The sequence below is a fragment of the Polypterus senegalus genome, chromosome 3 (assembly GCF_016835505.1).
Source record: "Polypterus senegalus isolate Bchr_013 chromosome 3, ASM1683550v1, whole genome shotgun sequence".
Taxonomy (NCBI): Eukaryota; Metazoa; Chordata; class Cladistia; order Polypteriformes; family Polypteridae; genus Polypterus; species Polypterus senegalus.
Window position 1 is genome coordinate 241,030,648 of NC_053156.1, and position 72,089 is coordinate 241,102,736.

Here is a 72,089-nt window from a genome sequence, read left to right on the forward strand (position 1 = left end):
AAATGTTAAAAATATTTTTATATATACTGATTTATTGTAACATTTGATTTTAATATTACTGCAGTGGGCTGGCACCCTGCCTGGGGTTTGTTTCCTGCCTTGCACCCTGTGTTGGCTGGGATTGGCTTCAGCAGACCCTTGTGACCCTGTAGTTAGCATATAATGGGTTGGATAATGGATGGATGGATTTTAATATTAAAATAAATCAGCACATATGAAAATAATTTTAACGTATTAAAATCAAGCGGATCCTCCCAGCATGGAGTTTGCATGTTCTCCCCGTGTCTGTGTGGGTTTCCTCTGGGTGCTCCGGTTTCCTCCCACGGTCCAAAGACATGCAGGTTAGGTGCATCGGCGATTCTAAATTGGTCCATGTGTGTGCTTGGTTTGTGGGTGTGTGTGTGTGTGTGTGCGCATGCGCCATGCCCAGGGTTTGTTTCCTGCCTTGCACCCTGTGTTGGCTGGGATTGGCTCCAGCACACCCCCGTGACCCTGTAGTTAGGATATAGTGGGTTGGATAATGGATGGATGGATAGATAGATGGATGGAAAATCAAGTGTCTACATTAGATATAATCTTCATTAATTTTACCAGTATTTTTTAATATTCTATCTATACCGTCCTTGAAAAAATTTCCATTACTTTAAAAAAGGAACCACAAAAGGAACTTTCCTTCTGGAAATCTAATATTCCTATCTGCTCTCACCATTGTCATGTCATGTCATCTTCTAACCAGCTTAATCCAGGGCACTGTGAGGTAATAAGAACATTCTTTTTAAACTTGTAAAAAAAAATAGTTTTGACGAGTAAATGTAGGTATTGCAACATGGTCAACTCTCTTTACATTTGACATTCAGCACTCAAACATCTTTGGATTGCCATTACGTAGATGTCCTGATGGACACGATGTGTGTAATCCATTGCACTCATGTCAGCCTATCTCAGGTGGCATATAGGCAGTCTGTGTATTTCTGGCAAACCTTTGTGGGGTTGAGCAGCAGTGTATCATGTGACACGTCCAAACACCGCTAACTACCTTTTAATAAACCAATGGTCCATTCTATCACTGATCATGTGTGGGAGTGTCTTTCATTTTATCTCCTCCCTTTTGGTATACCCACTATCACCTGAAACAATGATTATACAATTTGTTTGTAATCTATTACATGTAATTACAATCCTATCAATTAAGCTTGCTTACCATGAACACAACCATCACACACAGCATGACCCTAAAATCTGCTTCCCATGCTTCTATTTGATAAAATCAAGGAATTATTTGTTGATCAGGGCCATCTCGCAAAAATGTTAGTCAGTCACATTTGAGCATCACATGTTAGTTGTATAATTGAATGAAAGAGCTTTCAAATGATGTGATGGTGCCTGTATTGCAGCATGTGTGCAGTCAAATGCACAGATTACATTACGAAAATCAGCACTCACTGCAAATTGCATTTTAACCTTGGCTTTCTTACCCTGACCATAAGGATGTATCTGGGTAGCATCTTAATTATACCATCTCATGCAGATGCCTCAAGGATGACTGGAAGATTCCTGACCAGTCAGGCAGTTCAAGATTAAAAGGTAACAGTAGCCAAATAACTTATGGTTGTAAAAGCAGTAACAGGACAAGGATTGCATGATTTTTGCGTAATGGTCCCTGTAATGTAAAGCACACAATTCCAAGAAGATCGCTTTAAAGAGTCTGAATCAACTTATAAACCCATCCGTATAAACCCAGAAAAAATCATTGTAATCAATGAAAATAAATCCCTTGCGTAGCCTGTTATTGTTGATATCTTCCGAAAGAGGTAACAATGCCATTGCCAGTTATTTTATACAACACATAGACAAAATAGACTACACACTAAGGCAATTAACATTAACAACACAGTATTGATAGATCATGCCAATGAATTATGATACAGCTACTTCAAGAACATCATAATGTGACTGATAGGTTATTGAAATACACAATGAAATGAAATTTTCTGTTCACTTCATTGCCCTGGAGTCACAAAAATGGCAACACCGAAAAGTCAGTGCAGGGCTTACAGATGTTCAAAACATTTTTGTAACTTGAAGTCAATTTTCAAGCCAAGTTAGTGCTTTATAAATCACGACTTTTGTATAAGAAATGGTTTAAGCACATTTCTGAGTATAAACCTGTTTTATACATGCAGCCCCAGGTTTGTGGTGAGCTGTGTCTTTTTCTGTGACAATTTATATATTTTTCTTGTTTGATTGAGGCTCCCATGCCCAATTGTAAGTGTTCTTCTTATTTGTCCTACCTCTGGTTTAGTCCTCAGACAATCAACAGCTACTAAATATTTTAGGTTTATACACAGATGCCATGCCACAATGTTGTATAGTCAGGCACTTGTCAGGTATTGGGTACCAGCTCAACAACACCATTTAGGTTTGATTGTTAAAAATATACATAAACAATTTTAATGCATGCTAATCTTGTATGTCACTTTGGATAAAGTTATCAGGTCCATATACATTAATAATCTAATATTTCTTCCTATGTCTGCATAACTGACTGATTCCAGCTATTCAGCAGCTGCCCCAAGCCTCTCAGTCTGTTTGCTTCTCACTATTAATTCAGTTCACTGATTTATTCGTTAGTGACAAACTTGTTTTGGTTGAGTTCCTGGTTTTGACACTGACATGTTCATGACCATGATACTGGTTTCCTAATTAAGAGACCCCTGCATTGTTCTGAAATACTGCTTTTGATCCGAGTTTATAGTTTCTCTTGGACTTTATAATTATGATTGACAATTTTATTGTTGCTTTCATTCTGTTCAATACTTAAGTGCTTAACTTCTGTCATGCCATTAAGCAACACAAACGATCAGCAGGCATCAAAAGAAAAAATGTTTATTACAAAATTACCAAAAGGGAAGATGAACAAAATGATAAGCACAAAGATTGGCATATCTAATTGCCAACTCTAAGCTAGTCTGGCACAACTGAGTGTGTCTATTTGTGTCTGTACCCACTGGTGGGCTGACACAACACAGAATTTTGGATTTTGCTTTGTACCAGATGCTGCTGGGATCAGCAACATGTTCCCATGTGCTTAACAAAAGTGAGTTTAAATGTCTAAATTTCAATTTATTTAAACAGTGGATTTATTCCACCAAAATACACCTAAGCAAGAAGATTTAGTAAACAGCAAAACCACAAAGCAAATCCTGTCATGATTTCTGAAATATTTGATACCTTTCTGATTTTTGTTTTATTTTGTAGTGGTGTTTTGTGCATTATCATGGGTTTGCTGGATACCATCAAATGATCATGGTGTGTAGTTTCTGATATTACCACATTCACAGCATTTAACAATGACATTCAGTATCCATGTTTATGAATAAACATAACAAATCTCGCTTTGCACTTGATGTTATTTAGCTCTTTAAATTTAACCTAAGTAAAACAATGTTTTGTCTTCTACTTTTTGTGTTTTGTTTGTTATTTTGGTTTTGATAACCTGGTTATTTTTTACTTTTATTAATGAACTCTGGCCCATCTTTTCACCTATTCTTTTATCTTTCCAATGTTAAAAAACCTAATCAGTAATTCCTGCCCTTTAGGACAGGAAATTACTGTCCCCCGACTTTACTAGCACATTTTTATGCCTATTTGAATTTAGCACAATGGCTTGCCCACTTACCCAGCTCAAATACTGCAGGTGGATGAAACAGTATTTGAATAAAAGACTGCAAAAAAAACAAAGGCCAAAAATAACACAAATGATCAGTAAGTATCAAAGGAAAAGGTATTTATTAATAAAATTACCAAATGTTAGGATAAACAAAGGGATGAACACAAAGACCTGCATGTCTAATGTATGTGAGTCTGTGCCTTCCAGTAAGTTGACACTCCGTCGAATTTTGGTTCTTGCTTTCTTCTAGATTGTGCTGGAATCAATAGCATCTACTTGTTGTATTATCTGCAGACATGAAGTCTTGGTTGGGGCATTTCACTACCAGTAGATCATTATAGATCACCATATTAGAAGTTGTTGCATAACTTGCAAGAAAATTTCCAAGCGCAGAATGTCAAACTAGGTACTCGGTGTCTCAATGCTGTCTGCATTGTAGTTATCAGGCAGACACTTATTGTAATATTACTCTGTATCCAGCAGGGGGTGTTAGCTCCCTGGGAATGAGTTCTTTTGTAATTGTAGCATGTTACGTAACCTGAAACTATATAAATATAATATATAAAGGCGATACCCCTCCCTTAGTGATATGGTGGTAAAAAATCACTCAAGAGAAATAACTTAGCTTTGTTTGATGATGGCTTATGCTGCATAACAGACGAAAGAAGCCAATGGCAAGAACCCAGTTCAGGAGTAGGGGCACGAAGTGTAGAGTCTGCCATTTTCGCCATTGCAGTGGAAAGATTTTCAGGATTGGATGACATTATCTCCCATCCGTCCTTTGGCTTCAAAGGTGTGCCGAGTAGTGTTCCAAGGCTTTCTATTCTTTCTTCATGTGAAGTCCCCCCACTTGAATCATGCAATTCCAAACAAGGCAAAAGAGGATACAGTTTCATTCTGACTTTGACAGACAACAAATAGTATAAAATAGTCCTCATTCTGACTGCCCATTTCCCAGTTATGTTTATCTGTCTTGTCTTATAATACTTGCCTAGCAGTTCTATATGGTGAACCCCTGTGCTAAATCTGGCTCTGTGTCAACTGTGCATGTGAGTTTCAAAAAGGCAGATTTATAAAATATATTTGCACAGAGTACAGTGACATATGAAAGTTATGCTTATTACACACCCCCTCCAAACATTTTGCAAATTCAGACTGAGCAAGGAAATTACAAAGGTTGCAAGTTCATACCCTTTGGTATGTTCCAGTCAGTCCTCTCTATCAGAATCCTAGAAGAACTAGATGAGGTACATAATCAAGTTGATGTATCCATTGTGTCAGCTAACCTCAACAAATGACTAAAATTGTAAGGCATCAGAACTTGTTTCCTTGACATTCCAAAGCTGGATCGCTTGCAGCTTCAGTACATATATCCCTGTGAAGTCCTTTAAGCAACTAATACAGGTTACTTTCCTTTGCCTTTAAATGATATTACTAAGGCAGGGTAAGGGCCCCCCTTACCTTACTGACATGTACATCTGTTGAACTCCACTTCACTGAGATGTTTCCTGCCTTCCCAGCAAATCCTGTGGTATCTTGGGGTCAGGCCCTTCTTGAAGTGCAGTGAGTTGCCAAAACAACATTACAGTCAGCCATATGCTGACTTCATTCTTTCTTTCTAGGATTTTCCTTACCTGCCTGATTAAAGCCCTCAATCTTAGTTGACCTCTATCACTACTTTTGAGGAAAAAGTTAAAGCAACACAAAACATTTGACTTCCATATAACAAACATACAATAAATAGAAAATTAAACTGGTCTCTAATTTTTGACCTACTGTACACAAGTTGTGCTGTTGAAAACGCATAAACAAATTGCACCTCCTCAAGTTACCTACCACTATACTGTGACTACACTGCAATGATGTCCTAAGCAGGTCTCATTCCTATACCCCACTGTTGACATATGTGCTGACTTCGATATGTGTCGTAAAAGCTATACATTTTTCTAAAATAATTTAGTGAAGACCTGCTGATGTTTAATTGAAATAAGAATGTTTCTCACAATACAGCAACCTCTTGCATATTTCAAGACCTTATTAAGATTATATAATAAACTGCTGCTACAATGTTCCCGTAAATAGATAATAATAAATATGTGGATGGGTTCATTTTTAATCAGTATTTAAAAGCATGTTAATTAATGACTGGGCCATAACCAAGAAATCCAGATATGCATGAACTGTTGGTATAATCTTTAATATGGTTTTTAATAAGAGATAAAATGTGAATGATTTCTCTGTAGTTAAAGCTATGTTTAAATTATAGGCATTTTATTCAGTAGATTTCAGAAGCAAAGAGTTCCATGTGGTAAAGCTCTCTTATTAAGCTAGGCTTTGGAAAAGTATATTCAAGAAATAAATTTGCACTGTTCATCAGTTTTAAATGTAAATATAATGAATATTTATAACCTTAGGAAAAATATCTGAGCAAAGAATTTCAGTTTACCTTGATAATTATATGCTAAAATTTGGCAAAGAATTGCCAAATTTAAAACAACCTTGAAATTAATCCAGTTATTCATATACTATGTCATTGTTATTCCTGGAACTAAATGTAATGCTTTTACAAGAATACGATCAACAAGACCAGTAACAAAATACATTAAAAAAGAGTCAGAAATGCCAGTCACACGTAGATACACAGGTTTCTTGTTTTTCGTATCCTCATGGGCAAACAGTTTTGTCTAGCAATGCATTTTACAAAAGTATTTTCAATAACCACAAGACATGCTGAGAGGAACCACATGTAAATCCATTTGGCTGTCTGCACTGGCTTTCACTTGACATGCACGCCTAAGGTTATACTAAGACAAATATTTATAATGGTAAAACATATGGTTTGAATTGTCTTAGCATGTGAATGATGGCATGCATAACAAATATTCACTTGTTCTTATTGAGTTTCCAGTAATCCTCTTTCTATTATAATGCTTTCAGTTGGAAAGATTTGCCTACTATATGGTTAAACAAGCACAATTTAAATTATTATCATTTTCTAACTTCTTAAAATTGCTTAGAGTTGACGTTTAAGCCCTTCCAGAACTTGATATCTTACTGATTTTTGAAAATAACTGCTGTGGTTTACCCAATTGGTAGCTATTTAGGTTTGTACATCCTTTCTTACCTGGTCAACAAAGATTTGACAGTTGTGTTAATACAAATAGTGAAAATACAATTCACTTTTGGGCAATTGATGCATAATGTAAAGGGAAGAGTTAGTACTTGCTTAATGTACAACAATTGTGGCATTAGGAATTTGAATTAAAGTGATACAAATATACCTGTTATTAGGAAAAAAAAATATTAGTATTCTTTTCTTATGTATCCAACTTTAACTTGTGGGAAATAGAAAATATACACTGCTCACAAAAATTAAAGGAACACTTTAAAGAAACACATTAGATACATCAGATCTCAATATGAAGTTGGATATCTATACAAATAACGACAGGGCAATGTCTTAGGAACAAAAGGATGCCAAGTCTTTTAATGGAAATAAAAGTTTTCTGCCTACAGAGGGCTTAATTGTGTAGACACCCTAAAATCAGAGTGAAATGAAGATGTGGCAGGCTAGTCCATTTTTTCAAAAACTTAATTTCTGCTACTCAAAATGCTTTTCAGTATCTTGTGTGGCCCCCACGAGCTTGTATGCATGCTTGACAACGTCGGGGCATGCTCCTAATGAGACGACGGATGGTGTCTTGTGGCATTTCCTCCCAGATCTGTATGAGGGCATCCCTGAGCTGTTGTACAGTCTGAGGAGCAACCTGGCGGCGCCTAATGGACCGAAACATAATGTCCCACAGATGTTCTATTGGGTTTAAGTCAGGGGATCGTGAAGGCCATTCAATTGTTTCAATTCCTTCATCCTCCAGGTACTGCCTGCATACTCTTGCCACATGAGGCCGGGCATTGTCGTGCATTAGGAGTAAACCAGGACCTACTGCACCAGCGTAGGGTCTGACAATGGGTCCAAGGATTTCATCCTGATACCTAATGGCAGTCAAGATGCCGTTATCAAGCCTGTAGAGGTCTGTGAGTCGCTCCATGGATATGCCTCCAAGATCATCACTGACCCACCACCAAACCAGTCATGCTAAACGATGTTACAGGCAGCATAATATTCTCCACGGCTTCTCCTGACCCTTTCACGTCTTTCACATATACTCAGGGTGAACCTGCTCTCATCTGTGAAAAGCACAGGACGCCAGTGGTGGACCTGCCAATTCTGGTATTCTATGGCAAATGCCAATTGAGCTCCCCGGTCCTGTGCAGTGAGCACAGGGCGCAGTAGACATTTGGGCCCTCAGGCAACCCTCATGAAGTCGGTTTCTGATTATTTGGTCAGAGACATTCACACCAGTGGCCTGCTGGAGGTCATTTTGTAGGGCTCTGGCAGTGCTCATCCTGTTCCTCCTTGCCCAAAGGAGCAGATACTGGTCCTGCTGATGCGTTATGGACCTTCTATGGCCCTCTCCAGCTCTCCTTGAGTAACTGCTTGTCTCCTAGAATCTCCTCCATGCCCTTGAGACTGTGCAGGGAGACACAGCAAACCTTCTGGCAATGACACGTATTGATGTGCCATCCTGGAGAAGTTGGACTACCTGTGCAACCTCTGTAGGGTCCAGGTATCACCTCGTGCTACCAGTAGTGACACTGACTGTAGCCAAATGCAAAACTAGTGAAGAAACAGTCAGAAAAGATGAGGAGGGAAAAATGTCAGTGGCCTCCACCTGTTAAACCATTCCTGTTTTGGGGGTCATCTCATTGTTGCCCCTTTAGTGCATCTGTTGTTAATTTCATTAACACCACAGCAGCTGAAACTCATTAACAACCCCCTCTGCTACTTAACTGACCAGATTAATATCCCATAAGTTTCATTGACTTTATGCTATACTCTGATTAAAAAGGGTTCCTTTAATTCTTTTGAGCAGTATATATAAGAATAAGCTGGGCATAGGATCCCAAAACATCACAAAGTGTACACAAATGCAGGTGTGTGCATATACAGATACAGACACCGTTTCATGTTTTTTAAGGAAAAATAATGTAAATATTCAAAAGAAACAACATCCTGGAATTGATCATGCAGCCCTAGCAGTCTGAAGTGGTCCTTTTATGTCAGACATGGAAAAACAACAAATCCTGAAAACTGCACCATGGCCGCCAACCTTTTTCCACACTGACTCCAGTTTCTGACTGTTACAATTTTTAATGAAACAAACTTCATGATATACATTTCCTTTAGAAGCAAAATGAACAGAATTCTTTTACAAAGACAAACAAATGCATTTGAAAACAAAAGACAAACTTTTCAGAGCACAATGAGCTTTACAAATCAGAAGGCTTAGCTGTAATTGTAGTCAGAATGGAACTGAAAAAGGTTGCACATAAACAAAATCTGGTTCAATAACCAGAGCCAAAACACTAAGAGATAAAATGAGACAACACAAACAGAAAAAATTCATACCAGAATATCAAATACTACACTTTCTGTGAGCACCAACAGGTTGAATTTATCTCGGAAAAAGCAGCTTGTGGCGCTGCATTGCAATTTATTCACATGTAATAGGGCAGTGGTGGCGAACCTATGGCACAATCGCCGTCGCCCAAGAACAGAGTTCGTTACTATAAAGCCAGAGGAATGCGGGGCCGGGCTGCTCCCCTCACCGCTCCCCCTCTTCTCGCGCGCCAGAGGACTTTTCTCACATCACCCGCCCCTCTGCCCAGCAGCCCAATGGGAGCGCGTCCTTCCTCTCCTGTCTGGGGTAAGGCGGGCGGCACACATGCTGCTTGAGGGTGCGGCACGGACTGCAGCCTTTTGAGTCTGTGATTCCCATGGTGGGGTTGGAAGGGATGTGGTATAGCGGGTCCACAGCTCAAAATTGAAAAGGCCAGTTTTAACAGATAATTGCCGCACTCGCGGCTTAAAGGGGTTATGGTAGAGTGGCGGAGCGGTTTCCGGAGCTTTGTGATGCGGGCAGTCCCGCTAAGCGACAGGTGAGGAGTCGTCCGCATCTGTAATTATTGCCGGGAGTTGCTAATCGCCACACCTGATCCACGACCCCGTAATATATAATAGAAGCTTTGGGGGCAGGGAAGACCTGCGTGAAACACTTGAGAGGATCGAAGGGATGACAAAGGACAGCACAGTTAGTTATGAAAATGAAATCCTTAAAGTGTGGAATTCTCTGCCAAATAATCTTAAGTCAATGAAGGCACTTGAGATTGCTTTCCTTACTTTGTTTGGAACATCTTATGCTTGTGCGCAGCTGTTTTCAGCATTGAATTAAATCAAATCTGACACCAGAAACAGACTAACAGATGACCTGAGTGCTGCATGTGTTGCTCTCAAGCTTACAAAGTATGAGCCAAGGTTAGACAAATTATCAGCATGCATACAACAGCAAAAAGCACATTAATTGTTCAAAAGCATACCGAATGCAAACTTTTACCTTTCAACAAAAAGTTGTTTGTATCATTGAAAGCTCCGCTATTATGTTTTTCTTTTAAGACAAAAGATGTTAATGTATGAGTGGCTTTTCTAAACTAAAAGCTCAGTAGATAGACAGACAGAGCATCATTATTGGCAGTTCAGTCCAATTTATCATCCTGCTGCACTCCCAGGTATTTATAGGTCTGTACCCTCTGCACACACTCACCTCTGATGATCACAGGATCCATGAGGGGCCTGGGCCTCCTAAAATCCACCACCAGCTCCTTGGTTATGCTGGTGTTCAGTTTTAGGTGGTATTCAGGTTAAATTGCCATGTTGGCACTTTGTGATAAATAAGTGGGTTTTGGATTGCAGTGTGGGCACTTGGTTTCTAAATGGTTCGCCATCACTGTAATAGGGCATACATTAGCAGCCATTCAAGATCTACTAGCAATCATTGTAATGCATGGCAGGTTTCAATATCAATATGGTGAATGATGCAGTTTATATATATATATATATATATATATATATATATATATATATATATATATATATATATATATATATATATATATATATATATATATATATACAAGGTGTGGCAGAAAAGTAATGACACAGATTTTTTATTTACCAAAGTTTTTATTTTTTTCAAACATCAATGTTATCCCCTTCAAAGTAGTTCCCTTGGGCAGCTACACACCGATGGAGACGTTGTTCCCACTGTTGGTAGCAGCGCTGGAAGTCTTCAACCAGTATGGTCTTCAGCATGTCCGTTATACTCTTTTGGATGTTTTCTAAAGTCCCGAAATGACGCGCGTTTGAGGACATTTTTCAGTTTAGGAAAAAGGTGTGTGAATAAGGGGGCTGAGGAACCACAGGAATGCCTTTTGAGGTCAAAAATTCTGTTATGGAGAGGGCAGTGTGACATGGGGCGTTGTCATGATGGAGCATCCATTTGTCTGCAATATCAGGTCTCACACGAATGACCCTTTTTCTGAGCCTTTCAAGGACATCTTTATAAAAAACTTGGTTGACAGTTTGTCCTGGAGAAACAAATTCTTTGTGGACGATTCCCCTTTTGTGACGCACAACCAAAAACAAACTTCCCTAATAGCAGTCACAAAAATCACGTAGTTAACGTAAGGAGTTGAAACTCGCACTGAGCTATGGGAGGGTACTGATACACGTGCTCTATCAAGGACAACAGCGCAGCGTTGCCAGATCGCTTGCAATGTTACCAGTCTCATTACTTTTCTGCCACACCTCGTATATACCAGTAATGGCGTACTGCACTATAATGTGCAGTGAATACAGTTGACTTAAGCATTCATAGTTTTCGTACTCTTTCTCTGTCTCTGTTTAGCATTTGTTTGCTCAGAGATTAATGCACTTGCTGCTTCAAGAGCAGCACTTCTTTTCACCACCTTAGCGGCCCACTTCTTCTCTTCTTTCGTCGGGATCTTTTCGCGTTAAAACTGATTAAGTTAGTTTTTGTGTTGCAATTACTTAGTACATTTTTTTTAATTTTTCATGTAAGCTGGCACTTAAGTCTTCAATCTGCCTCAAGAATGATTAAAGATATGAATGGGTAGGGGAAGTGACTGCGAAGGTGGTAAGGAATGCTGCGCGCTGCTGAGAGTTGATTGTACAATAAAATAAAATAAAAATAGAGTAATAATACAGTAATAAAAGAGTAATAAAAATCATCACCCCAAAAGGGGATAGTAGACTTCACGTAGTATATGTGTACCAAATTTCAAGTCAATAAGTGAAACAGTTTGCAAGCTATAGGTGATTTAAAATCCTGGACAGACAAACGAACAGCCACGGTAGAGTATTATATAAGAAGATATTAAAACTAAATAACGTTCGTTAGCAAGGAAATGAAATTCACATTTGTGTATGAAAATAAAGCTCCAAAACTAAATATTCAAAATATAAAATACTAATCCACCAAAAAATACTCAAGGTACAAAAAATGTTAAACTGACAAGATGGATTTTCTGGTTTCCATAAAGGCATTGCTAGCTCTAACATAGATTGCACATGAATAATCAAAATTGATTAAGTTGACAATAATTAGAACTTTTCACCCAGTAAATTTATGTATTTATTGTTATGACCCAGATAAGATTTCTAAAATGAACTAGGTTGCATAGTTTTTAAGGATCTATTATTAGAAAGAAGCAAAAGGCGTGACTAAAGTCTAACAAATTATAAGTTGTTATAAGTATAAGAAGTTGTTAGTTGATGTTGAACCCTCATTAAAAATAAGATGTAGAAGAAGGAAAAGCTTCTTGATAACCTTAAATCAAAGGGTCTGAATTACAAATTCAAATGAAATAAAGGGTTGTCTCATCTGAGTTCTGTGAATGTAAATGTTTATAGGAGGTTCAATTGCACATTTTACAGAAACATAGATTTAGTTAAAGATGTTAGGTAATGTATCAGACCACAGAAGATGTGACAGGGAATTTGTACGAAATAGTCATTGACTAACTCTCATATGTGCATCTCCTATACATCAGCACCTCTCTTTTTGAAAACTGTCACAACCTGGCTTGCAAGGTCCTGTTTATCCCAAAAAACCTGTTCCCGTAAGTTAAAACTTCTCGTCTCCTCAATCTTATCTTGACTGTCATGTGGCAAAAGCAGAGGTTTAGAGAATCTCACTTTAGAAGTTCCTCTTTAGAGCTTAACAACTAGCTCCTTAAATCTGTTTTGCTGAACTTACCTTTACAGATCTTACCTGTTTCTGCAGAATGTACTTTACCTATGTCATTTGTTTTTATGTGGGTAATGACAAATCGATCCAAAGAAATGCTCTGGCCAGGAGATTACCTACACAATTAGGGATGTCTCCCATTCACCAAGAAGACAACACACTGTATTAGACTACCTGCTGCTACAGCAAACCATTGTGCCTATTCTCTTATAACGGAGTCTCCTTATTGGAGGCTTCTGAGAGTGGGTTCTAAGGTGGGACATAGGAGTCCCAGAGTTCTGCTCAGCAGCCTAGAGTTATCACAGTGACTACTCATCCAGTCATGGTAATCTAAACTTTTGGATACATTTATGGGGTTGATGTCCTTACACAACATGTTACTTTTATCCCAGCAGTAAACTACCACTCTCTCATGTGTATATCATTGCCTCTAAATAATATCTCCAAAAAAAATATGCCACCATTAGTAAAAAGTCTTACAAAGGCCATTAATGTTTGTTCATTTTATTTGTTAAACAGAACAACTACTCTTATTAAAGTGTGAGCTGCAAATCGAAAACTGTTTAGATGAAAATGATTCTGCTTCCAGTTAAGAATAAGAAGTTTAATTGTACCAATATGCATTGTTAAGGAAACATTTTATCATCAGATTTAAACATTTTGAAACACATATGATTGCTGCAGATTTAATGAATCTTAATTCAAAAAATGTAGTTTTACAAATATCCTTGCTTAACTTCACAGACATTCCAGTTACCAGTGCAGCCTTGAGTGGCTGCCACATTGAACAGGATATATTTATTTACTTATTTATTTATTTTAATGGACAAGTACTGTACTTGAGCCTAACCTCTTTTGCTTATAAAACATCAGTGACCTGGTGCATCAGTGTGGCTTAATTTTAATCAGTGAGTGTAAGGTGTTTGATACAAGAAAACCATGTTCTTTATAAGTCACATTTTAATATTCTCTTTATGAGGTAGTAAAATCAGTACCATTAGAGTTAGGTTAATTTCCTTTTAATATTAGAGGTCATGAACTGAGTGTCTATCAGGGGTCACATGGTATAAATTTCAGCTCCTGGGGTCATTTCCTTATCTGAATTTCGCAAAGTATTTTCAAAAACTGCACTTGTTTGTTCAAAAGTTTCTGAGACTTTAATTCCTTCTGGCTTTTTGACTTCGAGTGATGTTTTGTTTTGGGCTAAGACGCTAAGTATTTTAAAAAAAAATTTTTTTTTTCAACTTTTTCATTGGTTTACAACTCTAACTTTTTATCTCTTCTCTTTCTGGTGTTGCTTTTCATTACACCAGGAAGTGTTTAGTTTGTGATCGAAAATGGATTATTGCACAAAAAAAATCCAGAAATTCTGAGAAAACCACTACTATATGTATTCATTTTTTAGCAATGTTTTATCTAATTTGTCTTTAATTTTAATGTATTTTATTGTTTTGTGTTATTCATGCAACTGATAGAAGGCCACTGGATGAATACATGATTGCCTAATGTATAAATACTATACCATCTTTGTACTTTGTCTCCTGTTTTATGACGTCCATCAAGAAAATTGTTTCAGTATTCAAGGCACAAACTGAATGTTTGATTACTTTTGATTTAGTCTAATATTGTATCTTACATTCAAAGTTTGCATTACAGACCTTTTCTTCTTTAATTTATTTTAATGACAGAAAATTTAAGACTAATCTCTTTTTCTCCTGGTGAATGTGCTTTAGAAGTGACAAGTCTGAAGAGCTTCTCTTTTTTTCCCTTTACAGCTCTTAGTCTCCTTAACAGCAGATTTTTGTTACACATTTTGTCATTTCTGACATATCCAGCTGACAGAGACCTTTGAACAGAAAGTCAAAGAAATGGTTTCTGATAAGCAAGTCTTCCATGATAGACACCTACTGCCACCACTCTACAAATTGTAATCTACTGAAATATAGGCCATTTGCTGTCATATTACACATTCTATGAATGACCTAGGTCTCTCATGAAGAAAAAGGTGAAATAAAGTGCCATTTATTAAGAATATAATTCTATTTTGATAGCATATTGAACCATGTTTTAGCCATAACTGCCTTTGGTTGAATGATGTAAGGAGCTGAAGTTAAACTGACACGAATAAGTCACTTCATTGAGTTGTTTTCACTCTTCCTAAGAACAGTATTACGGAAGAAACAAGTATATCTGTCACTTTACACTAGGGTTAAGAATCTGGTCGGTCAGTAGACAATGACGCACACTTGAAATGTCGCTCACAATAGTTGATTGGCAGTAAGTTGGTAGACACATTTGCTTCTAAAACTAACTTAAATCTTTTATGTAGAAAAATACATTTACACAAAAGCAGTTATATTGAATTTTTTAAGCATACTATATTGTTTGCTTACAAAAAAAACATTATTCACAGTTTTTGCCTGTGATACATTTGATTTCATTCTCAGTTATTATAATGTCTACAACAGTGCTTTTTTGTGTTTTGTGCCATTCACGCAAATGATACATGGTGTGCTTGCTTATTTTTAAATTCTAAATGTCACCATTACACGTTAATGGTTCAACAGTTGGTTCTATCAAAAAATATATATTACAAATCAAGAATTTTACAATAACTACTGAGTCAAAAAATTCAATAATTGAACATTAATGTCATTCAAGCAACAACAACAACATTTATTTATATAGCACATTTTCATACAAACAGTAGCTCAAAGTGCTTTACATAATAAAGAATAGAAAAATAAAAGACACAATAAGAAAATAAAATAAATCAACATTAATTAACATCGAATAAGAGTAAGGTTCAATGGGCATGGGGGACAGAAAAAACAAAAAACTCCAGACGGCTGCAGAAAAAAATTAAATCTGTAGGGATTCCAGACCATGAGACCGCCCAGTCCCCTCTGGGCATTCTACCTAACATAAATGAAACAGTCCTCTTTGGATTTAGGGTTCTCACTGAAGGGCTTGATGATGATGGTCATGTAGACTTCTGCCTTTTAATCCATCCATCATTGTTGGAGCATCATGAAGCTTTGAGTAGGCGGAGGTGGCGCAGGCCACCACCACAAAGAAACAGAAAAAAGAAACAGAAAAGAGAGTAGGGGTCAGTACGGATTTTAGAGCCACCATGAGTAGTTATTATGAGGAAATTGAACATACAGAGTATCAGGATTAAGTTAAATTAAGTTAAATTGAAGTTATAAAAAGGCCATGTTAAAGTAATGTGTTTTCAGCAGTGTTTTAAACTGCTCTACTGTATTAGCCTGGCAAATTCCTATTGGCAGGCTATTCCAGATTTTAGGTGCATAGCAGCAGAAGGCCGCCTCACCACTTCTTTTAAGTTTTGTTCTTGGAATTCTAAGGAGACACTCATTTGAGGATCTGAGATTACGATTTAGAATATAAGGTGTCGATATATAAAATGGGGCGAGATTATTTAAGGCTTTATAAACCATAAGCAGAATTTTAAAGTCAATCCTGAATGACACAGGTCCCAGTGTAGTGACATCAAAACTGGATTAATGTGTTCAGATTTTCTTTTTCTAGTCAGGATTCTAGCAGCTGCATTCTGCACTAGTTGCAAACGATTTATGTCTTTCTTGAGTAGTCCTGAGAGGAGTGCGTTACAGTAATCTAGTCGACTGAAAACAAATGCGTGAACTAATTTCTCAGCATCTTTCAGTGATATAAGAGGTCTAACTTTAGCTGTTTCTTAAGTGAAAAAATGCTGTCCTAGTGATCTGATTAATATGCGATTTAAAATTCAGATTACAGTCAACAATTACCCCTAAACCTTTTACCTCCGTCTTGACTTTTAATCCTAATGTATCCAGTTTATTTCTAATAGCTTCATTGTATCCATTATTGCTAATCACTAAGATTTCAGTTTTCTCTTTATTTAACTTGAGAAAGTTACTATTCATCCATTCTGAGATACAAGTCAGACATTGTGTTAGTGAATCAAGAGAATCGGGGTCATCAGGTGCTATTGATAAGTACAGCTGTGTGTCATCAGCATAGCTGTGGTAGCTCACATTGTGTCCTGAGATAATCTGACCTAACGGAAGCATGTAAATTGAGAAGAGCTATATGGAACACCATATCGGATATCATGTGTCTTCGAGTTGTAATTACAATTAACAAAATATTTTCTCCCTGTCAGGTAGGATTCAAACCAATTTAAGACACTGCCAGAGAGGCCCACCCATTGACTAAGGCAATTTCTAAGAATATTGTGATCAATGGTGTCAAATGCAGCACTCAGATCTAAGAGGATGAGAACAGATAAATGGCCTCTGTCTGCATTCACTCGCAAATCATTTACTACTTTAACAAGTGCAGTTTCTGTGCTGTGATTTGTTCTAAAACCCGACTGAAATTTATCAAGAATAGCATGTTTATTGAGGTGGTCATTTAACTGCATAATGGCTGCCTTCTCCAGAACTTTACTTAAGAAAGGCAGGTTAGAGATGGGTCTAAAATTTTCAAGAGCCGAGGGGTCAATATTATGTTTCTTAAGAAGGGGTTTAACTACAGCAGTCTTAAGACAGTCTGGGAAGACCCCCGTATCTAATGACGAATTTACTATGTCCAGAACATTATCAATTAGCACGCCTGATACTTCTTTGAAAAACCTTGTTGGTATTGGGTCAAGGATGCAGGTGGAGGATATTATTTTTTGTAAATCAGGTAAATCTATTCTAGTGAAAGAGTTTAATTTGTTTATAACAGGATGCTGGGGTTTAGGAGGATCCTTAGTGTTGGAGGGATATATTATGTTATTTCTAATATCATTAATTTTTTGATTGAAAAATACAGCGATAGCCTCACAGGTTTTACTGGAAGTACTTAGGAGGCATTCCTTTGAGTTACCTGGGTTTAGTAGGCAATCAATCGTTGAAAATAAGACTCTGGGATTACTAGCATTGTTATTTATAATCTTGGAGAAATAGCAGCGCCTCTCAAGACAGACAGTGTTATTGTATTCTGTTATTTTAACTTTTAATATTTCATAGTGGATAGTTAGTTTAGTCTTCCTCCATTTACGCTCAGCTCTGCAGCATGTTCTCGTTAAATCCGACACTCTTTGGGTCTTCCATGGTAAAGCGAAGAGCAGAGTGCTCCAAAAACTATACACATTAAGCAACAAAGATTAGGGTCATACAGATTGAGAACCATGAATAATTTATTATGATTGCACTACAAATTACTAGACTACAAGCTGAAGAAGAAAAATGTGCATCTTTATTATCAACCTTGCGTCATTGCTCATATACTTTTGATTCCATTGTTCAATTATTTAGTTACATTTTTAAAAATATACAGGTCACAGATGGCTTAGTTGCATTTGCCCTTATATATATATATATATATATATATATATATATATATATATATATATATATATATATATATATATATATTCGTGCCTAATATTTAATCTACATGGCAAGTGTCACTTTACTGGATAAAAAGAAAAAGTAATGCCGGAAGAAAAACTTTAGCATCAGGGCCTTTGAACTGTAGTATGATCTACTGTACATATTACAATTAGTGAGGCATCACTGTCTTTAGCATTTAAATCAAGACTAAAGGCTTGGTAATGTACCATTGCATACCATATCAGTTAGTTTAATAGGCCTGCAGGGCTGGCTGTTCATTATACTTTTAAATTGTTGTGGGTTTGCTGTAATTGGCTATTACTATGTATCTACAATATCTTACTCTTCTTGGTTTCACTTCCAATTTACTGTAATCAAGGGACCCCCACTTAATTTGTTAGAGGAGCTTAGAATGCATGAATATTTGCCAATTATCAATATCTGATTTCATCATAGTTCATTCTAAAATAACCTTGGAGGTGCTGTAAAGCCATTGGCTAGAGACAGATTTACAGATTCTAACTTATTGATTCCTTAATAATTATGGCTTAAGTTCTTCATTTTCACTTTAGAAACCTAACTGGAAAAATTACAATAAAATACTTTTTCTTCCTCTTCATCTTTTCCAACTTCTGTGTGGAGTTGATGCAACCAAAGTACTGTACTGCATATTTAGGTTGGTATCTTGCTAAGCATATACTGTACAACATGGTGTTTTTTGTGCTTTGCATTTTGTTTTTTGCCTGTTATTTATGTTCAGGCTTTATCATATTTTATTCGCCTATATGTACACAGCTCTGGGTATGTAAAAGTATTCTATTGAATATGAAGTAGTGTTACTTTAAGAAAAAATAGATTTTTTTTTTTTAACTAAATAATCCTTATATACATTGTCAGACACACATGCTTAGGGGGCATTTTCAAGGCACGCAGGACACTTGTACTCGTATTTCAACTCTGGAGAGAGTTGCCACATTGTCTTTAACATCTTTTCCCTTTTCATCCTCAGACCTAACAATTCAAAAAAGGTTGACTATTGGCATTACTTCCACCCCTGGTGTTAAAGCCTTGCATGTGCTGCCCTGGACAATATATAAGCACCAGCAAACACTGAAACTGGCATTCATTCAAAAACCTTCTTCATTTGACAATCCAGAAGCAAACTGTAGAGACATATTATCCTTGTCTACATCAGTCCTGTTGCACCTTTTTGTTGCTTGCTTAACCCTCCGAGGCTGACCAATATGCCTACACATTTACTGTGCATGTCTTAAAACTTTTTGAGCTTTGACAAATGAAACCCAAAACCAACAAGCACAAGGAAAACATTTTCATTAAACTTAGAAATTTTACCTTTAAACATGCCTGTTTTCACACAGTATATAATATGTTTTATGTGACTTTCATGTCAGGAAAGTAATGTTGTGTGTTGTATCGTACTGTTTTCTTCACAGATTGCTCTCTGTTATATCATAAACAGGTTTCAGGTGTGTATTACATACTGCTTTTACTTTGTAAAAAATGATACGTGGCTTATACAGCTGGGAAGTAACTTTGCTACAACCAATACCTACATCCTGCACTGTGAGATAACCAGCATACAGCACAAGGAGCAGTTGAGCCATAAGGAAAAATTTGGATGCCATTGCTACAGGGGCACCAGTCATGTTTCTCTGCCAATTGCCACAGTACGAGTGATGTAAGACTGAAAAACACGCAAGGCTGCAGGGCACGTTGCCAGTGTTGAAAAAAAGAAATGTGCTTTCTCAATTTTTTTTATTTTTAATAAATTTGCAAAAACCTCAAATAAACTTTTTTCACATTGTCATTATGGGGTGTTGTGTGTAGAATTCTGAGGAAAAAAATGAATTGAATCCATTTTGGAATAAGGCTGTAACATAACAAAATGTGGAAAAAGTGATGCGCTGTGAATACTTTCCAGATGCACTGTAAGTCACTCAGTAGGCCCAAACTCTGTATGTTGAACAACTGGTGAGTGTGAAAACTGGTAAAAAAACTAATCCTGATGATGTGTTTTTACTTTTATTTTCTTAGTCTATTTTTACTTTTATTTTTATATTTTTCCTTGATTTTATCTTAGCAGCTAAAACATTCTGCTACAGTAAAAAAAACAGATACCAGAATGCTTTTAAAGAATTTTTTGTTCCATCTTGCCTTCTCTGGCTGTCTCTGTCAAAATAGATAGTTAATGGATCAGAGTCTCATTTTTGATATTTCACGTAGTTTACTGTGCTCTGATGGCTATCAAGTATAATTCTAAGCCTTGATATCACATACTGTGTTCCTCTCACTGTCACTGATAAGCTCATACTCTATGCTGTTTTTGTAGCATTTGCTGCCTTCCTCCTACTTATTACATACATACTTTTTGCCATTCTTAGGTAGTGCCTATCAAGTTATAGTGACTCATAAGCTTTGACATTACATACTGTACTAGTTTTTTCATACTTCCCTCAGAACACCTAGGTGGGACCAGAACAATCGTTCAAGCCTCCTAAGTGCACCCATTTGCATAATGGTGCTATCTAGAAATCATTGTCATCATCAAAGTCTGTAGTGGTCATAAAGATTTTTAAGAAAAAGATGGCACATTTAGCCTGATGTTCTTGTATTGTCATCATAATTAATCCTACTAATTAAACAGGCTGTAATAAGTATCAGCCATAAGGTTGTGGTTCACATTTCATGTAATGTTGTTTTAGAGGTGTCTAGGAAGGTGAAACAGTAAATAGAAAAGTTCTCAATGTCATGTCAGTCCATAAGTTTTATAAAATGTTACTTATAAAAGTTATGCAGTTATTGTGTTACGTTTAAGTAATATAATGTACAATGTAAAATACATACAGTAGTTCCATAAATAATTGTGTTCTTTAAATGTATTCTAACATTCCCATATTTTTAATTGTGCATTTGCCTCAAAGCACCTATTTAAGATTTATTCATATTATTTACTGTATAATTGCCTCTTGTACACTTCATCCATGTTTAGTTTACCATTACTTTGGTCTATTGTATTAAATAAAGGCTTTGTGTTTTTAAATCGATTGTTTGCGCATTTATTTTGGCATGGTGTTGTTTTGTTTTTTGGGGAGGTGGGGTGCCAGGGGTGCAACTTGCCTAGGGCACTTCATGGGCCGAGACCAGCACTGAAAATATTAACAGCATTTTCAGCATTAACTGGGAAATATGTTTGAAAGCCAATCTTGGAAAATTAATTTTAATGCTAAATTTACATAAGTATTTGCTTAACTTGAATAGAAGGTCAGTTTCATATAACAACAAATTGTATTGAAACATTCTGTTTTATTGCCTATAAGCTAACATGGTAATGAAACATTCTTAATACTCTTGTATGTTTCTGATATAACAGAGTATTCTCAGTAAGTTAGTTAGAAGTAAGAAACGTTAGAAAGAGAGAACATTGGCAAATGGAAAGTTATAAAGGCATGTAGTTTTCTGAAACCTATACAATAACTTAATGAAATGTAACTAAGATATGTAAACCTGAAAAAGAAACATCATAGATAAGAGGTTATTTTTGTGTGTATTATCAACGTTTCTCTTGCTGTGTAAACTGTTATTGGTTTGAACTTCAGTAAAACCTTTAAAAGTAAAACAGTTGGATTATAAAAGCACATATCATAGTCAATGCTCAGACCTTACCAGTAGTTACAGAGTTTTGGAAACATTAAAGATACACAGCTATGCTAATAGTCTGTACTCTATTATACTATTTTTACTTTAGATATGAAATACACCTTATTTAGATGATAAGATGTAATTGATCTATACTTATAAAAGGCAAAGCCCTCACTGACTGACTGACTCATCACTAATTCTCCAACTTCCCGTGTAGGTAGAAGGCTGAAATTTGGCAGGCTCATTCCTTACAGCTTACTTACAAAAGTTAAGCAGGTTTCATTTCGAAGTTATACACATAACGGTCAAAGCAGGTTTCATTTCGAAATTCTACACGTAACGGTCATACCGGTCAACAACGTTCGCTATGTTGAACTTTCTTATTTATGGCCCCATCTTCACGAAATTTGATAGGCGGCCATATTGAACTTTCCAACGTCACTAATTCTCCAACATCCCGTGTAGGTAGAAGGCTGAAATTTGTCAAGCTCATTCCTTACAGCTTACTTACAAAAGTTATGCAGGTTTCATTTCGAAATTCTATGTGTAACGGTCATAACAGTCGTCAACGTTGTTGAACTTTCTTATTTATGGCCCCATCTTCACGAAATTTGGTAGGCAGCTTCTCTGCGCTAACCGAAACCATATGTATGTACTTATTTCGGTGGTATGATGCCACTGTCGGCAGCCATATGGAACTTTCCAACAATCTTTGTTCCTTATGGGCCCATCTTCAAGAAATTTGGTACGCGGGTTCCCAACGCTAACTGAATCCTACTTACGTACATATATACATCCATAGCCTGCAGCTTGGTCACCGTGTGAGGTGGCGTTGGATCCCCCATCCCAACGCCTCCCACGTTGTTGGCTGCCTGCCTATATAAGGCTGTCCGTCGCTCCGGGCTCTACATTCTCTTCCTTGCTTTGCCACAGGATTCACTTCTCCCTGCTGATATCTAGAGCCTTTTTATTTAATCCACGGCTTCTCTGCTGTTTTATTGTTCGTTTATTAGGATTATAGGTATTGTGTAGGTATTTTAGACTTATTTTACATTGTTCAGGTACCCATTTCCTTTATCGTTCCAACCGTACCCCCTTTAACATGTCTATCGAGGTGATCACCATCGATCAAAGAACTGTCACTTACCGAGTGGTTTCCATGCCCGGAGATGGCACCTGCCTTTTCCATTCTCTTTGTTACATATTGCACGGCCATATCAGGCTCACTGTTGATATCTGGAGGAACATTGTGTCTTATGTATTGAATGACTGGGACAGGTTCAAGGTGTAGACTAATGATGGTACAGGAGATAATTATACTACACAGGAGCACTATAAGAGTGAAATGCTTAAGCCCTTCACCTATGGTTCTGCATGTGAGTCGATGGGTGCCGCTGAATTGTTCGGTTGTCGCTTTCAAGTGTACCGAAATGGCCAAATATTTTACACATTTGGACAACCGCCAATGCCTCTTAAACATCTTAGATTCACAGGTGACGATTTCAGTAGTGAACACTTTGATGTTTATGAATGTTTAAACTCTCAAAAGCTGGATGCGAAGTTATCGATGAAACCGGTTGTATGCTTACAACACTTGACAGATGCTGTCACTTCAACACAAGTCCTGCAAATACTGTCGTAATTGAAACAAACCATGAAACTCAAACCAATTATGACAGCAGCAATCAAAACTGTGAGATTTGAGACAAGATTACTCTTCAGATGGCCAACTGTACGTTGCATGCTCAAGAGTAAGCTCAGCGAACAGCTTGGTCATATTACAACCGGAGGGCCGAACTGACAATGTGGTATACAAAGAGATCCTTAACAAATAATTATTGGTATATTTTCCCTCAGTGTAAAAAGGTTTAATTTTCTTCTTAATAAACATTTTAAGGCAGTACTTTGCCGCTGCAAAGCATGGGTATTTTGCTAGTCATTAGTATAAACTGTGAATTTCTGAGGTATAATCTGACTGAGTATTCTTTTCACGCATAGGGGTTTTAAATGCACAGTTCAATATAGAAGAAAAGCTGCAGAAAATAAAAAGCAAAAGTAAATTGTGCTTTAAACTAAGATGCAAATAAAGTAGAAAAAAGTCAGAAAAACACAAGGCTTCACCTGTACCCTGAGGAATGCACTGAGGATGAGAATCCTGCATGGCAATGTTCCAGCAGAGTTACTGACTCTGCAATTGGTGTCATTGCTTTCAGTGTAAGTGAAAGTTCAAGAAGAATCCATCCATGGAGGTCACTGAACAGCAAACTTTTCTTGACCATGAATTGTTGATTTACTTCCACAATGTAAGTCATATGTCAAATATCCCTAACATAAGTACAGTAATGCATAGAAGTTAAATGTATGGCTAGACAATATTTCATATTTCACAACATTAAAGTTAAGTGGTGTACAGAACATTGAGCAATACATTTGGAGAATTAAGTTAATTTGCAAAAATAATCTAAAATTACTAAAATTCTTTTGGAGGTAAAGCGCACTACCATTCCAAGTGATGTCTTTGTGGCTTATAATGACTTAGTGTGTGTTTGTGTATGTGTGTGCTGTGTTACTGTCAGCAGTCCTGTCTAGGACTATTTTGTGCCTTGCACCTTTGCTTCTGAGATAGGCTATGACTTCCCATAATACTGTTTTCAGAAAAATGGGTTAACATATAAAATAAATAAAAATGGTTGACTTGTTATTAGTAAATTTTCAAAAATATATTCTTTTTATCGACCTGGTACCTACACTGTATTTTACATAGGACTTAGCCAGCTTTTCTATGATTTCTTATGTTTATTTAATAGTTGTGGTATTTCCTAGAAGTAAAAAATGCAAGTACGACATTATTTAGTAATTTATACAATGATGCAATTACTATTGATTTTTGTATAATTGCGTGTTAACAGAAAATTACCTAATTCTACAAAACATCCTATAGCACTGTTCATAACACTCTGCTTCACAGTGCTGCAAATAATATGATAGTTACATGTAAAAATCTAGTGCACTACCCTGCTAAATTTTTCCAGGCACTGACCTTGCTTTGTGGCTGAGTTATTTACACATTGTAAATTTCACAGCCTCTAGTGGATGGAGCATAGATGTCAAAAGCGTCCTGTTATGGTGGTCTAATCTCTAGAGTTCTGGGTTGAATTTGCATGATGTTCTAAGGTGTGTATGTCTTTTCTGTAGTTTCATTCCTGATTTGTGTTGAATTGATTGACAACTCTGAAATTGTCTTGGATGAATGTAGGAGTGTATGTGTGCATGAATATGTGCAGGGTAGGTTGAAGTGACCTGTCAAGGGTAATCATGTCAGAGTGTGCCCTACACTCAAGTAAACGTTTGACACCTTTGTAGTTTGTAAAAACCAAGGATGGGCATAGCAGCATATGACAGACATAAAATAGATCTTTTGTGAAAAGGTGAAAAAGTGCATTGTGAGAAAAGGGTAAATCGATAACTTTAACAGTTAAATCAGTTACTAAAATGTTCAAACAGTTCAAAAGAGTAAAATGGGTAAATTGTAAGGCAGTATTAAAATCAATATTTATTCCATTAAAAATCTTCTTTAAAAATTAGTTTATTTAAAAATGAACCAGACAATACAGGAGAGTAGTCACACCATCACTCGCAGGGACACTGACACCCATAAACAGCCTACTTGGACACTATCCACCATCATTATCAAAAGGTTAGCTCTTCTCACTGTCCTTGTCAGTTCCTCCCTGACTTCTTCTCCAGCACTCCCATGGACTCCATGGTATTCCCAGCAGCCTCTTTCACTCCTGTTCTGCGGTAGCAGAGTATTCACCATCTCACTTCTCCAAGTTCTTCTGATAAAGGGTATTCAGAGTGACTACATCTCTTGCTGAACGTACCTGACGCTTATGTATTCTCAGCAGAGCACTGTACAACCCACCTCCCAACTGCAACCAACTTATCCTTGGCAGGAACCCGCTAACTCACCCTCACTCAATCCCCTTCACTTTGCACTTTAAAGTTTAAATAAAAACAACCTTCTTCTCTTTCCTTCTCTTATTCTCTTATGCAGATAGGCATTTTCCATCACTTTGATTTGTCTCAATTCTTTCCATCGTTTTTACTAGAACTGCCTTCACTATATGAAAGCTGACCAACCCCCATAACTGACCCTGCCGCTGCACTTAAAAAGCGCTGCATCCCTCATTACTCATACCAGCCCTATATACAGGCTTTTATTGTGGATCACTCGCTCTGATCTTACAGTAATTATTAAATTAACACTGAGAGTGGTAGGGGACCATGCCTTCCGTGCAGAACACACCATTTTAAAGTAAAAACAAAGTAGAAAATCATGCTACTCTCCTGGGGTACACCTTACCACAGGTCCCTGAACTGAAATGAGCATATTTAGATATGCATGAATAAAGAATTTAAACAGTGGTATATTAGATGACATTACCATTTTTTGGTGCATTCACATATAATGTGAAAAGCAGGGTACTGTGATAGTCATGTCTAGCTCTCTGTCCCTTTGTCCATCTGTCCGAATGAAGCAGCAAAGCTCCTAGTGGACCGACTTTATTGAAACTTGCCACAGCTGTTCTATTGTTAAGATACCTTGAATGCAGCGTGCTGTACACATTTTTGAAATGCCAAAATCTCCCATTGAGAAGCACTAGTGAATTTGGAGATTTGTCCATCTTAAAACTGAGAAACATTCTATGCAACCATATAATTTATCAGCCACAATGATCCACTCTCTGTCATGTTAGGATGCAGCCAACAACTTAAACTTGTGACTTCAGTACAGATTTTAAATCTCCATTGAGTAGTTCTTTGAAACATTTTATGTTTAAGAAATTTGAATTAGCCACAGACCCACCACATCCAACAAATAACAATGCAACATTAATCTTTTCATTAGTTGGAATCTGCTGTCTCTAAGAGCAATTTCAGTGCCATTTCATATTTTAAAATAGTATTAAAATTTTATTTTATGTATGCTACTAATAAATGCAATTACATTCTGTTATCACAGATATTGTATGACTCACAATTACATAAATATGTAATAAACAAAATTATGACAATAAACTATTTGATGACGTGACTAGAAATCTTTCAAACAGCTAACCAAGTCTACAGACACACCCGAATGTTACACATTTTCTTACATGTTTAATTTAGAAACAAGGGACAAATAAGTCCTATATTTATTTAGTACTTTCAATAGGGAAAACTCTCAATTATTTCATACACAGATGACGTATAAGGACTGAATCAATTTAATTTGGTGTTTACCCTCACTTAACTCTTTGCTTTGAGCTAGACTTTAAAGGATATTGTGTCTTATATTGAATAATGTGCGCAATAACCATAATCAATATCTATTCAGGTTTTTTGTAATAAATTGCAGTATTGTGTCAGTTGATGTTTGTTACCTGTCAGAGGAAAATAACATACAGATCATTTCTGCCACCTTATGATAAGTGCCAGGGGATAGACTATTCTTAAAACAAATCTTTTCATCCAGTTTCCAAACACAACTGTCCCACTTGGGGCTACAGAAGGCCAGAGGGTACCCTGAAATTAAATATATCACTATTGTATGAATTGTACAAATCTCTAAAGCATGTAGCACTTGCAAGCAACAGCTTCACATATATGTTTCACATAAATACAATTCTGTAAATCTATTGTAAAATGACAGATAGACAGGTTGATAGATATTATGAGCAATCAATACAGAATTGAATGACATAAAAAATTTTTTAGATCTTAATCATACCTTGATAAGTCACGAAGAAAAATTACATTTTTATTTCTCTTGTAGATAGACTCTGTTCATCAATGTGAATATAATATGTATGCTTATATAATTATTTTTTTAATCATAATTACAAAAAAAGAAATCTGAACAGTAATGGCATGCGGCTAAGAACTATAAGTGAATTATGATTTGCCGTGGGCAATAAAAAAGTATCTAATTAAAGATTGGACAGGATTGTGCAAATATTAATAGAGTCCAATTTTCCAATGGATTAAGAAAGGAACAGATGGAAATTATCTTTTACTTAAAGCTATTTATTGCCTACATGTTTTCCTTTCCTCTAATATTATTTATGCTAATTTTTGATTTGAATATGAAGCTTTTTGGATTTTTAAATTAAGCTAAGTAGCAGCCTCCGGCTTCAATAAGCAAAATGCTTTCACCTGTCTCTACTTACTGACCTCTGCTATTTATGAGAAGTATCTGATGTGGTTACTTACTTCTGGGGTTTTGTCCCTCCTCATACTTTCTGTGTCTTCACATAAACATTTTTCTGTTTGGTTTTATCGGGGGAGCATAGAAAATTCATTCAAAAAAGTCTTTAGAGTTTTCCTGTAGTGAGCTCTAAACCTCATCTCTTTAATACACACATATTTTAATGGCTTCAACACACTTTAATCAATAGAACATATTAATGTGAACATTGCATTTTAAAAATGCAGGTCTCTGAAAAGAAGATAAACAGCTACTACAGAAGGATGAGACTTTATGCAGCCTCCAATTTTTAAATAATCTATTTAACCTGTAGGATTTAAATCTTAACAATGCGTGTTTTGCTAAGACTGAAAAAATAGCAATGACATGAGGAAACAATCAGGAGAAGACAACACAGTCTAGAGGCAAGTGAAGATCAATATCGGGAAAAAAAAAACAAACTGCAACTAAACTTTTACTGTGAACCAAAGTCAAAAGAATGAACCAAAAAAAATGTGTTAATAAGAAGACAAAAATTGTTTAAACAACAGAAGACACAATGAGTTCTCCCACAGTCTTAGAGACGTGGTCAGAGCAACAACCTAATATCATGTCACCCTGATAATGTCATGAACCGTGCACAAACTGGGCTGTAACCAAGGAAATACATACAAATGGCAACAAACATAATTAAAGAAAATTGTAGTTAAACAATCAAATACAAATATAAAAATGCCACAGAAGAGTCAAAACTAAAAGCTAACGTAATGAGCCAAATGTTACTATTCATAAAACTCAGCGTGAGAAAAAAAACTAGGAAAATTGTGCAGAAAACACGGTAATAAATGAGATACAAAACGGCACTATGGCAATACCACTTTTAGCCCATGACAGTCTTAATTACATTTTAGGCAAAGTTGCAAATTAATTCATTATAGTACATATGATTTATACTGATGCATTTTGGGAAAGTTTCACAGTTAAACTCACTTTTATTATATAAATTTAAACTAAATAAAATTGAAATGTATTTCAATTTTTGTGATTTACGCAAAGGATCACTTTTCAAAGATGTATAATTTAATCTGAATTGTTAACAATAAATATTTTATAATAACTACAATAAAAGCCTTCAATGGGCCTGAGAGACTGTGATCCATAACAGAATGTGAAATTATTAAGGTAACTCTAGATTCACCTTTAGTACTTTCGGGCAGATAAACTACATAATAAAAATCTTCTGCTATTATATGAAAACTAGTCAACTGACCATAATTTCTTTGTCATATAAATTCAGTGGATGGTCCAGGTGGCGTATGCAAAGGTAGTCCACAAATCCAAGAGGATTATACAGCCATCTGTTGTGATAATTTTAATCACTGCATCAATGTTTTGATAAAATCCACGATATTATTGACATCCCCTGTACAGTATATAGAAGGAATGTTTTCTTGATTTGAGTGCATTGCTCACAGAACCAACTGCTGAATTGTGCATTTCACAGGAGGACTTGCAAATGGGATATTGTTTCCTTAAATTCCGGACATATCACCTTGAAGGATCTGTGTGTACAGCTATGAAAATGCTATATAGTGTTCCAATGAATAGGCCATGCCTTCGGTCCAGCAAGCACACAGATAATAGAACCAACAGAACAAAACAGGCATAGAGACTTTCTGCTAGCCTCATCCAAGCACATCTGGTGCTGATAAAATAAGAGCAGGTTTCCTTAATACAGTATGTGTGGGGATACTTTTTTGTGCACCATTGTGTATTGCATAACTTTCTCAAACCCACTTAATCTTGTTAGGGTCTGTGTATATATTAGCCAGAATCAATTTACTTTTGTTTATTTACCCCACAACTATAATACAGCACCATTCAGTATCCAATATTAAATTATTAGATATGATGGAATCATACTGCAAATCAGAATTTCCACTCATTTGTTTTGTTTTGTTTTTTGTTTTATTTTTAACCACCACAGTTGCAGTAAATGACTTGACCCACCCAATCTCTTCTAAGCCTTGCCATTTCAATAGGTCTCCTACAAAAATACTGCATATGACCACAAATACCAGTAATGTTCAAGAACTATTCACTATTCCAGCTTACAAAATTAAATGAACATCAATATTACATACAATACACAATACAAAAAGAAATATAATATCAGAAGTTTACATTGTACTTGCTTTATTGAAGTTTTTGCAAACTTTCAGTTGCCAAACCTTAAGATTAATATTGCAACCAGAAAGGTCTCAGAATGGCCGTAGGGGTATACTTTTTTACACTGTATGTTATACAGAAGGGAAATTTTTAAATTTCATCTGGATATAGTTATTTTAATCAACTTTTTATGAGAATGAAGAAATATAAGAAAACATAGATAGGCACACGATAAACCGCCCCTAATTGACACCATCCTCCTCAATACCCCGACCCCACATTCTATAGCCCAGTAACATACAACATTTCATGCTAACCATGTGCTGCAATTGTGGACTCCATAGAGTCCAACTGTACAGAAGCCCTAGCAGAGAAAGAGGAAGAAAGAAAAAGAAAAACAAACCACAAAGACCTGACTATCCAGCCCTCTACCAAATGAGCTGCAGATAACCATTTTCCAGTGGTGGTGCTGGATAACCCATTAATCCGGGATGCAGAGAGTTATAGGATAACTAGATTAAAATAAGTGATTAGGAAAAAAAGACAGGTCACTTGAATCTGAAAACCACCATGGGCTTGGCAGCAGAGTAAAAAAAAACTTCTTTGGAGTAGTGCAGAGTGTAGAAATATCCAGTTGCAGAAAGATATATGCAAGGACAGGATCATGGAAAGATAGTTAAAGACAAAAGCTTAAAATAAGAAAACGGGAAACAGTCCCAAAACATGTGAATGAAAATGTCATGAATTTTAAGAGAGAAGAAGGAGATATTCTTAAATATACAATTACAGGATAGTGGCTGAGCAGAAGGGAGGTTCACAAGAGTATATAAAGAAAATTGGAACTAAGTGATAAGAAGTTTTAGTAAGCAATGAGTACAGTTTGGAAACTGTTTTTTTTTTAGCTAAAGAGAAAGAATGAAATGGCTTATACAATGGGTGCAGTGAAGTACAGTGGGACACCACATGATTTCAGGTTTTATCTTAGTTAAGATAAAAAAAAAAACAAAAAACTGGAGAGGATAGAGAATTTAGACCTAAAGGTCTGGAACTCCAGAAGCCCAGTACTGTCCAGATACCCTGTTGTGCATAAGAAAGAAAAGACAAGTAATGTCCTCTAATTTTAAGGGCTTCCCTATGAAAGATGGAAGTCAGAGAATGACAGGCATTACACAAAGTTTAATATTTCTTATAACTATGCCACATTTTGAGGGAATATAAGATCTAAAGACAAAATTTACAAAAATTGGAGGTTAATTTCATGGTGGACAATATAGATAGGAAATTAGGTGAAATTAGATTAAGCTTAATGGAGGACCACAATGGAGGGCCAGCAGGCGTAATAAGCAAGTTACATAGTGGGTGAAGAGTGAAAGCCCATTTTTTTAGCTTCATGTCTGGCAAGGACAACCATGCTTCAGATGTGTTCTGAACCAAGGTAGAATGTTTATTAGAAAATTTTGTAATTTAAAAGAAAAAAGGACTTAACTTTGGTCCAATATTGCACTGGAAAAAATTAAAGCATTGTGTTAACAAAATTAAAGCAGAGGATTTTAATAATTGGTAAATAATAAGTAGGGAATAATGGAAGAATTGTCAAATAATTTCTAAATGACAGTATACTGAAGCAAAGTAGAGATCTCAATATCTATATATTTTATTGAGGCTAGTGTTGGGAAAGCTGGGGTGAGAAATGCTTGCCAACAAAGATAATTAGGAATGGAAGAGGACAGATTAAGACAAATTTATCTTTATCTCAAAGTAGTAAAAGAGATGTCAAGAACATGTGGGAGATTAGCTGAAACGTAAAATTAAATCAGAATATAAATGTATTATGCATAGTTATGGGTGAGAATAATACAGAGCTGCCAAAAACAATGGCCAGAGGTTTCAGTGTGAAATTGAAGTGCGAGATAAGATGGCAATGCTGCCTGGTACATTTTTGTATACAGAAAGACTGAGAAACATTTGAATTAATTAATAAAACTACAGAAAGAGAGCAGTAAAGTGTTTTAACTGGATTAATAAACAACCCCCTCAAAACCCATCTTTTCCATAAGTTGCCATAGAAAGGCCCAATTCATCCTGTCAAAATACAGGAAGGGCAGCAGAGTCTAAATATATTAATTCCATTGTCATTAAAGCATTAGTGCCAGTAATTTGCTTGGTTTGGCACTAGACGTGTACTCATGGGCCCTAGTACAGTTGGCCATAAACTCAGGATGTAGCAATAGGAAGGAGTTAAATTCCATTCTAGTGTGAGATCTTAGTAACTCATGGTCCAGATTGAGAGAACTTGGACAGACATTTTCCAGATGTATGAGGGTCTAGTTCAGCTATCTTAAGTTGTCTTGAGGGACACAAACTACCTGCAAAACTTATGGTGAGGTATATTATACCCTTGATCGCCAACCAAATGCTGAAGTAATGAAGTAATTAAATGCTAAAGCTTGGTTTGCATGGGAAAAGAAGGTAGAGAGAGTTGAAAAGTGGTGTATTTGTGATTGGAGACAAGGACGTGAGAGGGGTTTTTCCAAACAAATGGAGCAAGTGACTGAGAGTTAAAAATTTAGTTAAGCCTGGGCAGGGATTTAAAATGACAAGGGAAAAAAAGTGTTTTTTGGATGAGGGGTTCTATTTAGGATAGCCATACTATGTTATAGAAGTAGGGAGCTGGCACAAGAGCATACATAGGATCACAGAGCCACCCACCCACAACCCAACATCTCATAGCTCACTCCAAATATGAAAAATGATAAAAACAACTGTTTTAACAAAACCCACTGCAAAACATGCACCATGACAGTTGAGCCTGCAATGTAATCGCCTAAACAATTAAAAATCTAAACAGCTTAATTTAAAGCAGGCGGGGATGACACACTTTCCTGAATTAAAATTTAAAAAATATATCAAATAAACAGCTAGTGCTGATGATTAACTCCAAAACCCCACAGCACCAGACAGATCAATACAGACACTTAACATAAAAAAAAAATAAATAAAGCAGCTTGTTGCTTTTCCCTTCCTCTCCTTCCCAGACTGAAGGCAGGATTTAACAAAATAAGGGCAAAATATCAAGAACTCGATGAAAAGAAACTATATGTGAATAAGAGACAAGGAAGAGACCTCCTGTAAGAATGAGTACCAGTTTAGGCAAATGTGACTTGCAGTACATTGTCACAGGTGAGTACATCCCAGGACTGGCCTACAAACCACCAGTTGCAAACTGTAGAAAAAAACTAAATTGCATGCAGCTTGATCAGCCTCTAGTATAGTTCAGTGGGATTATCACAGCAGCATTAGAGGTAAATTTAGAAGCCATACCAGTCTCCATATACAGAAGAAAAAGTCTATTTATTTTCAGTAAAGTTCAGCAAGATGGACTAGAGGCAATCATCCATACCCAAAGATGAGTAGAACAGATTACAAAAATAATAACACGGAGAAAAAGAAAAATGACATACTTTAAATATTACAAAGTGCCTGAATTGGCTTAGAAGAGCAATTACACTTGAAACCTGTAAAATGATCCAGGTTGAAACTTGAGTAGCAAGGCAAAGAGACTGTCAGTGCACAGGAAGCACCTGTGAGGGCAGTGCTGGAGGATAAAAAAAGAAGAAAACAGCAGCCTCTACCTTTACTGTGGAAAAGCTTGAAAATTGATGGTCAACTTAAGAGCCAAATTCAGATCATCAAAAATAATGTAAGCTTGAGGCAAGCAGGATACAGGCGGAAAGCCTGCAGGCCAACTTGTCACACCAATTTAAGTCATTTTCTTATGTGCAGATGCTATTGACATAAATCTGGAATTTTGGCCCTCAGAAGACAAGTTAAAATTATTTGGTGGTCAGTATAATTAAGAAGTCTCATTATCCAAGGCATTATACATGTAAGCTCTTCACAAAAGGGCAAAATTCTTGGAGATGGTGAGAAATATGGGGCCATAGCTTCTTTAAACACTCCACTATAGTTCCATTTTCCACACATTTCCTCAGTCCTACTATGCAAAAATTGTTTCATCTACTCCTGTTCTGTAAATCAATTAATTTTGAGGATGAGTCAGCAACCTGACTCTCCAGCACCTCGATTTGCTGTCTATTTATGTTTTCAGCATTACAAACTCTTTAGGTTTTTTATTTCTCCTCCTCATTAACTTCACCAATGTCATAATAGAGCTTTTCCTGGTTTTCTTGATAAATCAGCTGTGGTGAGTCCTTCATAGTATTAGGTTGCTTGAAAACATTATTCTTCTGGTCTTCGAAGGGAGAAACCATGACTATTTTTGCTGGTGTTTGACTCTGTGAGCTGTGTTTTCTTTGCTGGGTGGGCTACTACAGAGGGCGAACTTCTCACAGAGGATGACTTCTTTGCCCAGAGAGTTGCAAGTGTTAAATCTGATAATTATTTACTCTATCAGAGTTGGTAGGAATGAAATTATGAAAAAAGGGTAAAAGTGAGCGCCATGAAAGAGCATGCTTAGCAAATAACAATATCTGCTAAAAGACATCTTCTTACAGTATATAATATGGTACCGTCTGTCTGTCCAGGATTTTAAATCACCTGTAGCTCACAAACCGTTTGCACAATTGACCTGAAATTTAGTATACATATACTACATGATGACTACTATCCACTTTCAGGGTGACGATTGATCTCCAAGGTTATTCCTCTTTTTATTTTTATTATAAATAAAATAAAATTATTTATATATTATTTTTATTTATTTATATATTATTATATTTATATTGTAGAATCAACTCTTGGCAGTGGCCGTGCGGTGCACGCATGCAGGTGCTGTTCTCATCCCTACTACCCCTACCTCTTCATATCGTAAATCATTCTTGAGGCAGATTGAAGACTTAAGTGCCAGCCTAATGTGAAAAATTAAGGGAAACATACTAAGATGCTGACAAAAGAAGAGAAGAAGTGGGCCACTAGGGTGGAGAAAAGAAGAGCAGCTCAGGAAGCATCAAACACATCAACCTCTGAGCAAACAAATGCTAAACATACAGAGAAAGAGTATGAAAACTATGAATGCTCAAGTCAAGTGTATTTACTGCAAGTTATTGTGCAGTGCACCATTACTGGTGTATTATATTCAGTTTTAACATTGATTTTTGGCTCTGATGTAACGTTTATGAGAAACATTGTATTCTTTACCAACTGTTTTGTGCCATGTTTACTGAATACAATTACTCTGTCACCCTGTCTTCAGGGTGTAGATAAGAGCTAGACCTAGGTTACTTTGTTATACACACCCACAGTCACTCATACCGGGCCAGTTAACAAACCGTGCATGTTAGTTAGATGCAGGAGGAAACCCAAATCCTCAAAAAAAAAAACCTTCTCTCACACAAACATGCACACCCACTGCACATGCTACCATTGCATATACAGTACCAGCATTACATTACATTCTGAATCATTGTCTCTGATTGTGGTCTCAGATATTGTCCAGATAGTGCAATACTTTAGAATATATTTCTATAGCCAAGTAATAAATGCAAATTGTTAAATGATAGTTTTAGAAAATATTATTATATGGTGATAACAAAAGTAAAAAAATAACACGTGGTCAAAATTGTATATAAATATTTATACCTTTTATTCTACTCATTTAAATTCTAGTGGAGATGAAAGTTTGAAAATAGTTGTTCAGATTTGCATTCCTTTACCATCAGAATTTTCTTTTGTATGTCTGGCCACCAACTCACACTAGTGCAGAAAGGGATGGGAGAACCAATGAAAGCTTATTTCATTTCACCTTTCAACCTTGGATTTAAAAAGCATTTTGGAAAAAGGATAAAAAGTTAAGTGATACATCAAGTCTGGACTATAGTCTTTGTGGTTCAAGTACATTTAACTTAACAATAGCGGCTGTTTTTCATTACGGAATTAAAGCATTTTCTTTAGAAAATCTGCTTACACTAGAAAATGTGTGCTGAACTGATAAACAATAGTTTGCATCTCCCCACAGCAAGAGGATTTTTAAGTGGCATTTTGCATCCAGTGGGATTTTCAGGCAGGGATTCTGTATTTTTTTCTTAATATTAACTATTTCAACCTCCCCATCTCTCTAAATTGATTCCCTAGCTTTGTTCAAATAAAGTGATATTTAAAAAAGCACACTATCAAATTGATTTCCTTTTAAAATGAATATATCTCTCTATTATAAGAAAAAATCCTGGAAAGGAAAAGCAGGGCGACGAGACGTGATCTTCTCGGAAGACACTTAAAAGACACGTAAGACACAAACAATATCAAATAAGAGAGCACAGCCAGCAAGGCACTCAGTCGTGTAAAGGCATGCAGCACACACAGATCCTGTGCTCTCAGCACATATAAAGTGTATAAGTACAATACGTTCTAGATGAAACATCAATGACTAAGAAAAGAAGAAAGAGCAGTGCGGAGAAAATAGACCCAAAAGTGTTGGAGAGAAAAAAAGGCAGATAAGAGATTATAAAGGCAGTGGAATTTTAAAGGCTCAAACAAACGATGGTGTGATACACATGCAGAGAAAGGTAAAGAATATGAAAGCAGTAAAATTTGAAAGTATTGTAGTGTCCCAGCCAGGTTGAAGCCTTTTTTGTTTTAAGTGACTGTTAGGTCCGATTGAGGGAGAGCGGAGTACAGGACAGAGATTTGTTGTTTGTGTAATAACAGATATTGATTATTTTACATGTTATCCATATTGATTACAGTGATTTTTTCTTTTTTCAGCTTTGACATATCTATTATATACCATTTATTTCAATCATTCTTTTATAAATTTGTTTTATTTTCCAGCATTTTCTTGTTAGACATACCATTTTGCTAAACAAGTTTAATTTATGTTTTATTCAAGAGTAAGGTATGCGTTTTTTCTAACACACCTTAAAATAAACATAAATATGAAAAAAAAAACAGTGAAACACTGTAAAATAACTAATTTACCCTTTATTTGCGACAGATATTTCATTTTCAAACAAATTCCTAATTAAAGTAGATGTAAAAAGTCTATCCTCCTATCAATTTCCAAACCTGTTTAATCCAATTACAGACTTACTAGGGCATTTGGAAAATGGAGGGCATACAGTGGATTTAGGAAGTATTCAGACCACTTCAATTTCTGCATACTTTACTGTGTTGTAGATTTAATTTTAAATTGATAGGTTTGTCATTTTTGCCCATCAGTCTGTACTTAATAACCAATAATGGCAAAGTGAACAGATGTTTTCAAGAACATTTACAAATTAGGTAAAAACAAAAAAACTTAATCTCTCATTCATATAAGCAGTCATACACTTAATTCAGTACTTTGTAGAATACCTACAAGCTTTGCACACCAGCATTCAGGCAATTTCTTCCATTCTCCCTTGGAGATCCTCTCAAGCTCCATTAGATTGAATCAGAACTTTCTGAAATCTCCCTGCCATTTAGATCTCTCCACATGTGTTCTATGGCGTATAAGACTGAGTTATGACTGGGCCACTCAAGAACAGTCAGATACTTGTCCAGAGGCCAATCCAGCAATTTCTTGGCTGTATGCTTCTACTCATTGTTTTGGTGAAATAATCACCCCAGTTTGAGGTCACATGCATGTTTTTTCTTTGAAGAACCTCTCTATATATGGCTGCATTCATCCTTTCCTTGATTCTGACCAATCTCCTCTGTCCCTTCCACTGATAAGCACTACCACAGCATGCTGCCACTGTCACCATAGGGATGGGATGATGCCACCAGACAAAGTGCTTGAACTTCTGCTCAAAGACTTTAAATTATATCATATCAGACAAAAGAATCTCTCAGAGGCCTTTAAGCTGTCATATGTGTTTTACTCAAGAGTGACTTTGGTCTAGATACTCTACCGTAAATGTCTGATTGATCGAAAACTGCTGAGATAATCATCCTTCTTAAAGGTTCCCCAATCTCAGCAGAGGATTTCTGAAGCTCTGTCAGAGTATCTATTGGGCTTTTGGTCACCTACCTGATCCAGCTCCTTTTGGCCCGGTTGCTAAGAATGGCCAGACAACTAACTCTTACAAGATTCCTGTGGGGTTCCAGAGTTCTTCAACTTCACAAAATTTTTGAGGCCAGTGTATTCCTGGGAACACTAAAAGCTTTAGAAATGGTTTTGTACTCTTGCCATGATCTATTCCTCATTACAATTTTGTCACGGAGGTCTACAGAAAGTTCTTTGGTCTGAATTGTGAGACTTTATATATGCAGGCATGTGCCCCTCTAAACAATGTCCAGTGATTTTATTTTGCCACAGGTGGACTCCAATCAAGTTCTAGGCAAGGATAATTAAAGCAAACAGATTGAACCTGACCACAATTTGGAGGACCACGGAAGAGGGTCTGAAAACTTAAATAAATGAGAGATTTTAGTTTTAGATTTTTTAATAAATATGAAGAGATATCAGTTTTTGATTTTTAATAAATATGCAAGCCTTTCTGTGAATGTGCTTTCACTTTGTTATCATGGGTTTTGAGTGTAGATTGACTGGAAAATGTCATATTTATTCATTTAAAATTAAATCTACAAAAGAATAAAGTGTGCAGGAAGTGAAGGGGGTCTGAATACTTTCCCACTTTGAATACGTTATGGCCAATAGCTGGCTTTAGATATATTATAAAATAATATCTTCTTTTTGTCTAGTTGTTTTTTATTACTTTCCTTCGGAGTAAGTAAAGTGATGTTTAATCCCACCGAGTTCTTCTTCCATTCAAATGTTCAAATTTGGCAGGCATGCAATAGAGATCAACAGAAATTATCATTATCAACCTGACACTATAAACTGTTTAGGGCTGGTAAAGGACAAAATAAAATCAGAACTTGAATCTGCAAATAAAAGATTACTTGCATTCCATTAGCTCTTATTAAAAAGACGTAGAATTTAGGAAAAAATCAAATTTTAAACCAAACCTATGAGGAAAAGTAACAGAAATTAATAAAACATTGAGGAAATACCCTATCTTTGCATTTTCTGATTTTTAATGGGCCCACCATTTTTCTTTTCCCCATTTATTCTATAAAGACCTATTAGATAAATACTGTACATACTGTAATAGTTTTGCTTTGGAATGATTATTGCAAACACTGCTTTATATAATAAGACAGCACTGGAAAAGGTTTGTACAAACAAAGAAAACTTTAAACAATTAACATTTTTTGATAGACGGAAGATTAGAAAAATAATCAGACTACAATGAATCTGCTTTTGTACTTGATGGAAAATGCCCAGACACTGATTACATTACAAATGATATAATGTCTGTTTAGAGAAATGCAGACTAAAGTTATTACAGTGATTGAACCAGAGAAATGTACTATGTTTTCAATAAACAACAATGCTAGTGACATTTCAAAGACCAAACCAACAATTACTACTAAGAAAAAAACACTACTTTGCACTTGTGTATTGACATACAAGTATCTGTCATGGGTAATTATCATAGACTTTTAACAACCTTTAAGGCATTTGTCATTTTAAAACATTTGTATATTAAGAATAAAATACTCAACATGGTATGTTTTATTTTTGATACTCTGTGAATACACAAAACAATCTCTATTTACTATAGACTGCCACGCTGTGATATTCAGCCAACAGCTATCTCAAAGGTAACTTAACTTTGCAATTTCATTCTTCAAGGTTAAGTTAATTTGTTGGACGTTTATAGGATGTGCTTTTGTATAAAAAAAGAAATAAATTGGCAGATTAACTGTTGAAATCTTTGGCAGCACTGTTGAAGGACATGTAAGGAATCTGAACATAACAGATTCAGTAACATATATACAGTACAAATACAGTATATGACTAGTTTGTTTGTTTAACAGAAGTTTGTTTTGTAAGATTAGCTATTTAAAAAATGTCAGGATATCATACCAGTTTCGAGATATGGGTGATACCTTTCAACCAAGGGAAAAATAATTACAGCCATTTACCTCTGAATACAGCAATAGCAACATCATCTTAACAATATCTGTCTTCAATCAGCGTGGAAACTGGCATCCTCGGGCAGTCAGGAAGTAATTTTGAAACTAAGGGTGTGCAGTACTTGTGTCATGAAAACTGCATTTAGCATGTGAGTTCAGTTCCATGCTCTCAGTGGCAGAGCAACTATTTTGAACTGGGTGGTGGACACACTCTTTTGTGGACCCTTACAAGCAAGTGTTTGCTATATTAGTGCACTCCTAGCACACACAACACACACAGATTCCAGAATTAAATCATATGATTGATAAGAGCTGTTATGACTTCAAATCTGAAGTAAAGAGAACACTTTCTAATTGTTTTTGATGTGTGCTTACCCATTTCCTGGTATAATTACATGTGGGGAAAGAGCCATTTGGTGCAGTGATGTGTTTACACTGCCCTGTCACTCTGCCATTACTTGCTCTTCGTATTTTGAACTGCTCTATTTTAATTTTCCATCCAAAATATATGGATTAGGTTTCAAATGTGTAATCCTGAGCATTGTATATTGTGCAAAATAATATACTAGTGTAACAAAAGCACTCCACCATCACTTTTCACCAAGCTGCCTTAAAGTAAGCTGATTCTGTCATGCAGCCACTCCTTCAGCCTTTTATCACAAATCTATCATATAACTAAACTTTAGACCATCATAGTTTCCTGTATAAGTGTCCTGTATAGCATTACAGCAATTGCTGCATAGAATAAACTTATTTCTGTGCATAATGCTCTTGAGATGTATCACAGCTGAATACAATCTTTTACATATTGACGTCTGAAGGGCCTTTGTGAATGACAGCAGTACTGCAGGACCAGCAGAGTTGAGGAAAGCAAGATGAACTGATTATTCACAGAAAACAAATTTCAAAAATGCCATTTAAATGCTTATTCCAATTAGAGAAACTGGGTTATTGGCCTCTTAGAAACCTGATTTCTCCAAAAATAATCCTATTATCTTGCCATGTAAACCCTTAACCGGGTTACTGTTAAGGATTTTGTATCCTGCTTATGTCTGTTGCACTCTGTTGGCCTGCACATGTATTTGCTTCACACACACTTTCAGCAACCGTGGGTAGAAGCATCCACAAAATACATTTCCACAGTCAAATGTTTGGGTAATCACATTGTTCATTGTTCTGGCTCAAATTATCTGTCTAAATGATTCAGAAATCGCAAAATTTGTTTTGGTGAGCTAAACGCAATCTCAAGAGTATTAAGGTAACACATTAAAAGTATGTTATGTAGTCCGATTACTAATGAAGTACCAAGTAACCTAAAGCAACACTTATCTTCCTCCAGTAAAAATACCAGTAGTATTATTTCGACAACATTGGGTGTAAGGCATGAAGCACACGTATCGGGTCCTGTGCAGGGCTCAATCACTCAGCCAAGCAGAAAAGAGTTTGCTGCGTGCAATCCAGTAAAAGAAACCTATAAATAAAATGTCAATTTGTCTAAAAATACTTATAAAATATAAGAAAACTATCACAGGCTTATTTTCTGATTTACAGTGGACGATAAAGTTTGACATTGGAGCATTTCAACAAAGGAAAACTTCAGAAGATTACTTACACATATAAATTCGGATTATTACAAAACCAGATATCTGCCATAACTGGGTTATTTACATTAACTTGAGTGTGTGTGGGCATGTAAATGTACTACTTGACAGGACAGTGCTCCAAAACATGGATGCAGTAAAGCAGCAGTAATCATGAAAAGCAGAAGAGCTTTTGCTGTGGGAAAGTTCCCTTGACAGCATCTTTCATCAGGTGCTAAGTGTATGTCCCCTGAGAAGACTTACATGTTTGTTGATATTTTAGCTGACTGTGTCAGAAGTGTGTAAGCACTGCATTTTTGATCATTTTCCTATAAGTAGTACAGTGTAACATTGCTCATAAAATCACCAATATTTCAAACATATTATTCATTAAGAGTTCTCAAACACAATCATTGGGATGTTCTGTGTTTGTTCTAAAGAAAAATTTTAATTAGAGGCTAGAGTTTTCTTTATTTTTAACATATTAGTTTAGCAGCTCTTTCATTTAATCTTTGAGCATAAGGACATTTAGAACATGCTGTTATGTTCTTTCAGAGTAAAGGAGTCAATAATTTCTCTTTATTTAGTTTACTATTTTACTTTAATGAGTTTTCCAAATAGCTTTATTGTGCATAATGGATTCAGAGAAATAATAATGTTCTCTATGAAACAGCAGCAATTTTTTTTACATATGCAAAAAAATAAATATATATTTATTTGTATATAACATACATATAGAAAGCACTTGAACATTCTCACTGTATCCTGAGATAAATGATACTATTAGCTATTTAAATAAAACTTCAAAAATGGTGTTACTACTATATATTCTCTGAACAGCTTATATATTCCAAAAAAAAAAACAAAAAAGAAAAAAAAAATAGAAAAAGCTTTTCTGGTTATGTTTCTGTTCTTTAAAATGAGTATTCCTTTTAGAGCCACTTAGAGTACCTATAAAAAAAAGTATTCATCTGCTTGGATGATTTCACATTTTATTTTTACACAGCATTGAATCATTAATTAATTTTTTTTTTTTAACACTGATTAATAGAAAAAGATTCTTTAAAGTCAAAGTGAAAATAGATCTCTGCAGAGTGGTCTCAACTAATTATAAATATAAAATGCAAAATAGTTGATTACATAAGAATTCACCCCAACCATTAATATGAATCATCACTGGTGCAGGCAATTGGTTTTAGAAGTTACATAATTAGTTAAATGGTGATCATCTGTCTGGGCTCCTAATTGATTGTGATGCAGTGGTTTACAGTAAGGAGATTGTTGGTTTGCTTCCTGGGTCCTCTCTGCATGGAGAGCACTTTGAGTAATAAGAAAAGTGCTATATAAATGTAAAGAATTAATATTAAATTAAACTTCTCTGGAACATCCAACTTGTGATGAGTCAGTCTGGTAGCCTAATATACACAATGAAGACAAAAGAACACTGCAAGTACTCTTTGTGAAAAGGAGACTGAAAAGCACAAGTCAGTTTGTATTAACAACATTATTTCAGACTACTTCAAACTAGAAAAAAGTACTAGACAAGGATGCCCGTTGTCACCACTGCTATTTGCAATCGCCATTGAGCCACTGGCAATTCACTGTCAAAATGCATCAGAGATAAAGGGGATTTCCAGAGAAGGACTTGAACTAAAAATGTCACTATATGTATGTGATATGGTACTTTATATATAAGACCCACAAAATTCTGTGCCTGCTGCCCTAACTGCACTAGCAGAATTTCAAAAGATACCTGGACTCAAAATTAAATTAAACAAAAGTTTGCTTTTCCAGTGAATTTTCTAGCAAAAAACATTAGATTGGGCACATTCCCTTTTATCACTGTTATTCTGAAGGAACAATATATCAAGAGTATTTTGGTGGTGAAAAGAGTGTCAGACAGAATGATGATTATGAAGCTGGAAATTGAAGGTGTGATAATGAATGTTGTTAGTGCATTTGGAGTTCAAAATATCTACACATCCAAAGAGCGACACTACAATGACCTTTTCTTTGTTTTATTACTGGGCAGCAAATACAGTATACAAGCTAAAAAAATCTGGACATTGACTCAAATAGATTGACACACACTAGATTGGTCTGCATATAGAAATTAAATCCTGCAGTACTTCTTTATATTCATTGCTTTGTACACCAGTAAATGCAAGGTATTGCCAATACACTGAAAACCAAATTGTCCTTCATTCAGTCAGAATATGGAACCAATGTAGAGAGCACTTCAAGTTAGAAAATGTTGTATCTGTGGCACCTCTATATGATAGCCACCTTTTTCCATCCTCTCAAACTTACACAGTTTTTAATGTTTGGAAAATTTATAGGATTAAATCATTTAGAGATTTCTACATAAACAATGTCCTTGCATTGTTTTATTTAATTACAATTAAAATTACAATTAAATTCCAAATTTAGCTTCATATTAAGACAATTTCTCCACTATCTCTAAATTAGAAGCTTTGCTAAATGAAATCTGCCCAGTTTTCCACATCTCCCACCTATTTCTATTCCAGAAGAAATACTGATCAATCTTGAAGACTCAGACGGCATTTGTATAATATATAAAACCATTTTAAAATCCTTTCCTTTTAAAGATCCCAGAGTACAATGGGAAAAGGAACTCTTACTCAGTATTTCAGAAAAGGAGTGGAAGGCAGCTAGGCACAGAATTCATTCTAGCTCCATATGTGCAAAGCATTCAATTATTCAATTTAAAATCTTTTATCGAGCACATTTATCGCATTTAAAATTGTCCAAAATGTTTCCAGGGCAAGATCCAACCTGCAAACTTTGCAATCGAGTTCCAGCCTCACTGGGCCACATGTTTTGGATGTGTACCAAATTAACATCATTCTGGACAACGATTTTTAAATGCTTATCAGACTGCCTTGATATCACAATCAGTCCTAATCCATTAATAGCTGTGTTTGTGTGACGATGCGGGTTCCGCTCCATGCTCCCATCCAGCTTCTGGGAGCTCTGAACCCGACACAGTCGGCAATTTTACCGATGAGCAGGACAGTAAGGCACAACAATCAAGCAAGGGGACGGTGCAAAAGTGCTTTTATTTAAAATCAACAAACCAAAACAGTGTTCAAATAAACAAGTGCAGTGCTTCGAAAATCTTCAAATTAATAATCCAATTAAAACAGGTGAAAGGCAGAGGTTAAAACACAATAGAAAAAAAATCCTTTAAAAACAACGAGGTTAAAACAATGGCTGGAAGCAGTGCTTTACAAAACAGATTCCGGTGCCTTTCTACTGGTGTCTCCCGTGCTTCTCCTGTCCAGGCTGTGCACCAGGGGAGCCACCCTACCTGCAGTTGATCTTCTTTCTGCCACCTATTGCTGGTCTGTTTGCTTTTCCGATCCCTGGCTCCAGTAGGCTTCACCAGACCGTGACTTGGGCTCCTCAGAATCCAGGGCACTCATGCTGGGGCTTTCACTTCCCAAGTCCCGATGCCCACTGCCTTCTTGGCCTTATGCGGCAAGCCATCCTCCTTCCGGTTACTCCCGCATCTCTCTAATGCTCAGCGACCACTATCAACTGCCCCCAGATGCCAGCCAAACACTCCACGACGGCTCATTGTCCAGCTGCCAACTGCTCTATGCAATAAGCGAGCATTCGCTCAATCACACACCGGCTTTCTCTTCCCTGCTTCTTGCCTTCTCCTGTAACCTTCATTCGTCTTTTTCTTGCTGTTCTTTTTCTCTATCCCCTTCATCTGCCTCACGCTTCTATTAAATGATCCAGGGACATGGATCAGGTGTGGCAATCAGCAGCTCCTGGCATCAATTACGGACGACTCCTCACCTGTGCACTTAAGCAAGGACCTCCTGCATCACAAATTCACCCGGGAACCTGCTCCAGCCACACTACCACGCCCCCTCTCTAAGCCATGAGTGCGGTGACTATTTATTTAAAAAGTGGCCTTTTTGACTTGAGCTGTGGACCCACTACATCCACAGTTTGGTGTACTCCCAGATGAACTTAAAGTTCAGAAGAACAAACAAACTGTAATTGCCTTTACTTCACTATTAGCACATAGACTTATCTTGCTCAACTGGAAGAATCCTAGCCCGCCTCTTTTCAGTCAGTGGGTAACTGATGTTATATAATATTTGAAATAGGAAAAGATCAAATTCTCACTCAAAGGATTTGTTTAAAACGTTTTTTAAAACCTGGCAGGATCTAATCATTAATATTTTAGAATAACCATTTATATTACTCTCAAAGTTTTACACTGGCTGTTGGCCTTCCTCTCCTTCTCCTGGGTTTTATTGGGCTTGAATTGAATTTAGCCTTGACTTGATTGTATGGAACGTTACATGCTTTTAATAAAAAGTTAGAGGATGGATACAGGAAATATCCAAGTCACTAAATATCCCTTGGAGTTCAGGTAAATCAATCATTAATCAATGGAAAGAGTATGGGACAGATGCAGATCTGCGTAGAGCAGGCTGGTCACTAAAACTGAGTGATCATGTAAGTAGAAGGCTAGTGAGGGTGGACACGAACAGACCTAAGAGACTCTGAAGGAGTTACAAGCTACAGAGGAAAGAGATTGGTGAAGACTGTGCAGACAAGTGATGCTTGGGTGCTTGACCAGTAAATGTCACAACTTTATGGGAGAGTGACAAAGAGAAAGCCACTGTTAATAAAAAAAAACTCACATGACATCTCAGGTAGTTTACCGGAAGGGACATGCTTGCATTCTGAAGTCAGTTAGAAGAAGATTCTAAGGTCTGATAAGACCAAAATTGAGCCTCTTGGCCTTAAGACTAAATGGCATGCTTGGCATGAGCCAAACACTACACATTATCAAAAACACACCATCCCCACCATGAAAAAATGTTGTTGGCAGCAGGCCTTCAAGAGCTTGTCAGAGTAGATTGTAAAATGAATGCAAAAAAGCAAGGAAAACATGATGCAGTCTGCGAGAAACCTGACCCCTGGGAGATTTGTTTTCCAATAAGACAACAACCCCAAACATAAAGTCAAAGCTACAAAGAAATGGCTTTAAAAAACAATCTTAATGCCCTGGAGTGGCCAAGTCAGAGTCCAGATCTCAATCCAATTGAGAATTTGTGGCTGGATTTGAAAAGCACTGTTCCCTCATAATCACCATGGCTTAAAATATACTGTAACTAAGCTCAAGTAAGATTCTTTCAATGGATATGGTACTGGCTTAGTCTTTGCCCACTATCACACCTCCTCCTTCCATTTCTTAATAATGACAAATATTTTGAAATCACCTAAACGTTATTTGTTCATATCAATTCCCCAAATTAAACAGATTCATCATTGAGCTAAACTTGTATTTCTAGTTGTCCTCCCCTATTTTTGATGTGGATCTCTGGGCATCTATTGACTTTGTCTTTTCTTTGCCTTTTTGTTCTCAGTTTTGCTTAAAAATAGATGTTACAACGTTCAATTTTTATACACAGTAAATACCAGCATATACAGTATTTATGACTATATCTTTTATATCAGTGTTCTCAAACTCTCGTCCTGGAGGGCCGCAGGTTTTCATTCTAACCCTTTTCCTAATTAGTGACCTGTTTTTGCTGCTAATTAACTTCTGTAGAATTAATTGTAATTGACTTGCTCTTGAAGGCTCAGACCTCTTAAGTGTTAATTATTCCTTAATTAGCTAACAAACAATACTGAGATAAAAATGAGCCAAAACATGAACAGCAAATTGTGTCTATCATACAGTATCTGAAAATAAAGAAAGATGAAGGTCTCAGGAATGTTGATCTCCTTAGGTCCACAATGCATTTCAACAGTGCCCTTAGAAAAATGAAAATCAGCAGTTTCAGAAATGTATGCTGTTGCACAATGAGAGCAGCAACAAGCCATGGAACTAAAAAATAAGTTCAATCAACAACAAGAGTCAGTGCCTTATTAAGCAATTGCTTGGAGTGAAAATGGTTGGAGTTTGTGGCCCTGACTTAGGTGGTCTTCTGTTGGCTCACTCATTTCTCATTTCATTACTGTTTGGGTGCTGTTTAAGGAAAGAAATTAAACAATTCAGAGGAATGATGAAGAAATTCAGGGAAACAAATCTTAAAAAACAAGTCAATTAAAATTAATTCAAAAGAAGTTAATTAGCAGCAAAAACAGGTCACTAAGAAAAGGATTAGAACGAAAACCTGCAGCCACTTGGGCCCTCCAGGACTGGAGTTTGAGAACCCTGTTTTATACATTTGGCTATTACCTTTTCTTACTGCATCTCCTCAATCTTCATTTGTCTGAAATTCATAATTTAATATACAAAAATAACAGCACCAGAAGCTGTTGTCTGTCCATTTTATCAATAGGCTTTATAGCCATTTTAATCTCGATTGCATGAGAGAGAGAGAGAGGTTAGGAGCATGCGTTGATACAGCACATTGCTGCACCCACCACACGACAAACTCAGGATCAAGATTAGGACCCGAGTGCAGCCATGCAACAGGTGACACCTCAGCACCACACTAGTTCAGATGGAGTGGAACAGTAGGGAAAAAAATATCTACAGTATAAGGTGAGGATTCAGTACTGAGGAATGATGTGAGCTTAGTGCCACAATAGCAATTTGATGCACACACATACTGTATATATAAGGGTAAACTTATCACTGCAAATGTAAAAGATGATAGCCCCTTTCAGCTGAGGATATTCCATGGAAAACATTATGCAATAGAAAGGTGTACAAAAAACATTTAACAGTTGAAAGTATTATTTTATTTAATTGTTTTATCCTATTCTTTTTTGCTTTTTAGATAATGTACCATATTTAACTTAGCTCTAAACCCAATCCATCCATCCATTTTCCAACCCGCTGAATCCGAACACAGGGGTCTGCTGGAGCCAATCCCAGGGCAGGGTGCCACAGGACACACACAAACACACCAAGCACACACACTAGGGATAATTTAGAATCACCAATCCATTTAACCTGCATGTCTTTGGACTGTGGAAGGAAACCAGAGCGCCCGGAGGAAACCCACGCATACACGGGGAGAACATGCAAACTCCACTCAGGGAGGACCCAGGAGGTGAACCCGGGTCTCCTAACTGCGAGGCAGCAACACTACCACTGCGCCACCGTGCCGCCCTAAATCCAATCCCAATCCTCTAAATTATTCTGCAATAATTTTTCATGGTTTTTCCAAAGCAACAAAACAAAACACATAAAACTAATGAATCAATGTCAAGCACAAAAACAACTGCTATGGCCCTCTATGAACTACACACACTCATTTATCTTGCAGACGATTAAAACTGACAGGAATTCTTGCATGTGTAGATTAACTCTTAAGCAATATTACAATAGGATTAACAAATGTCCACAACTGATAGGATTCCTCCATTAACACTAAAGGAACAATTGTTGTAGTTACTTCATATTGTCATTCTTTAGCTTTTTGTGGCTAACATGTATTCTATTCTAACTGAAGCATTGCAGAAATTTATTTTTTAATTTTACTTTATCAACCTAGTCTTAACATTCATGTATTGAGCTACAGTATGTCTACCCCCTCTTTGGTTAAGGTTGCCAGCTATTTGTGTATACAGAAAGACCAGTTTATTATTCATTACATGAAACTATTTTTCAATTCACTTTCACAGTGTAAAAAGGTTTTTTTAGATTCAATGAAATGAATTATAATCATTAATTGATACCATCTATTTATTACCACAGTATTATATGGTTGGCTACCTACAGTACTGTAGCTATATATTACACCACAGAAGGATTACATTTTTGTGTTTTGTTTTTCTTTTTTGTGTATTTTGAACTCCTCACAGATCATAATATCTCAGCAAATATGTCATTTTTCTAATCCATCTTTCTTATATTACATGTAAAACACTGAAAAATAACACTGTCCATTAAACCATCCACTTACTGAATCCTCTTAATCCAGTTTTAGGGTCATGTGCAGGCAGAATTTCAGAACTCTTGTGCCTGAAGTACAAAGTACAAAAAGGTAGTATATGCACTTTACTTGATAACTATATAATATTCTGACATTACCAGATGCTTCAGGCTACATATTTAAAAAGCTCATTGTTTATCTTATAAACAAAACGATGAAAAGACACTTCATATTTAATTTTAATTTAACTCAATTATATATAAAAGAAACCTGTTAAACTGAACAGACTGTGTAAAACCTCATATTACTGTATATATATCTATGCAATTTTAGCAACTCTGCTAAAATTGCATTTTTTGCAAGCCTGATTTTTTCAAGGTTAAATATTTAATTTCAATTACAATGTAAAATTATTCTGATGTATAAAGATATCTAATTTTGCTTAAATAATAGGAATTTTTAAATATCTTTGTGCATAATAATAATTTTCAAGTATTTCATTCATCCGGGAAGGGCTCAAAAACACAAATACAGTAATGTACTAATATGAATAAAGAAATAATTGCAACACAGCCTTGTACTATATGATGCCATTTTGTGTTCAATTGAAGCTATTTTATTTCATTTTTTTAGTATAACCTTAAGAGCAGCCTTTAGAAGTATACTAATTTAATTTCTCAGCATATTATAGCTGGATCCTTCAAGTAAATAATGTTGAATATCAAGTTTAAAGTTCTGTTTGAAGTCTGTGACAAGTACATTAGTATTTTGCTTGTGTTTGATCTCATAGTTACAGATAATAATGATGCCTAAAATAAGAGTATGCAAGTAGACCAGATATACAATATACAAAGTGCTATGTTACATTCAATATAGAAAACATGTGTGGTGTGAAACAGCAGCATTCAACAAAGTGCAGCTCAAAAACATGTTCAATGACCACAGGAATAATGGTGAGCAGTTAGTCAACCACATTTAGATATTCAGGGCACATTCCACACAGTCTGAAATTGAATGTTTGAGTATGTATTATGGCCTTCTTAGAGTCTAGAGGTGAGTGCAGTGTATATGTTGGATGGATGAAACTGAGTTTTGTGGCACATGATTTGTTATAAAAGTGTCAGATGTAGATTAGTCCAGTTGAAAAAAAACTTAAACCGTGTTTTTTTCCAGAGTCCATAAATGTAATTGGTATACTGTTACTATATTAAACAATGATGCCTCTAACTGCAACACTTCTTATAATACAACAATAACAATTAAACAGATTAGTTGTTTCACTTTTCTACAGGCATCTCACTTGTGATTTTTTCAGTGCAGTTTCCAGTGATGTTCAAGTGGCAGCTATTAAAGTGTAATCCTCTTAATGTTCCCTGAAGTTCACTATTTGTTATTTTGTCTTGTTAACATTAAGATTAATTACTTTATTAGGTATGCTTTCATTCTTGTATATAGCATCATCAATGTTTTAGGCTAGAAATCACACAGAAAAATTTGTGTAGAATTGTGAGTAAATCATGAGCAAAGGGAAAGTGAAGTCTGAGGCTGAAACACATGCCTAGAGGGTCAACATTTTAAATGACATTGCAGCATTTGTTTATAATGGTATCTGTGTGCAAATAGATCTGACAGAACAAAAAGCATACACACTTTTCACCATCATAGAGTTGATTATTCAGTTTAGGATGTGCAAATAATGAAAAGTAATGTGACAAGACACTTAAACACGTTTCTTCGCTGCATTGTTTCGATAGCCACACATGTAAGTGCTTAATGATGTGCAGGGCTATAAAATGAGACGAAAAGCACTTTAGCTTTATGTAATATGTAATTGAACTTACAGTATATTGCTTATGCAATTTATTGGGAAACAGTGACATTGCACTGATGAATAAAGTTTCAAATTTAACAAATGTGAAAGCTGACATTTTCCTTTGGAATGCAGTTAATTCAGTAGCATACATCCATAGACAGAATGCCTGAGAGGAAGCAAAGCAAACCACTCTGTCCCCTTACCCCCATAATTATGGGTGCATCAGTTTATTATGAAAAACTACTTAATCCAAATCTGGTTAGATATATCCGGTGTTTTTGCAGAAGACGGGATCTTATAGTGAGAATCAAATGTGCAGAAGGTACCAGCCCACCGTTGAACTCAGTAATATACATATCTATTGAACCAATTTAGAGTTGGCAAAAACCGACAAGTTTTTGGAATGTTAATGGAAATGAGAGCATGTGGAAAAAACAACTACAGACATGATTCAAAAGTGCAAAATCCACAAAGATCATTCAGAATGGAGTTTGAATGGAGCTGTGAATTTAGAAGCATTAACTGTGACATACCACTTTGTAATTTGGAATTTTCAGATGTTATTCAGTTACAGTATTCTAACTATTAAGTTAATGTGAATATAACTAGTGTGGGGGACAACCAGGACCCCTGTGAACTGGAAGAACTGGGGTAGAGAACATATGCAGGACACTACCACCCTCGGGCCGCTACTTGGCAAACCCAGGGTTGCAGCGGTGCCCCAGATTGCCACAGGGAAACATGGGACTTGGAGTTCGGAACAGCCCTGTTGGGTTTCGTGGGCACCACCAGGGAAAGCTACAGAGCCATACTTTGTTGGGCTTCCGCCGCACCTGGGAGTAACTCCGGACCTCGCTAATGAGCCACTTTGACTGTGGCACAAAAAAAGCCAGCTGCCACTGCTCAGGGAGCCAGAGTCAGGAGGAGGATGACAAAGCTTGCCAGATGAGTTGGAGACAAAAAGAAAAAAAGAAAAGAAAACTAAAGAAGTTGGCTTTGTGCAATTGAAAGCGTTTCCCACAGTCAAATAAAGACGTGTGTGTTGCAGAGACTTGTGCCTGTGTCTGCTTTTGTCAGGGTTTGGGGAGTTGGTGAGCACCCTGGTGGCCACACCATAAGTTATTATTAAAGCTTTCAGCTGGGAATGTAGCAAACTGCTTTAATATTATTTAACATTTTTAACGAAAATCGTGTAGTTCAATATAAAACTGCAGGAAAAAATAAGGAGTTGTATGATGAGGCCAGCTGTTTTATAAAACAACCACAAGCAAATTAAAAGTAGAAAACTGTATTGTAACCATGCGAGCACTTAAGTAATTCCTAAAAATAGCAATACAAAGTATCTATTAAATTTACTTTTTCTGTGCATAAAACACTAAACATTGTTGCTAGAACAGTTTTTGTTCATTTTGGGGCCAGCTATTATGCTCCTATTATTATTTTTATATTTGTAGTAGGAGTAGTAGTAGTAGTATTGTCGTGTACAGAGTACAGTGAAATTCCTTCTGGCATATCCAATCAACATGCAACACATCACCACTCTCCAGCACAATGATAAACAAAAATGCACCAAAATCCATATAAGGGAAAAGAAAAAAAGACTGATTGAAGCTGTCTTCCTTTTATGCTAGGACATCATGACTTAATTTGTACCAGCACATATTTTTTATTAGAAAATAAGAATATATTTAACATTTAACTTTGTGCTTTGTTCTGTTATAACAGTGTACATATAAGAAGTCTTATTCTATAAATCAAATGTTTAGACACGACTTTTAATGATTAGCTATTTGGGGACCTTTGGATGTTATTTAATGGAAGAGAGGTATTGCTAGAATGTACCTTTTATTTGTGTGCTTATTGGTGGGGTTGAAAGGTTTACCAGCTACTATTGTATATGATAACAGGAGCTGTTCTCTTAAGACTAATCAGATTTGCTACAGAGAGCTTTGTTTGTCATATAGTGAGCCTCCACCAGTTGCTGTAAAAAAAAGATCTTTGGATTTCATTTATGATGATGACTCCAGACCTTTTTTTTAATTCACTAAGCATTTTTGTAATACTCTATTTTATTTAGGAGAAAACACAAAACAGTTTACTTGATATACCCATTTCCATACCATCTTGATAATCTGCCATGGATCTTATTTTTGTAGTTCTCGGTTTGTGTGAAATTAAATTTGCAGCAAAACTCAGAGTTCTGTGTCACAAAAATGTACACAAATTAATGTTATTTTTTAACTAGCTAAATTTATGCCATTAAAACAGATAGGACACCTTTTCATGTACTCATTGTTTCTGAGGAGAAAATTCATAAATGTGCATGATGGTGTGCTTGGGTGTGATTTTGTGTGGAAACCATGCAGTATATTACATTAAAAAATAACTGCAGTTCACTCTGCAATGATCTGAATGAGCACAATAGAATAAAGATAAATCCAGTACTTCTGCATAAAAATGCAGAGAACCACGAGGCAAAGATGGCTGAGAGAATCTTGGAAAAAGCTCATTAAAAGTATTCTGTCAGAAGTGAGATGAAGCCAGTGAATGTTGCTTAGCTGAATAAACTAATGCTTAGGGCTCAATGAGAAATATGTAATATTTCTGAATATGGTATGTGAGCAAAGAGATAAATATCCCCAAAAACTGGGAGAGGAAGACAAGGAGTTTATATGAGAAATTACATAACAAAATGTATTACAAATAAATCTGGAAAGCAATATCTAAACCTCTGATTAAGGAGGGAGCAGCAGGGGACTCATATAACCTATGGAGCAGAGTCTAGGAACAAAAGTCATTATGACAATAAGTAGGTGGAACTGAAAAGACAAAGAAACATTCTTCCATGACTGAAATGACAATTTGACATTCATGAAGGCATGACAGAAGTCTGAAGAGCTGATCGCATCTTACCAAGGATGACATAGCAATCCCTATATATTTAATCAGGTTGAGTTAGTTGAGTTAGTAGTAAAATGGCCAGTGGGATCAACTTGTAGTTGGGAAGACTTCAGCCAATTAATTTTCTAGTATTATATAAATCTGAAAAGGTCTAAAACTTATCAGACATCCTTAGGACTGTAACCTAAAATTGGGATGATGTCATGGGCATAAAGGAGAATTCTGAGGCTTAGATTATGTAGCAAAATAGAAGCAAGTAGCTTAGATTTATAGATAGCTTCAGCCAATGGCTAAAGTGGCATATTGAAAACTCTACACCATCAGTGACATGAAATTTACACAGATTACCAGATGCTAAAAGGTAATGGGTTTAACCAGTTTGATTTGGGGAGACCAGCTTATCAATAACTTTTGGGTTATGTTTTGCAACATTTGGGTTTTTTACCTCTGGGACTTAAATAACAGGAGGAAATGGAGCATTAAGCATCTGAAAGAGATTTTTTAAAAAGTTGCTTCCAAAAGTTTGAAATTTCTGTTCTGTTTTAGGTTCTGGTACAATTGCTTCAAAACCATGGACCTTTCCTTTATTCATGAAGTACAGAGCTTCCTTCAACACATACACTATTGCATAAATGCAACTTAGAATTGCAGAGTAAATTTGAAGAGTTTAAAAATATGAACTTTTGGGGAAGGGAAGGGATTAAGCACTTAAAAGCATAATTAAATTTAGTAGTTCAATAGTTTCCTTGCTGTAATTAGTGACTGTACCTTCTGGAAGAAACAGTTGAAAAGACTCAATATTAAAAATGCTGAGGACCATGTTCTATACCTAATTGTAACTACAGAAAAGATTTCTAGTGCAGTCAGAAAAAGAAAAATTGTTCTGATGGAAATTTTACACTGAGCACATTTAAATCACTTATTACTACCTATCTGAAAACATGGTAATATATTTCAAGCTTTTCCTTCTTTCCATTAAGTTATATAAAGGTGTATTTGTCTGTCTGTCTGTATGTTTGTTACTATAGTATATCACACAAATGAAGCTGGGTGGGTTTTTATTAAATGTGCATTTAATTGATAACTCAACTTACAGCATGGCTACTAAAATTTATTATACAGTCTAAAATCCTTTTCAACTTAGATTCTGCCAATTTCTAGAAAGCATTTGCTTTACCATATCTAACAATAACATAAATTATTTTAATTGAAATCTTAAATAGTATTTACAAAGCCTATGCAAAGAACAATCACATCAGCTAGTATAATAATAAAAGAAAAAAATATTAAAGAAGAGTCACATTACATTAATATAGAGGGAATTGCAGCTATTTACCTCTTATAGTTGAGTGAGTTTCATTCCAGCATCTCTGATGATTATAATGGGTATTATAAGTATTATTGCTATTACCATTATTGTGAGCAATCAGTACTTAAACTGAACAGTAACTCCATGTTAAATAAGAAAAAAAGACTAGGCTGGGTGTTTGTAAATAGTATGGTTAAATTTCTTTTTATTACAATCTCTTTCTCTTTGTTTAGCAAAATGATTACAATAATATTGCATGCCTAATTGTTTGTTAGAGAAGAAATATCTTACATACCAGGAACAACAAAAAGAAGGCATTACCTTTAATACACTATAGAGTACTAGCCGAAGCCCGCCGTAGCATATGGTGGTGTAAGAATAGGAACGGAAAACGGTGAGAAAGGAATTCAGAAATCAAGAAGAAATAAATACTTTTTGAAAGACGCAGATGTGAATAGGTGTTTTGGTGGTGACGACAGATGAGTCGAAAGATCTAACCCTAGAAAAAGCTATGTACAACTGACCGTGGCTGAAGACTGGTTGTTAAAATTATTGTGAAGAGTAAACAGCATATGGGTATGAGGAAGGCTGTGCTTCTGAAATTCAATTACGTAAATATAATCAATAACAACCTGAAAAAGATGCTGTTGTAGAATGTCTCTAAGTAATTCCTGCAGCTTAATCCAAAAGACTCGTACTACAATATCAGGTCTGTGCTCCCGTCTTTGGGTATCCGACAGTGCATGTAGAATTTCCGGCCAAGCAGGATTACATGTGAAAGTGATAAATAAATGAGGCTGTCCGAATTTACGTACTATGGCCATGGCATCCTGCTAGTTTTGTTGCATGTATCTTGGACTTCCTGGAAATGTGGACAGTATATGATCATTTTGCCTACATGTACGTTGTTATTTTCAGCATTTGCTTGCAGTGCATCTGACAGTCCTTTGTATTATTCCACGCGCAAATCTTGTTGATCTAATCTGAGATAGTTGAGACACGCGCCCTCTGTTTTAACATACGCATCTATGACGTACTGTTGGAATAGTTTGCTGCTGGAGTGCCAAATACTAAATATATTCCTTATTACTAATCTGTACGCATAAAATTGGCATTGAGTAAGCCTTCTTCGCTTGGCGGTTCTTTTATCGGAACACGTTGTAAATCTTTGTGCCAGCCAATGTCTCCGTAAAGGAATAAAAGTGAGTAAACCATAGGATCACAATTCATATTGAGCGTGGAAATCTGTTTACAGGAGTTGCCTTTGGGACAGATGCAAATGTCTCTTTCGGCATGCAGTTCGCCATCTTCTCCGACGAAAATCGCTGCATCATTGGTGTGACATGTCGGGGCATTGTATCGTCGTAAATCCTGCCTAGGGTTTTCCTCGAAAAGCATTCATACAGATGTTGTTGGATTGGACTGAGCAATTTCATGCATGTGTTTGTATGATTTAGCGAAGGGTTTGATGGTTGTGAGCATGGAATCTAGCTAGAGAAGTAAATTTTCGTGCATGTAGAGTTTACTTTATTTTGTAAACGTACTGCAGATGCTTGCCGAGAAATGCAGTGTCGGCTGCGTGTGGGCGGGACCGGTTTTGAGGTGGAAGCAGGACGATGGTCCTAGCTTCCTAGCTCTGATGGTATGAATCAGGGTTTTCCCTGTTCCTGCAGTACCATCTAAGAAGAAGCATGTTTGTCGCGGATGGGAGTTGCTGTATGCAGCGTGTAAACATGTGTTTGGTGAGGTGTTGGAGGCGGGTACATGAGCAGGTAGTGCGCATGCCTCAAGAGCGAGAGTGGACGCGGGAGGAGGGTTAGAGTTGTTGGGTGGGGCTTTTTCGTGCGTACCCCATGGTAGGGCGACTTGGTTGATTATATATATAGATAGAAAAGCAGCCAGAACCGAAAAGAACAATGAAAAGTCAACATGGCTCAGAGGTGCATATGGACTGTAGCAGAGACGAAAGCGACTGAGGCTGTGTTTGGTGAGCTGTTGCGTGCGGGCACATGAGCAGGCAGTGAGCATGCCTCGAGAGCAAGGGTGGACGCAGGAGGAGAGTTAGAGTTGGCGGACGGGGCTCTGTCATGCGTATCCCATGATTTGGGAGGAGGGTTAGAGTTGGTGGGCGGGGCTCTGTCGTGTGTATCCCATGGTCTTAGAGTTGGTGGGAGGGGCTCTGTGAGTTGGCGGGCGTGGCTCTGTCGTGCGTATCCCATGGTCGGGCAACTTAGTCAATTATATATATAGATTTGAAGGTGAGGAAGGGTATATGTTGGACAATTTAATTGAAAAGGTGGTAAATAAAAAAGGTAAAAATGTAGCCATGGCTTAACAATGCTATCTATTCTTTTAGGCCAGCTTGTAAAAAGGTAGCAAGAAAGTGGAAGACAGACAGACTTCAGATATCTTACAACATTCAGAGAGAACACCTGGCCAAATACCAGGAATCTGCTGAGATCTCAAGGACAGTATATATCTCTGATATTTTTTCAAAAAACTGTCACAGTCATTGAGTGCCACTTAGTTTTGATAATTCTGTACTCAACTGATCTGTGAATCGAGTATTGTGTTTTTCTAACCTGTTTTAATCTCTTTATTAGTAGGATTAGTAATATTAGATCTTGTCTCCTACTCATGGTTCACCTGTCTCTGCTAGTGCCTCACCCCAATTTGATAGAATTAGCTTCTCGCCTCTTGGTATTATTTCTCCTCATCTCTTTAAATAACTGTGTCTCAATACTTTGTTAATACTCTGTTCTGTTCTATTTGGCTTTGAACACGTAGTACCTTCTGATTCTAAGAGCATATTTTGACCTCTCACTTTCCATTAATTTTTGCTCTGTTTAGAAATTACTATTACTATGTAAAGTACTTGAAAATATTTTTCAGCTGTACCACTTCCTGTATCAATATAATACTATGGATGACTTTCAGTTTGGGTTCAGAAAATTTCATAGTACATAGAATCTGCCCTTCTGAAAGTGAAGGTTTTGACATGTGATGCACTACCATTAAGTGGCTTATGGCTTACCTAAAGAAAGAATTTCACTTTTTATTTTGGCAACTAATTACCTCCCACAGTTCCTGTTACCAGTTCTGCTTTCTTTATATATGTCACTACCTTGCACTATTCTATAAAAATTATATGCCCTATCACAGTTATGCAAACCATGCCAAAATCTGCCTCTCTTTCAAACCTGATGAAAAGGTTACTGTAAATAACTTCGGCTTAAGGGCATTAAAAGTTGGATGTCATTACATTTTCTTTAGCTAAATTAGCCTAACACCAAGATTACTGTTTTTGGCCCTTTTACTTCCATTAATAACATTGTCCACTAACCCCATACATCATATTTCAGGTCAGAAATCTTGGTGTCATTTTTGATTCTGATTTTAAATTTGATAAACAGATAAATTATGTACTTAAAAGCACCTTGTTCAGCTCAGGGCCATCATTAAGGTTGTACTGTTTCTATCTTTTAATGACTTACAGAAGCTTATTCTCATTTTTATTTTATCTTATCTAGATTATGGCAATTCACTTTATGTCACTCATCTCTGTCCCATTTACTATTAATCCAAAATGTTGGCACCAAAAAAAAAATAAAAGATCACATTTTACTCATGTTGGCTTATTATATACAGTATAGGGTGGTTTTTAAGTTTTTTGTTTTAAAGCTTTACACTCTGAAACTATTTGTGTTTTATTATAGGATTTACCACCACAAACTGAATAGGTTAAATTTAATAAAAACCTGTTTTTACTCTTTTGCATTTGGGTCATGTTGAAGAGTTCTCATTTAACTTTTGTTGTTCTCGCTTCCAATGGTATGACAAATGTTATACATATACAACATTTGTTATGATTTTGTTTTAATGCCATCATACAGTGCATGGGTTGTGTTGGCTTTATTTCTTTTATCTCCTCTTGCTTTAAATTTCTGTTTGTGTATTTTCTTTCATCAACATACAAATTTGATTTTAATGTTTAAAATGTTCTACATTAATACATTTTGACATTGGCTGAGGTAGAATATCCTGACAAGTAAACATAGATGCAGAAGGTGAAAGAAAGAAAATACAACAAAGAAATTAAAAAGCAGTGGCTGCATGAAAGGGAAATTTGAAATTAGCAACTAGATATGGAGCAGTGTACAGTATGTGAAGTATGGTGAGACATTAGTATCACTGATTTTATGAAACTATGAAAGGAGATTTTTTATATTATTATTTCAATATGTACAGTTACAGAGCACCAAGGGAAGATTTTCAGAATACTAGAAAAAACTGATGGTATGGTAACAGATGCAAGCCTGTAAGGTTGTAGAACACTAAAGCTGTTGTAGTAGTACAGAACGTCCTGGGTTGCACAAGGGTATGCTTCAGTAAACAAGACTGACAATTGGTTCTATTTGGTTATTAATAAATCTGCAGACATACAATTGAGAAAAAAAAATCAAAAACGGGGTGCTGGAGACTCAAACAGGGGACATTAGAAGGAAGCGAATGATGAAAAACTACTGGTTCTGTGAGCAATGCATTTTGGGTTGTTTATGCTTTTACCACAGTTTTGTTGTACTTCTAGTAAAAACACACTCCCAGCATTCAAACCATGTCAAATCAATCAATACCTCCAAATCATTACTTCATGAAACGTCTTATTAAACTACATTACTGAATAGCAAACCTGCCAGGCAGAATGAAAGATAGGAACTCACTCTCAATTGAATACCAATCCATAATAAGTGTTATAATTAAGCAGAAATCAACATTAATCAGAATACTTATTTTATTGTGAGCTAACAATCATGTGAGAGAATTAACAGCAACTTCCCACTAGTACCAATAAGTTCCAGAAAAAACTGCTTTGTTCAAAGTCTGTTATTTGTTATACAATGTAATCATAAATTGTGATGCTAAAATAATCTGTTTTGTAATCAAGTGATACATTTGAGATAAACTAATTGTTAATTGTAAAATAATTTTTTTAAATTAATTTTTAATTTTCTAGCTGTACTAATTCAGAGCCCTGTAGAAGGAGGCAAGTCTCCCAAAATGCGTTAGCTAATACTGGTGTTAACATGACTGGACTTTTGGATGCAACAATGAGATCTATATGGCTACAGGTTATTGATGTTTACAGAATTGGATTGTTAAATGGATTAATTTAATTCCATACTTTTGTACCAATGAATAGGTTTAAGCAATTGATGTACTGTATCTGTTGTTCTTTGTATTGGTTTAAAGTTCTATCATTTGAGTTAGAGCAGATTGGTGTTAATAGAAGAGGATTTTTGAGATCTATATGGTTGTAGTAAATTGGAGTTAATACCAATTTTATTGTAAAAAAAGTGTTTATAAAAGGGATCTTTGTAAAAATAACTTTTTGTTGGAAAATGTGCAAAACGTTTCCCAATGTATATAGTGTATGCAATTAAATGTATAGATTTACTAAGAGCATTTTTAATTTAGCACATTATGGCTTTATGGTTAATTTGTGAAAACCTGTTGTACTATTAGTTAATTATATTATGTCTAAAACCTAACTGAAACATATCTGTTGTGACAGATGGGGGCGCTGTCATCCCCTTGAACCCTCAGATCAGACGCCAGACACCAGATAAAAGTCCAATTATTATTTACTTTGTAATAATAATGTGCACCAAACACCCTCCACTCCACAATACTCATAAATCACTACAATAAATCAATAACCATAAACAATCCTCCACTCCCAGACATGTTGCCCCTCTGCCACCCGACTCGTCTGTCTGGGATTTCCCATAGTCGTTTATAGTTCATGACCCGGAAGTGCTTCTGAACCCTCAGTTCATGTGACTTCTTAGCACTACTGGGTCAGATCAAAACTCTTCTTTTTCATCCCAGAAGTACGTTATTTCCTCTGTCCCTGTGACCAGGATGTACTTCCGGGTTATAGGGCAAATAAAAGTCTCTGAGCCTCCCTGCAGCGTCCCCTTGCGGCCCCCATGGTATCCAGCAGGGCTGTGAAGGAAAACTCCAATGTCCATGTTACTCTGCTGGAATTCGGGGCACCTCCATGCTGCCGGAAGGGCTCCATCTAGCGGAGTGGGGGTATTAGCCAGGATGAACGGCCGGCCATATCTCACACTATATATTCATCTGCACAGCAAAACAGAGGTGGAAGGTACCGAGGTGCTAATTTCACATTAAAGTTTCTATGTCAGGTTGAGTACTGTGAGTAATGTCTTATAAAATAATTTGTCCAGAGTGCAGCACACGTCTTACTCAGCTTTGCATAAAAGTAAGTATTGGAGTAATCAGTAAATCCAATCCATAAAAGCCATGGGTACCTCCAGAAATATTTTAGTGGGGTGGCCAGATAGGACCAGTGAAAATCATGGCTTGGCACACAAAGTCTACAGCACTGGCAAAATGCAAAGTATAACAATTATTAATATAATTGTAGGATTGCACAATAGCGATATAATATTAAAATAGAGCAGAAATCAGATAATTCATTGGCCTATTAAATACCAATTTGCCAATTTCCAGTTTGAAGAAATTATCTACAGTAGCCTACTGCTGATGAATATTTTACTTAATTATAATCTGATAAGAGTATTTATTCTATATATAATTATTATATTGTTAAGTGGGAGTTATGAATAGCAAAATGTTAATGACCTGGTGTAACTAAAAGGCAAAACAAGCCAGATTTCATTTTCAATTTATTCCACAGTAAACTAATCACAGTAAAAATATATCAAACATTTACACTTCAATAACCGGAGTATACTGATATACAATTATACTTTTATAAACACATATTTATGTTCTCTGTACATTTCCCTGTCAGCAAAATAGTCACCCATCCCCAAATGAATTAGCAAAGGCAAATTATTTTATCTGTGAAAAAGAGGTTGAATATAAGCTTATAATTAATGTTAGATACAACTACATTAATAATAAATAATAATAATACATTTTATTACAAGCTTAATTTATATGATGCAGCTAAACCTAGCTTTTTCAGTTACAGTTCAATTCAGTTTATATTTGTTAAAACTGAAGCAGAAGGACAAGCATACAATGGTTTGATCATGTTAATAAATGTAGTATTAAGCCCCATTTCTTTTATAACTCTCCACAAAAACATCCAGTCCATCCAATCAAAAGCCTTTTCTTTGTCAAGTAAGCAGAGTTTAAAATGTTTAAAATGTGAAAAATTAGGCACATGCTATCAGCTGAGTAATGAGACACTACAATCAGTTTTGAAATTACAGATTTGAGCCAGACAGCCAAAACTGTAGCTAATAACTTATCATGTGAATTTGTAAATGATAACAGGAACACAGTATGAGTGCTTTACCCTGCCTGAGCAGCATCAACATAGTAGGAGGAGTTTATATTAGAGTGTAAATTAGAGGAGGAGAGAGCCGTGTTGATCATTTGAAACAGCAAGGTGGATATGTGTGAATGACCAAAATGCAGAATATACTTCCGGTTGGATACTGTCTGTATCAGGAGCTTTATTTTTTTACAAATTAATTTAAGGCAGATTTAATTTCTTCAGCTGAAACCGAGGTCTCTAAATGGGGCAGCATTATTTTTCTGTCAGTTTTGGCAAATCAATAGATTTGAAAAAACATCAAATGGGTCTAGCAATGGGGGTCCATCAGAAATGAAGAGTTCAGAATAAAAGTAAAAGAAATTCTAATTAATTTCCAAGGTGTGATTAGTAATATTACCACAGAGATAGTACTGGAAAGATAGTAACAAGTGTGTGTGCAATGAATTTTAAAATCTGCACACCGCATAAGAAGGTTGTTTAACTCGGCTATGGCTGGCATAATTGTTAGCCTGTGTCCTGCATCAGAAATGCGTGGGCACGCATTTTCAAGATTATTCAGACGTTTCTCAAGATCAATATTCCTATGTGCCGTGCAAGCTAACTTGGATGCCAAAGCAATGGTTAGGTCTTGAATATTCCCTTTAATAGCCGGCCAAATATAAGTTCGATCCTGAGCAGAGTCTTTATTCAAAGCTATAAACTCCTCAAGTTTACTGAAGGTTTGTTTGATAAAATGTGCATTTGCAAAAGAGAAGTGTTAAAACAGAAACAAGGGGACTTGGAAGGTAGAAGGAGAAGAAAAAACTGAAGATTAAAAGAATGGTAGTCAGAAAATGATGACGAGGATAAAAATGCATTCATCGTGCAGGGGCAAGAGATTTTGAAAACAGGATCTAAACCATTCTGGAAAAAGATTTGAAATGAGTAGGAAAAAGGAAAGTTCTTTTGCAGAAGAATTTACTAACCTAAAAGAGTCTGAAAGATTTAGACTCATAATAAATTTGGCAAGCGCATGTGAAGAGAGGGGAATGTGATATTTAATCAAAGAAGGTGATTTATTGAGCGGGGGCTATAAATGAATTTGCACCCATACCAATGATTAGTTGGAATTCAGAAAAAAGAAAGGATGCATTTAGTAATATCAGCGAAAAATATATTATTACCTGTGGTGAGCTGCTGGTGCCTTGCCCGGGGTTTGTTTCCTGCCTTGTTCCCTGTGTTGACTGGGATTGGCTCCAGCAGACCCCCGTGATCCTGTAGTTAGGATGTAGCGGGTTGGATAATGGATGGATGGAAATAAATTATTACCAGTAACGGCAGACTGCATGATAACGTGCAGTGAATACACTTGACTTACAGTTTTCATACTCTTTCTCTGTACATTTAGTATTCGTTTGCTCAGAGGTTGATGCACTTGCTGCTTCGTGAGCAGCTCGTTTTCTCCACTCTAGCATCCCGCTTCTTCTCTTCTTCTGTCGGTATCTTTTCACGTTAAAACTGATTAAGTCAGTGTTTGTGTTGCATTTACTTAGTACATTTTTCTTAATTTTTCACTTAAGCTGGCACTTAAGTGTTCAATCTGCCTCAAGAATGATTAAAGATATGAAGAGGTAGGTGGAAGTGACGGCAAAGGTGGTAGGGAAGAGAACACCGCATGAACACATGTACCGCATGGCTGCCCTGCTGCTGAGAGTTGATTCTACAATAAAATAAAATGAAAATAAAAAGAGTAATAAAAATCATCACCCCGAAAGTGGACAGTAGAGGTCATGTATATGTGTACCAAATTTCAGGTCAATAGGTGAAACAGTTTGCGAGCTACAGGTGATTTAAAATCCGGGACAGACAAACGAACAGCCACGGTAGCATCTATACTAATAAAAGGCAAAGCCCTCACTCACTCACTCACTCACTCACTCACTCACTCACTCACTCACTCACTCACTCACTCACTCACTCACTCACTGACTCATCACTAATTCTCCAACTTCCCGTGTGGGTGGAAGGCTGAAATTTGGCAGGTTCATTCCTTACAGCTTCCTTACAAAAGTTGGGCAGGTTTTATATCGAAATTCTACGCGTAATGGTCATAACTGGAAGCAGTTTGTCTCCATTTACTGTAATGGAGATGAGCTTCAATGCCGTGGGGGCGGAGTTTCGTGTGACATCATCACGCCTCCCACGTAATCATGCAGTACATAGAAAACCAGGAAGACCTCAAAAAAGCGCTGAAGAAAACATGCATTATATAATTGAGAAGGCAGCGAAACAATAAGAAGCGAGCGAGTGACATATACAACCATATTCATGAGTTCTGCTACTTCGGAAACAAAGCACGATATAAACCTACTCTTTAAATTAAGTTCATAGACAGGCTGCCGCAGGCGTTTGTAATTTAGTGCCTGCCCATATAAGGCCGTCCGTCAGCGGCAATCCAATAGCAAACTCCCACTAAATATTCACGGGTGAAGGACTGTGCTTATGGAGAGGAAGATGAGATGGTCAGGGTGGTGTTTGACACAAACTCAGCGAAACTGCGAGAGAAAGTTTTAAGTGCCAGGACTAAGGTAACATTAAATACAGCCATGGACATAGCACGAGATGGCACCAGCACAGCTGGGAACCTTCGATGCATGTACACCGGCGGCTCACGTGAACTGGCGAGTGCACAGATAAAAGCAACAGTTCCAAAGAGCTGAACAAAACCGAATTACACAATTGAAAAGGCAGCAAAAAATATGAAGCGTCTGATACATATAAGCATATTCATAAATCCAACTACTGCGGAAACAAAGCACACGTTGGAAAAAGTCAATGTCCCGCTAAAGGAAGACAGTGTAAAAAACCGTGCATGCAGTGTGTCAGGTCTCAGATAAAGAAGAAGACGAGCTGTTTATTGATGCAGTAAGAAACGAATCGATGAATGAAACCTGTCATCTTTACAACGATTGACAAACACGGAATGTAACTTGAACACAACACATCCTACAAATACGAACCTGATTGAAAGAAATAATGATAATCAAATCCTTGATGACAGCAACACTCAGTAACACTCACAAAACAAATACTGTATATTGACAGTCATGTTACGTTATTTTTAAAATGTTCCCTTTTCTTTTTCTAGCTTTTTTAACACACTACTTCTCCGCTGCGATACGCGGGTATATATATATATGTATATATATATATCCCGATCTACATACTCGAATAATGGATACTTTATTCGCCATCAATGATTGTTTTGGTAAAGCCATACTCAGTGTATTCATTAGATGAGCGGTAAAAAGTAAGAGCGAGGGAGGATGACTTATTGAGGCATGCAGGCTGTAGTGCGTCAACTCTATCTGAATTGCGATCACATTTGAAAAATATATCTTTTCAAGTTCTATTTAGTCCATATGTGTCAAACTCAAGGGCAGCGGGCCACATCCGGCCCGGCGTGTAATTATATCCGGCCCGCGAGATCATTTTATATACTGTATTATTGTTATTAAAGCCGGGTATATGAAGTGCTGGTAACACAATAAACTACAGATCCCATAATGCAGCGCTTCAGCTGCCTTGCCTAACACTTACGCGTTAATCAAGTCTACCTTATGATGCTGCAAGTTATTGCGAAGCTAGCTCACACGATGCTGAAGAGAAAAGTTGATTCTGAAAATAGAGCCTTTAAAACCGATGGGAGGCTGAGTATATGTTTACTGAACCCGTGTGTCTCATTTGTGGAGCTAATGTGGCTGTAATTACAGAATTTAATCTAAGACGGCACTATGAGACAAAACATCAGGGTAACCTGAATGCAATGCAGAAGATACAGAAAGCAGCATAATTAAATAAGAATCTGACACTTCAGCGGACGTTTAACCCGTGCACAATCACAAAGTGATTTCAAGTGAAGCTGCTTTTATGGGAGACACAAATGCACCAGTTCACCTTGCCCCACTTTCCCTGTTGCCAAGTAATGTTAAACCAAGTCGTCACTACGGTGTTCCCAAATATCGCACTTTGCTGATAAACTGAGCGCGCACTGAGTTTGCACGGCGCTTTGGTGACTTTGAAGAACAAAAAAAGTCCGTCTACATGCGGCTCGAACCTTGTGCATGTTTGGTAGCACATATCTGTGTGAGAAGCTCTTCTCAGTGATAAAGACTAACAAAACAGCACACAGGAGTCGCCTCACTGATGAGCACCTGCAATCCATCCTGAGAATCTCCACAACACAGAACCTCACAGCAAACAGAAACGAACCTGTGGCCAAAAAGATGCCAGGCGTCCAGCTCTAAAATGACATATGAGCAAAGACAACTGAATGATTTGATTTGTTATTGCTGAAAGGAACACATTTTATTTATATTTCCAGGTTTTGTTATGCAGCATGTTCATATTTGAATTTGTATAATTTTGACAGGATATATTTTTATGGAGAGCAAAATCTTTTGGGATATTTAAAATCTAAGTTTATTTTTTATATAAAATTACATAAGAGTAAAGAAATTTGAATGTTTGTTCTTTTAACGTTTACTTTATTTCTAACTTGTATAATTTAGACAGGATATATTTTTATGGAGAGCAAAATATTATAAGTTGTTTAAGGTTTGAGTTGATTTATTCAGAATAATATTCCTGTCTGTTTTACCATTCCTACCAAAGATATTTCTGTCGACTAAATAAAAATTCCTTCTATTTAAAATTTAAATAGAACTTGAACAAATCGATAGTTCATAATATCCACGCAGACTTGCACGTAAGAGCGGGAGTTATCCGTTTTAACAAGCAGCGTATTGCACTGATACAAAATAGCTGTGTGTGTATATATGTAGATATGTATGTATATGTATATATATGTTTATATATGTGTGTGTGTATGTATATATATATATATGTGTGTGTATATATGTGTGTGTATGTATGTGTCTATGTATATGTATGTGTATATATGTAGATATATATATATATGTGTATATATGTGTATATGTATAGATATGTATATATATATGTTTATCTGTGTGTGTGTAAATATATATATATATATATATATATATATATATATATATATATATATTAGGCCCCGGCGGGCTGGAGCCGGCCGGACGCTAGGAGGGCGTGAGGAGGGCTTGTGCCTCCTCCAGACCGCGAGGCGTCCGTCCTGGTTCTGTTGGGGCCATGGGTTGAGGGCATGGAAGCCCTTCCCTGTAGGGGCCCGTGGTCACCGCCAGGCGGCGCCCGATGCGGTTTATCCCGTCGCGGTTGCCGGTCGGGCAGGAGCCCGGCGGGACGCTTGAGGACCGGAGGAGGGCGAGTGCCTCCTCCAGACAGAGTGGGGCGTCCGTCCTGGTTAGGCAGGGGCCTCGGGTACAGGGCTTTGAAGCCCAGCCCTGTAGGGACCCGTGGCCACCGCCAGGCGGCGCCCCGGTGCCTAATTATCCCGGGAGCCCGGCACTTCCGCCACACCAGGAAGTGCCGGGGAAGACTTTGTGTGGCACCGGAGAGCTGCCAGGAAGACAGCCGACACTTCCGCCACGCTTGGGCGTGGCTAGAGACGGAACACCTGGGGCTCATCCGGGAGCCTTATTTAAGGGGCCGCCTCCCTCCAGTCATGGGTGGAAGTCGGGAGGAAGTAGACGGAACTGGAGAGAGAGGACGGGAGGCGGCCAGGAAGGCACAAGAGACTGTGGGCCTGGACTTTGGGGAATTCGGTGCGAGAAGGCACTGGGGGTGCACGTGAGCACGAACTGTAAATAATATTGGTGAAAATAAATGGTGTGTGGTGAAACAATGTTGTCCGTCTGTCTGTGCCGGGGCCAGCTTTCACAATATATATATATGACAGCAACACTCATCACTCACAACAGTGACAAAACAATTACATTGACAATCATGTTACGTTATTTTCAAAATGTTTCCTTTTCTTTTTCATTGCTTCTTTAACACACTACTTCTCCGCTGGAGCGGGAGTCATCCGTTTTAACAAGCAGTGTATTGCACTGATACGAAATAGCTGTGTGTGTATATATGTAGATATGTATGTATTTGTGTGTATATATGTGTGTGTATGTATATATGTATGTGTGTGTATATGTATGTGTATATATGTAGATATATATATATATGTATGTATATATGTGTATATATATAGATATGTATATATATATATGTTTATGTGTGTGTGTGTGTAAATATATATATATATATATATATATATATATATGACAACAACACTCATCACTCACAACAGTGACAAAACAATTACATTGACAATCATGTTACGTTATTTTCAAAATGTTTCCTTTTCTTTTTCATTGCTTCTTTAACACACTACTTCTCCGCTGCGAAGCGTGGGTATTTTGCTAGTATTATATAAAAAGATGTGGATTAGGGACATAGACTGAAACACTGGCAAAATCCATCCACCAATCTCCATCAAAGCATAACAAAACCTGCCTTCCGGATCACCTGCAGAACCAAGAAACTTCGGGTTCAAAGCACAGAAATCTAGAACCAAAACTCCTAATTTTTAACTTGTGGTAGAGGAGGATGCTGCCACACAGTAATGCTTGAAGGCAATTGATGCAGTTCTTGCAAACAGTCTATATATACATGTTATTGCAAGAAGAGTCAGCAATACTTGAATACTTGCAAGCAGGTGAATGCAACTTTACATTCCAGTGGCCTCATGTATAAACAGTGTGTACGCACAGAAATGTTGCGCAAGAACGTTTCCACGTTCAAATCGCGATATATAAAACCTACACTTGGTGTAAAGCCACGCACATTTCCATGGTACCTCATAGCCTGTCGTACACAAGTGCTCCACTCGGTTTTGCAGACTGGCAACATCCAGCATCAAAGCAGTGCTACTGTTCCTGTGTGGTTATTCTTTCTTTTCCTGACGTGGCTTTATAAATACACTGAAATTAACCGCGTATTGTTTATTAGTGTAATGCATCTGATTGTAACTAACCTGTAACAATATAACGGTCCAGGGAATAGCCATAGTATTCCAAATACCATAACCGCTTTAGCATTGTTACTCTCACTGCACCTTCTTCTTCTTCTTCAACTTTCAGCTGCTCCCGTTAGGGGTTGCCACAGCAGATCATCTTTTTCCATATTACTCTCACTGCACCACTCGGAGTATTTTTATCACTGTTTATGAATGGGGAATCACAGCAGCAGCTAATCGGAAAGAGAATTATCGGTATACAGCATCACACGCTGCCTCAGCCATGGCAAAACGTTTCAAAGCCTTTCCTGTAAAGACCTCGCGGTTCAGAAACAGTTTCATCCCAAGAACTATGAACACACTCAATCAATTGCTCCTTGTAGAACTGTTTGTACTTATAAGTACAATTACCCCACTGTAAACTTGCACTACAGTTATAATATTGCACAACCTGCGGCACTTTATAAAGCACGTATTTACATATGATGACGATATCATTTTTAAGATGAAATGCAGAAAAATATGTTGATTATATTATACAGATAAAACTTTAACTTCATTTAACTAATCTGTATTGTTAATAATTACACATGTGGGGACACGGTGCCGCAGTGCTAGTAAATTCACGTATTGTTTTGCGTTGTATATTTACTGAGGCTGGCGCGACACTGGAAGGATAGACGGATAGAATCATTAAACACGTACAATGAAGATATTTCAATGTTCCTTAAAAGTTTTGAAGAATCGTTGCTGTAAGCTTACAGATGGCTTAACGTCTATTACAGAGCTGATTGTGTGGCGATTGGGTATTTGGGGAAAGAAAAGAAATGACAGGAATTGGAGGTTAGTATGTTAGAAAGAGACAGTACTGCTACAATAAATTAATTCATCGAAGGTCGCGCATGGCGCAGCAGCATCTTGTGTGAGACATGAACCATCACTGCGCCATCGTGTTCCCATGTTTAATAACATGCTTTCATTCCAATCATCATGAAAATGATATCACGTATACATCTCAGTATTTTAATTATTCAGAGAGCTGTAATATCACAAATGTAATTGATTCTGTGTCCTGTCGGAGAAAGAGAAAGAATGGAAGCACGTAGTGATTCAGACACATAGAGCACATAGGAGATCAAATACAAAACAAAGCATTTAACATGCTACTTTAGTTATGATGGGATTTGAGAAACTAGTAAATTAAATGATTTTAAGATGAAGTTTATGATGTTCTACTTTAATGACTAAATAAACTACATGATTAAAGTGGAAATTTTGAGATTAAAGTTGACATTTCGTGCTTTTTTCCCACTGTGTGCCTATTTTTTTGTCTGTACCCTAATAAGCTTTCATATGACACTCAGACGGTGGGGTACGACTTGCCTTTTCACGGCGACTTTGATATGTGACTTCTTTTTTTTTTGGCACTTTGCGACTTTGTGAACTTGAGCTTTTGAGTTTCTCCAACACTCTATTTCACTCAATCAACTTCGTTTTGTTGATTATACCACTGTTTAAATCAACAAGTAGTATGTTTTTCCTTTGCATCCACTTGGTATTCGCTGAAATTCTTATATGTTCACCCATGCTTTTCCCATTGTCTTTTCACAGAACGCTGAGCTTAAGTGCTATTTATATTGATTTGCATATTCAAAGAGGTGTAATTCTGGGAGGAGTTGGGGCAGGACAGCACGCATGTGCACGAGTGTTACTTTTCACACTGACCAGGATTTATGTAGCGGAAGAACGCGGAAGTTGGAAAACGCACTGATTCCTGCATCTGGATTTTTCTGTGCATAAGCACATTTCGGCTTTTGAGCTTACGTCATGTTATAGTGTGAATTCTACGCACGCTGTTATGCATGAGGCCCCAGGAGAAGACATTAAGATTAGCCATTAGAGAGGAAAAGGAAAAGAGAGCAGCAAAAGGGAACTGTAAAAGAAACACATTATAGAGTGCCGAACGTGTTTATCCCGTGTCACTGTCAGCAACCATGTATAATGTAGATAGCAGCTCTGGAATACAAACCCAAGCCCCAGTAAATATGTAAAAAACTAAACTGAGATCTCTTTAACAGACAACAAAACGAAACTAACAGGCTATGCCCATAAGTG